At 34.9% G+C, this 55,848-nt stretch overlaps 2 protein-coding genes and 2 non-coding genes across 5 annotated transcripts; all 4 read right to left on the minus strand.

Annotated features, from left to right (window-relative positions):
• Nucleotides 1-5,290: 5,290 nt before the first annotated feature.
• TRNAD-GUC lies at nucleotides 5,291-5,362 on the minus strand. Its single transcript has one exon. It is a non-coding gene; the product is annotated as a tRNA-Asp (tRNA).
• Nucleotides 5,363-10,954: 5,592 nt separating this feature from the next.
• TRNAD-GUC lies at nucleotides 10,955-11,026 on the minus strand. Its single transcript has one exon. It is a non-coding gene; the product is annotated as a tRNA-Asp (tRNA).
• A 17,799-nt stretch (nucleotides 11,027-28,825) lies between these two features.
• LOC111789401 (tropinone reductase-like 3) lies at nucleotides 28,826-32,615 on the minus strand. Its single transcript, XM_023670166.1, has 6 exons — nucleotides 32,416-32,615; nucleotides 31,416-31,532; nucleotides 29,979-30,113; nucleotides 29,504-29,629; nucleotides 29,326-29,427; nucleotides 28,826-29,230 (listed from the first exon to the last, which is right to left on the minus strand). The coding sequence occupies exons 1-6, from the start codon at nucleotides 32,551-32,553 to the stop codon at nucleotides 29,081-29,083; spliced, it is 768 nt and encodes a 255-aa protein (XP_023525934.1). The 5' UTR covers nucleotides 32,554-32,615; the 3' UTR covers nucleotides 28,826-29,080.
• A 2,594-nt stretch (nucleotides 32,616-35,209) lies between these two features.
• LOC111787596 (EH domain-containing protein 1-like) lies at nucleotides 35,210-40,918 on the minus strand. Of its 2 annotated transcripts, none has more exons than XM_023667610.1 (16): nucleotides 40,691-40,918; nucleotides 40,530-40,596; nucleotides 39,789-39,857; nucleotides 39,641-39,698; nucleotides 38,784-38,839; nucleotides 38,620-38,662; nucleotides 38,484-38,536; nucleotides 38,167-38,280; nucleotides 37,931-38,033; nucleotides 37,783-37,832; nucleotides 37,098-37,226; nucleotides 36,750-37,001; nucleotides 36,577-36,656; nucleotides 36,277-36,403; nucleotides 36,045-36,188; nucleotides 35,210-35,686 (listed from the first exon to the last, which is right to left on the minus strand). In XM_023667610.1, the coding sequence occupies exons 1-16, from the start codon at nucleotides 40,777-40,779 to the stop codon at nucleotides 35,501-35,503; spliced, it is 1,620 nt and encodes a 539-aa protein (XP_023523378.1). In that variant the 5' UTR covers nucleotides 40,780-40,918; the 3' UTR covers nucleotides 35,210-35,500. The 2 variants fall into 2 exon arrangements, with proteins under 2 accessions (XP_023523378.1, XP_023523377.1); XM_023667609.1 differs by lacking the exon at nucleotides 40,691-40,918 and adding an exon at nucleotides 40,243-40,362 and having other exon boundaries at nucleotides 40,530-40,585.
• Nucleotides 40,919-55,848: the final 14,930 nt, after the last annotated feature.

The following is a 55,848-nucleotide window of genomic DNA, read 5'->3' on the forward strand; positions in this document are numbered from 1 at the left end:
TTTCCAACGCAAGCCAAACATCACGTGCAGTAGAGAGACCAACGACAACAGCCATGGCTTCCTCAGTGAGAGAGGAGAGCAGGAGACAGAGAAGTCGTTGATCGGCTGCTCTCCATGCCAAATATTTGGGGTTGAGTGTTGAAGAGGTTTCTGGTTCAAAGCGAGGTGGTGGAACCATAGTTCCATCGACATAGCCCAGCATGTCTTGACTCTCAAGGAGAGGGAGAAGTTGGCTTTTCCAAAGAAGATAATTGGAGGAAGAAAGTTTGATGGTGATCATATGGATTAGAGTATTGAAAGGAAGAAGATGATAAGAAGATTCGGAAGCCATAGAGAAGAAAGGATCAGGTTGTTAAACCGAAAGGGCTCTGATACCATGTGAATGTTTGCTGAATCACCACACCTAAATGGGGGTGAGAGTTCTCTTATTTATAATCATTTTCAGGATACAGAAATATGGTAAATTACAAATAATATGGAAATAGTAATAAAAAAAAGTATAATAAATGAATGCAATATATTTGCTTTTAATAAGAGGGCAAATATGGTAACCCGTAATGTAAGGCAAATATCTAGATATTTGCCTTATAGTGAACGGTCAACTATCCTTAACACATGGAAACTTCGGGAATTCCAAGTAGGTCATTAAGGATATTTTCATTTTTTACTACTTAAGTCTTGGTTCATACCCTTAAACATGTTCTTGCATACATAAATTCCTTTATTAAAAATGACAACGCTCTATACTAACCTGAGGTCTAAGAATTTAAATACAACTATCTTATGCATGTGTCATGGTCTTTACTTGCGATGTCGTTATCAGTCGTACAGGGGTACCTTGCCTTTACCTGAAAAATAAAAGTAGCACACGACTTGAGTATTTTAAAAAATACTTAGTAAGTGACCCCACTATTGGGTCAAGGAAAGCAAACACATGCAACTCATGATTATGGACCTATCATTTAAAATCATCATAGAGGTGGCCTTTAGTCTAGACAAATTTGTTGTGTAGTATTTTTCTACACACGACCCACACGTGCGAGTGTGAGTCTACCAAGCGGTTCGCACACCCCCTGGACTCATCATAATCAAGCTAGCTGGTTGTAGCCGGACGTCCGAAGGTACAACAAACCCTCGAATATCATGCAAGGCATGATGATGATCATCATCATCGTAATGTACGCATCCATACTCATCATCATAAAAGAGGAAGTAACCCAATGTAAATGAACATAGAATATGCATGAGTTCTCTATACTTTTCATCTTAAATCATTCATGTGATACAACCCCACACATTCTTCACATGTTACTCTAGGTAACATGCATGCATAGGCTTCCATACATTCATCATTTATTAAATCATAGGGGTTGTATATCAGAAAACTTTTCATCATAATGCAACATTACATCTCATACATGCACATCATCGTAATATGAACTATTATCGTATTATGTCACATCATCATTATACATCTTATGTCATCATGTCATACTGTATCATCATTCCAGCGTACCATCATATCATCATAACTAAAGGAATTTAAAGGACAACTACAAGAATTACTAGATAAAGGCTTTATCCATCCCAATGTATCTTCATGGGGTGCACCAGTGTTGTTTGTTAAAAAGAATGATGGTTCAGTGTGCTTGTACATCGATTATATGGAGTTGAACAAGAGGACATTGAAGAACAAGTCCCCCCTTCCACGCATAGAAGATTTATTTGATCAGCTCAGGGAAGCAACAATGTTGACCTACGACAGNAAAAAAAAAAAAAAAAAAAAAAAAAAAAGGAAGATGTGTCGGAGACAACCTTCAGAACAAGATATGGCTATGAGTTCGTGGTTATATCATTTTGACTTACTAATGCCCCTGTTGTGTTCATAGAATCAATGAATCGAGTATTCAATGAATGTTTGGACACTTTTGTCATAGTTTTCATAGACGACATTCTGGTATACTTTAAGATGGACCAGGAACATCAATTGCATCTTCGAAAAGTCCTGACAATTCTAAGAGAGAATAAGTTGTATGCTAAATTCTTTAAATGTGAATTTTGGTTACGAAGGTCTAGTTTTTTAGACATATTGTGTCAAAGAATGGTGTCTCAGTAGACCCTACCAAGGTGGAAGCAGTCACTAAGTGGGCTGGCCCAACCACAGTCACTAAGGTACATAGTTTCTTGGGTTTGGCAGGCTACTATTGACGCTTCTACAGGACTTTTCCAAGATAGTTTCACCGCTTACACAACTGACCCGAAAGGGTGTGCTGTTTTTATGGACCAAGGGTTACGAGGCAAGTTTTCAGGATTTGACGAATAGGCTAGTGACTGCACACGTGCTCATGATGCCCTTAACGACACAAAAAATTATGTAATTTACAGTGATGCTTCCAAGAAGGGCGTAGTGTGTGTTGATGTAGCACGAGAAGGTCATTGCATACGTACCTCGACAATTTAAGAATTATGAATAGAACTATCTCATGCATGACTTGGAGAGAGATGTTAGTCATTGGATTAAAAATTTGGCAACACTACTTGTATGGGGAGAAACTCATATTTACATTGAGCACAAAAGTTTGAAGTATTTTTTCATCCAAAAGGAACTAGATATGAGACAATGAAGGTGGTAAGAGTTAGTGAAAGACTATGCCATCGACATCCAATACCACCCCGAGAAGGCCAACGTGGTCGTTGATGCCCTAAGTAGGAAAATAGCCCATTCGTCAGCTTTACTCACTAGAGAGCCCCGAGTACAGACATAACTCGAGCAAGTTGGGACACGGAGGCAATGGAAGGAATTAGAGCACAGCTAGCCAAACTGACAATCCAACCCACACTTTGACAACGGATCATCGATGCTCAAGTAGGAGATCCTAGGTTAGGTCAAACACTTAATGAGTTAGTGGTGGGAACCAGTTGATGGTTTCTCCAAATCATTTGATGGTGGATCACTGTGTCAAGGACGTTTATGTGTGCTGGTAGTGGAAGAATTGAAAAAATAGATCCTAGCCAAGGCGCATAATTCTCTTTCTCCATGCACCCAGGTGGTGCCAATATGTATCAAGATTTAAAACAACACTTTGGGGTGCATGCCAATATGTATCAAGATTTAAAACAACACTTTAGTGGTATAGTATGAAGAAAGATATAGCAGAGTTTGTAAGTAAATGCATGATATGCTAGTAGGTCAAACACCTAGACAGAGAATGGTGGGATTGTTGCAACCCCTCCATGTGTCGGAAGGGAAATGAGAGAATATAGCTATGGATTTCAGAGTAAGATTCTCAAGATGTTTAAGGGATACACAGTCATATGGGTAATTGTGGACAGACGGACCAAGTCAGTGCACTTCCTCCCAGGTAAAGCTACCTATACAATGGATAACTTGGCATAGTTATATATATATATATACATATATCTCGATTTTTTCTAAAAATCTCGAGAATTCAAGCGAGATGCTGATTTCGCGGATTCATCCACCCATGTACTCTACAAAACCTCGCCACTTCTTCCCTCAAACCATCCAAAAGCTTCTACACTTCGATCTGCAACGATATGCAACATCTACATATTGAAAATACATAATTTGAAGGTACAAGCAAACGATAAGGTGACGAAAATCCTCCCTATTTAAAGGTACAACAATGTAGTGATGCCTCTGATTTAGGCAAGAATATCATGGGCATTACAGGTATCTTGTCTTTTCAAATGCTATGTCTCATTGAACATAGTATTTTTTGTTTAATTATTATATAAAAGTTGTGTCATATCGTGTTTGAAATGCACGTTGTACTATTCAATTGCACGAGAGTTTTAAATTTTTTTAAATTATTGTGTACTTTCAAATATTCCACCTAAGTTAATGACAGTTTGTCACTTGAGTCTCTCGAAAAGCGAGTTACTTAACATTTGATTTCGTTTAATTTCTAATAAAATCAAAATCAATTTCAATGTTTTGAGGAATGAACCCTTCATTCCCAACTTACATTATTTACATAAAGAAAACAACATGCAAATTTTTTAAATCCTTAACAACAAACAAATAAATAAATATATAATTGAAGCAATTCAAAGAGTTATAAGATTGCCTAAAATGTAGTGAGGGAACAGAGCGGTTTGCAACAATGCAATAGTTGGGTGCCTACCTCGTGAAATTAGGGAATAAAGTCAAAGGTTTAGGAGCAAACAAACATATGAGTTCGATTCTTTCTTTTTCTTTTGATTCTCAATTTCGATGTCTGTCTTAGGTAAGAAGACCAACTTTCCAAAATTAATTCAAGCCAGTAAAGGAGTAAAGGACTAAGGTTGAGGACGAGAAAGGTAAAGAAGATATAAAATACCTAAAAATAATATCTCTAAAATCGTATCAAGACACTCAAAAACGGAAAATACCTATAAATACGTACTTTTTAAAACCCTAAAAAAATATCATCTCATAATGCTAAGCATATGGAAGGAGGATATAGTTCAAGACATGAAAACTAACTTGCTTCAAAGCATATAAGGCATGTTTATGCTTTTGGATGGAATAGTCTCCCATGTTCATCAAAAAGATGATGATGAAGAAACATAAATCAAATTAAGTTGTAAATTGAACTTGCGAACCGACCAATCAAAATTATAAGAGTTGGGTTTGATTGGATTAATTTTTTGAAACTAAATAGGTTGAAAAGAGAAAACGATGGATACAGTACCCATAGTAAACGAATTCTCTAATGTCTTCCCAGAAGATTTACCGAGAATTCCTCCTTCACGAACCATAGGCTTCTGGTGCGAATCGACTAGTGGGTCCATACTCGCACGTGTGAACTGTGTGTAAGGAAATTAAATACACATCGAATTGCCCATTTAAGATAGCCGTCGTATGAAAATAAACTTTTATAATAGGTCTCATTCACGAAATTGTATGTGTTTGCATTTAACTTCGATAGGAGAGTCATATTTAACCTCGAAATATAGACTCTTATGATAGGTCCAAACTTTTTATTCACATTTTTAAATAAATATTTTAATAGGAGATTACTATTTAAATAATCTATAATGAAAAGAAAAATGTGTGGATTTTTTATTTTTATGTGTATGAGGATTGAAATGGAAATTTACTCGAAATTAATGAATCAAGGTTTCTTCATTCATTAAAATTGAAAAGAAAAAACAAAACATTAGCAGTTTTCCGGGAATCGAACCGGAGTCGCTCGGGTGTCAGACCAAAAACCATTCCGCTATGTTGATAGTTCATTACAATTACATTTATTATTTTTATTTAAGGAAATAAAAATAAAAAAATCGCCGTTGCCGGGGATCGAACCCGGGTCACCCGCGTGACAGGCGGGAATACTTACCACTATACTACAACGACTCATTTAATTTACGATGACATATTAAAATAATTAAATATTTTTATCTCAAAACTGTTGGTGGGTATCGAACCCGGGCCGGGCCAGCCGACAATTTGAGAAAATTTATGTTGGAAGTAACGATGCATTTTTTGTTGCTGCATCCGGAAGCACAGTATACGAAATTAACGAGTTTTTGGTGTTTATGTGTGTAATTTGGTTGTTAAATTTGTGGTTAAAGATCATTAATCAGGATTGTTTTCTAAATGAGTGGACGTGGACTTTCATCCAACAGTAACTATTAAATTAAAAAAAAAAAAAAAACATATCAATATCATTTGGTTGCTTGGATCCCATAATCATTTATTTACGTGGTTGCAACTTAACAAAACAAAATAAAAAATAAAAATTTTGGAGAATCATTCCTTAAATTTCTTGGGTGCCTATTAACAGTCTTACCGAGTGAGTGAACACTCTTTGAGATTTGCAAAGGAGTTTTGAGTACGTGAGGGTTGGTTAGGGAAGAGAGATTTGGGGATAAGGGATGTGAAAGGTGATGGGAGAGAAGTTGGAGTAGGGTAGTAGGATTATTGATTATTTTAACACTTATTTCACACTTAAAACATGGACACAAAATTCAATTCTAAGATTTTATTTTAAAACTGAGATAGTAATTTCAACTTCTAATTTATTTATTAGGTCTTTACTACAATCTCACCCACATTATTGTATCACAATTTGTATTTTTCTCATTTTTATATAATTTGGGCTCGAGCTTTATCAAATCTCATGCATAAATAAGTCTATTTTTATATAAATACTTATACCCAAGTTTTTATTTTTGTTATCTATAATTTCTTTAAACTAATATCTTTGTTGTACCCTAAAAGTTTGAAATATTTTTTCATTTACAAGGAATTGAATATGAGACAATGAAGGTGGTTAGAGTTAGTGAAAGACTATGATATGAAATTCCAATACCACTTCGGGAAGGCCAACGTGATCGTTGATGCCCTAAGTAGGAAAACAGCCTATTCGTCGACTTTAATCACTAGAGAGCCCCGAGTACATACATAACTCGAGCAAGTTGGGACAACGGTGGCAGTGGAAGGAATTACAACACAACTAGCCAAACTGACAGTCCAACCCACACTTTAACAATGGATCATCGATGCTCAAGTAGGAGATCCCAGGTTAGATAAAACACTTAATGAGTTAGTGGCAGGATGGTTTCTCCAAATCATCTAATGGTGGATTACTATGCCAAGGACATTTATGGGTGCCCGCAATGAAAGAATTAAAAAATGAGATTCTAACCAAGGCGCATAAGTCTCCGTTCTCCATGCACCCTAGTGATATCAAGATGTATCAAGATCTGAAACAACACTTTTGGTGGCGTAGTATGAAAAAAGATATAGGAGAGTTTGTAAGTAAATACATGGAATGCTGGTAGGTCAAGCACCTAAACAAAACCCTTCAGTATGCTGGAATGGAAATGAGAGAAAATAGCTATGGATTTCATAGTAAGATTTCTTAGGATGTTTAAGGGATACATAGTCATATGGATAATTGTGGACAGATTGATCAAGTCAATGCACCTCCCGGGTAACGCTACCTATACAATGGATAATTGGTCACTGTTATACATGAAGGAAATTGTTAGGTTACATGATTCAAGGTCCATGCTTTATGTGAGCATTTTGGTGCAGTCTTCAAAAGGCGTTACGTATTCGCCTTGATTTCAGTACAATTTTTCTTGCATAGACAGACGGTCAAACAAAACATTTAAACTAGATCCTAGAAGATATGTTAGGTGTTGTGTGTTAGACATCGTAGGTAGTTGGGACTCGAAGTTGCACCTTATGAAATTTGCCTACCACAATAGTTTTTAGGCAACTATTGGCATGACACCATATGAGGCTTTATATAAAAAATGGTGCAGGTCCCCGTTATGTTAAGGCAAAGTAAGGGAACGAGAATTGATGGGTCTTGAATTAGTCCAAGTTACCAATGAAGCGATACAAAAGATCAGGACGAGAATGTGCACTACTTAGAGTAGACAGAAGAGCTATACGGATGTAAGTCATAGGAGCTTGGAATTTGAGGTGGGCAACATGGTGTTTTTGAAGGTGGCTCCGATGAAGGGTGTTTTAAAGTTTTGCGTAAGGGAAAGTTGAGCCCACGTTTCATCGGACCTTTCAAGATCTTAGATCGGATCGGACCCGTAGCGTACAAAATAGCCTTACCATTGTCTCTCTCAACAGTGCACAACGTGTTTCATGTGTTCTTATTTCGCAAGTATTTGACCAATTCAACGCATGTGATAGACTATGAGTCCTTGGAGGTGGCTGAAGACTTGGTTATGAAGAAAGGCCAGTGAGGATCTTGGCTCGTGAGATAAAAACTTTACGCATTAGGAACATCGCTTTTGTCAAAGCGTTGTGGAGAAACCAACAAATAGAGGAAGCTAAGTGGGAACGGGAGGATGACATAATTTGAAGGTACAAGAAAATGGTAAGGCGACAAAAATCCTTCCTATTTGTGAGCGTATCGAGACGGAAAACACGATGAGGGCTTGTAGTATTGTTGTGTGAGTGAACAGTAGACAAGTGGTAACCATAATCGAGTGTGTCTGATAAGAAAGGGAGAAGGCTTCGTGACACTTCTAGACTATCGAGTTGAGGCGACGAAGTCCACGAGTCGAGGATTGACCTGGAAGTTGATTCAGACGACCCCATACTCATCAAACCTAGCCACCCACTAATGCCTTCGGCCCAAAAGGGGAAATCAACCCAGCTGGAACGCAACCCATGTCTCTAATAAACCCGACCCAAAGTCTGTGCTTCGACCCGAGCAATGACTTGCGCTCCATAGCCCCGGACGTGCCCAGCCGCGACTCGTCCGTTGGTGCACTCCTTGGCTTGACTCTGGTGGCTTGGAAAGAGCTTATACCACTCCATATACAATTTTATATCGTTCTTATGTTTTCCACATATTTAAGAGTAATTACTATGTTTAGCTAAACTAGGTTAATAACATGTCCTAAGAATGTAATATGGGTATGTATATGCTGATTTAAACTGCAAAGGACAGCCTTTGAGCAAATATAAAATAGTTAGGAACTCTAGCCGAAACCAAACAAGTAAGTGACCCTACTGTTGGAGTTGGAAGAATTATATGATGTATGATGACGCATGTCCCGTGACCCCTGCATGCGTCATAATGTTATGCTATGTTTATGTGTGCTATGTAATGACGTATGATGTCGTGTTATATATCTATGTGTGATATCTATTCTGCCGTGAAATAAAACACTATGTATGTCATGCTACATTTTGCCATGTAAAGCCATGTGACGGATTATGTGATGATATAAGATGAAAACCATGATGATTACTATATATACATGACACATATATGTACTATGTCATGGATAGAAGGAAGAAGGAAATGATTTTGATGTTATGCTATGATATTAAACCATGGGGATCTCATGCATTTATGTATGTCATGTGCATCAGGATACTTCCCTGTTATGTTAGTACGGATGCGTACCTTCGATATTTATGTTTGTCAAGATATCATGCATGTCTTTCCCTTTTGTGGCATCCAGCAATGCATTAGTGCATTGAGCCCCACCAATTTAGCCCTAGGAGGTACGTATACGAGCTCACTTGGTGGGTCCATGTGCACATGTGTGGGCTGTGTTGGGAAAGTACTACACATCCAACCCTGCCCGAAACTGGAAATAGCTCAAGGTCATGATATGTTGTTTTAAAAGATAGGTTCTATCATGTATGTGTGTGTGTTTGCATCCCTAACCCTAATGATGAGGTTACTTACGGAGTATTTTTTCACGTGCTACCCTTATTTTTTTAAGCAAAGGTAAAGTGCCCCTACACGGATGATGATGGATGCTGGAATGACCATGAAAACTAAGATAGAACAGTAATATACATTGTTTTCAATTAGTAGTTTTATAGGTGCCTTTTTATTTTCGTACTCAAGCATTTGGTTGAGGTTTTATTTTGACAATGCTATTTCTATTTCTTGTTTTAAATTAAACGTATAAATCCATGACTTCGTTTGAAATGTTTTATTTAAATTTGCGCATATATTATTAAAGGCATGCATGTAGTAACGACTCTAATTTAGCCAATAATAATAATAATAATAATAATAATGGGCACCACAGGTGTCTTGTCTTTTCAAATGCTATGTCTCATCGAACCTAACATTTTTTTTTAATTATTATATAAAAGTTGTGCCATATCGTGTTTGAAATGCATGTTGTATTGTTCAATTTAATTTAAAGGTGACGCGAGAGTTTTAAATTTTTATAAAGTATTGTGTATTTTTAAATATTCCACGTCAGTTTGTGGTACAAGTCTTTGGAAAAGCGAGTTGCTAATATTTGATTTTGTTTAATTTTCAATAAAATCAAAGTCAATTTCATCGGTTACTAAATGAACCATTCATTCCCAAATCAATAGCGGGAAAGAGCGGGAAAGAAAATAACATACAAATTTTCTAGATTCTTTTACATATATATACCGGGAAAGAGCGGTTTGCAATAAATCAATAGTTAGGTAACTACCTCGTGAAATTAGATAAGGAAATAGAGTCAAAAGTTCAAGAGTAAACAAACATGTGAACTGCATTCTTTCTTTTTCAATTGGTTTTGACTTGGGATGTGTGTCTTAGGTAAGAAACTAGCTTTTCTTATCCAGAAAAAGAGACTAATTCAAGCTGGCAAAGGACTAAGGTAGGAGACGAAAAAGGTAAAGAAGATAGAAAAGACCTAAAAATAGTGTCACTAAAACCGTTTCAAGACCCTCAAAAACTGAAATATACTCATAAATACTTACTTTTTGAAACCCTAAAAAAGTATAAACTTTAAAGTCAAATCTCACAATGCCAAGCATATGGAAGAATATAGTTTAAGTTCGGTACTCATACTATTAGGAGTTCTTCCTTCACGAGTCTAGGCTTCGAGTGTGAACCGACTTGTGGGTCCATACTCGCACATGTGGACCGTGTGTAAGAAAATTAAATATACATCCAATTGCCCATTTTAGGATAGTTGTCGTAGGAAAATAGAGTCTTATGATAGGTACAATTCACGAAATTGCATGTGTTTGCATTTAACCCTGAAATAAACTAGTCCAAAACTTTATATTACATTTTTAAATAAATATTTTAACAGGAGACATCATGAAAAGAGAAATGCGTGGATTAATGAATGAAAGTAAAAAATTGATGCAAGGTTTATTCACATTTATTAATCATTTTTTGAAATATGGTTAATGTTGATGTGGTTAATAATACACTTTTACCTCAACCACCATGTTGTTAACATTGTTTAAATTGACATATTTATCCTTTAAAAACAGAATCAAATTTTATATTTATTAAACAACATATACTATATTTTACATTAACATTTCTTCATTAAAATTGAAAAGAAAAAAAATATATATTCGAAGGTTTCCGGGATTCGAACCGGAGTCGTTCGGGTGTCAGACCAAAAAGCATGCCGCTATTCTACAGTAGCTTTGCAGGCAACTCACTACAATTACATTTAATTACTTTTATTTGCAAAAACAAAAAATAATCGCCGCTGCCGGGGATCGAACACGGGTCACCCGCGTGACAGGCGGGAATACTTACCACTATACTACAACGACTTGTTTGATATATGAGGACATGTTGAAATATTATATATTTTATCTCATAGCTCTTGGCGGGTATCGAACCCGGGTCACCCGACAATTTCAGAAAATTTATCTTGGAAGTAATGAGTTTTTGGTGTTTATTTTTGTAATTTGGTTGTTAAATTTGTAGACATGAATGGATGAACATGGTTAAAGAAGCACTCCAAGTTAATAGGATAAATTGAGGTAGATGAATAATATGGTTTGGAGGTAGAAATGGATTCTCCCCGAGTCACAATGGTTGGATGATTAAAGTCTCACATCCGTTAATTTAGAGAATGATCATGAATTTATAATTAAAAAATACTATATTCATTAGTACCAGGTTTTTTAGGAAAACCCAAAGCAAAGTAGTGAGAGCTTATAATCAAAGTGAGACAATATCATACGTGTGGAGAGAGATTTGAAGAGGTTTGTTTTATTAAAAAATATATATTTTATTTTATTTTATTTTATTTAGATTGTTTTGAAGTAAAAATATACTGTATTCAATGTTCATCGATTATGCATATATTTAAATAATTTTAAAGTATATTATTTTTCATTTTACAAATTCTTAAATACATTTTTTTTAATTTAATTTTTTTGTTTTTGTGTGGGTGAGAAAAGAGAATGTGAAAGTTTTTTTTTAGGACTCTTTTTATTTTTAATCCATCTTTTTTTCATTTTTTTATTGCTCAAAATGTTTTTATTCTAGTATCGATTATAGCTTCTAAACCTATATTTAGTAAGGTAAAATGATTCTAGGAGTTCTTTACCCCTAAAATAATGGACACAAATAATTTTATTAGACTTTTTTAAACAACACGAACATTTTATTCTAAAACTAAGACATGAATAAAATATTAAGACAATAATTTGAATTTCTAATCTATAGGGTACGGTTCTATCGCAATTTATATTTTTATGATTTTCTATCCAATGTCGTGCATAAATAAGTCTATTTTTATGTAAATAAAATATTTATACTATAATTTTTAGTTTTGTTATCTATAATTTTTTTAAACTAATTATTTTATTGTCTTCAATAAATCTATCTATTTTTCTTACTTTCAGAGTAATCAATTATTCAAGAAGTGTCGTATTTAGTTGTATTAAGTTTTATGGCAATGTTGAACCATGAATGTTACAATTCTGGCTCGTTGTTGATGAAGAATTTGTTTATTTGAATGACTATAAATTGATTTGAGTTTGTTTGTGAAATTTTAATTTTTTTTTTTTTTTATCTAAGATTGTATTGAATATTTATGAATTGTGGATGAATAGAAGTTTAAGAAAAAAAAAAATTACTTTTTTAACAACCGGACAACCCAACTTGAAAATTTTCAGGTTGGGTTGGGTTATTAATCCAACCAGCCCGAACTTTTGAGTTAGTCCAAAAAATTCCCTCAACCCAATCCAACCCGACCCATTTACCCCCTATTAAAAACTAATTACTTAGAAGCATATAGGACATGTTTGTGCTTTTGAATGGATTTGTCTCCCACAATTAAAGATGATTACATGGAGAAGAAACACGATTGAAACTAAGGATGTACACGGAATTCGACAACTCCAAAATTCGAATCGTCCCAACCCAAATTATAAGAGTTGGGTTAATTTTCTCGAATGGAATGGATTCAATTCGGCTTTTGAGTGGTTGAGTTTATTGGAGAAGAACCAAAATAGGACATTTCAAAATTTTCGAATCTGGTTACTTGCACTATTTTAAATATGTAGTTTTATAAAATAAAAAATGTCCAAAATTTGTTGTCCGTGTCTTTTAAATCAACCTTTAATCTTTTTTTAGATTAATCAATTACTCAAAAAAGTATTAATATTTATTTATTTTTAGTTTGCACGGTTGAACTATGATGTTAACTATCATTTTATTATTATTGTGGATATATTGATAAAAATTTATATGTTTAAATAATTGTAGATTGATTTGTGTTTGTCCGGTGAACTTTTAATATTTTTTATTTACGTTTTATTGAATAATTATGTAGGGTGGATAAATAAAAAAAAAAAAATTAATTTTTTCAACCACTTAACAACTCAACTAAAACCTAATTAGGGTTCGTTGACTTACACATCTAACCAACCAGAACTGTTGGTTGGTCTAAAAAAATTCCCTCAACCTAATCCAACTCAACTCAACTCATGTACACCGACCACCATAAAAGTGATGTATATTCAAATTGAAAATTAAAAATTATTTTTTAAAAATTTTCTAGTATTTTTAAAATAAAATATTTATGATATTCATTCAAACCTAAAGTAAAAGTATATATATATATATATATATATATATATAGATTTTTTTTAATTTTTTAAGTTAAAAATATTATAGAAATTTTAAAAAATTGAAATGTATTTTTGAGATGTATTGAATAGTTTTATTAATTTAGGGAAAAAAAAAATGATTGCTGACTTGGCAAACCGAAATCTGAAAATGGATCGAAGTTCATGAGCATACAATTCCGACTCAGATCCGGTCTGAACCGGAGGGCCGAAAATGGTACAAAAGTACACCTGGCAAAACATTACTGAAGTGATGAGAGTGGGCCCCACCACCAATAAAGCAAGAATCTCCCCCGTACGATAGTTCATGAATTAGGGAAGTACTGTATGTACTCAAATACTTGCGTTTCACGTGAATATTTCCCATCACCATGCATTGTCATTGCAGTTCAATCCCACTCGCACTTTCCCACGCGCCCACTCCTCAATAAAGTCTCTCCCTCTCAGTGATGCTCTCCCTTTATTTTCCTCTCCGATGAAGAAGCAACACAGGAGAAGAGGAACGGTCCACCCATCGCCGCCAATCTCCGACCACCTCTCGTTTCTCCCCGCTGCCATCCTCACCCTCGCAGCGGCGCTCACCTCAGAGGACCGACAGGTCTTAGCCTACCTAATCTCCTCCGCCGACAAAAACTACTCCGGCCACCGCGGAAAGTCTAGCCAACAGAAACCCACTACCACCCCCAGCGCAAAGGTCGGTTCCGATCATCCTCCGGCATTCTCGTGCGGCTGTTTCCGGTGCTACACGAGGTACTGGGTCCGATGGGACTCGTCGCCGAATCGGGAAGTGATACACGAAATCATGGAGGCTTATGAAGAAAAATTAGCGGAGACGAAAACGGGAAAGAGGAATAAGAAGGAAAGGAAGAAGAGGAATGAAGGGATTGAGTCGGAAGGGAGGTTGATTGAAGAAAAGGGGAGGTTGACGGAGAGTGAAGCGGCAGGTGACGGCGGCGGCGAGGTGGAGGAAGCGGCGGAGAAAGGGGCGGTGAGGAAGATTGTGAAATTTATAGGAGAAACAATCTGGGGAGGTTATTTTATGAGTTAGTTAATTAGGTGTAAATATAATAATCCAATGCTTTGGGATGTACAAATTAATCAATATTTTGTTTCTTTTCATGAATTATGCAAATTCAACTTCCAATTAATTAATTTTTTTTTCATTTTTATATTTTTATAAACGACCATATTCAATTCTATAACGTTGCCAGCCCCTTTGTCTATGTATTGTTACCATGTTTATTTGGTGGATTAATTTCTTGCTTATCCCAACTCTAAAAGCTACTACTAAACAGATCACTTTTTCAGTCAAAAAACTTTCAATTTCTAAAATTACTCTTCATAATTAAATTGATGTATACATCCAAAACATTGAATATAAATCTATTCACTAAAAGAATTCAATTGTATATTTTTTTATATTGGTTTTATAAATGTTAAGAATGTTTGGGCAATTTTTATAATTTTAAATCATTATTTTTAATTATATATTTGTTTTAAATTTTTTAGTAAGGAGGAGTATTTAAAATACAATATTAACCATTTTTAAAAAATTTATGGATATTTTTATTACTTAAATGTTTTTTTTTATATATAATATAAAAAAAGGAAAAGTAAAATATTAGAGATGATGTGTAGTTTGAAAAGTGGAGAGAAAAGAGAAAAAAGAAAAGGGAAAAAGGAAATAGAAATGATGGCGACATGTCGGAAGGAGTGCTTGGATTAAAGCGAAGGCATAATGAATAAAAATAGATAAATAAATAAAATAAATAAATAAGGGTTTTTCCCTATTGCCCATCTTTTGTTTTTCCAATTTTCCATTTCCCAACGTATTCCCAGTTTTCAAATTTATCACTTTTACCCTAAAGATTTTATTTTTATTTTTATTCTATTTTTCAATTTTTCAAGTTTTAAATAAACTCAAATTTGTTTATTATTCAAAATTCATTAACTTCGCTAAAATCTAACATTTTTCTTTAAACTTTTCAACAAACAAAATTATCCAAATTCACCGCTAACAGATATTGTTCGCTTGCTAGCTTTGACTAGTCACATATCGCGGCCTCACGATTTTAAACACAGCTCAATGTCTGGCTCTGATATCATTTCTAATGACCCAAGTCTACCGCTAGTAAATATTCTCCGCTTTAACCTGATACGTATGAGCTGTGTGTAGAGTATATGGTACACATCCAAACCGTAGGAAAATAGATTGAAAGGATAGACTCCATCATTACATTCACATGTTTTTGCATTTAACCCACAATGGTGGGGTCACTTATTGAGTATTTCTTTAAATACTCAAGCCACGTGCTACTTCTATTTCAGGCTAAGACAAGATATTCCTATACAGCTAACCACGACATTACAACTTGAGACCATGGCACATGCATAGGGTAGTTGTATTTATTTTCTTAGACTTAGGCTAGAATATGATGTTTTTAATTCAAACGTTTTATTTATTTTATTGAGTCTTTTGTTAGGTTGTTTTCAAAGGTATTTTCAAAACACGTAAGTTCATGACTGTGTTTTAAGATGAATGTGACGTTTTATGAAAGTTTAAATAAAGTATTTCTGCATTCGATATTTATGATATGTATACAATGACGATCCTAAATTGAGTAGAAAATTTCAAGTATTACAGCCTCACGATTTTAAAATGCGTCCATCAAAAACTACCATTTTTTTTTTTTTTTAATTTATCTTAAACGCTAGTTAATTTATTCACTAATTTTAACCGAAAATATTATTCAAAATAAAGTATTATTTTTGGAATATAATAATGTAAAAGAAAAGGGCATTTGGGTAATTGACTTTTGAATACCTTGCTCCCAGTGGCTGGAACATAACGCAATAAAGAAGAAAAGGATTGGAGGGGTGTGTTTTGGAAATATGCAAACTATTGGGGTCCTCTCCTAATTAATTCTTTTTTCTTTCTTTTTTGGTAATAAAAAGACAATTGAATAATAAGAATTAAAAAGAATCCAAATTCATAACTTTGACCATTGGTCTCATCAAATCAAGATTCCTTTCTTACAAAATTACAACAATATGTAACATTTTATTAAAATAAATAAATAAATAAATATCCATTTGGCTTAGAGGAATAAATGAACCAAAGGTCAAACGTTATTTGTATGGTCTCATGCTACTCGTACCTCTTTTCTTTGCTATGTCTGTTTGGTTGTCGATAACAATTTTAGAGGCATAGAAAGGAGTCGTATATTCCATTGCTTGAAAGTCCATCGAATATAGCTCGCATCTTTGATCTAAATGAGCTTTTCAAATACATTTGCTTGGTCAAATTGTAAAAACCGTAAGTTTGGAAGGTCAATTTTCTTCCACAAAATTTTGGTGTATTAGAATGTGAGGCGTAGTAGAAGGGTTTACTTGAACTTTTTTATACACTAAATTTTATATCATGACATGCATGATATCGTAATGTACGAGTGTGTACTAATCATATCAGGGAAGTATCCGAATGCATGTGAGATATAACAATCTCACTGTATGCCCAATTTAAAGTATCTAAGCTAAAATTAAGAGGTTTAATTGTGAGTACTAGATAGATTAAGCCGCTCAACGTGTTCTAACATGATGTAATGAACATGGTTAACTTGGACTTTAAGGGATAGGTTCGGTCTAACTCCAAGGACAAACTAGTGATTTTAGCTTAAGCTATCCGAGTGAGTGACTTTACTATTGGCTTAGTTAGATGAATTATTTGAAACATGGCTGATGTGTGCCCTATGAGACCCCTGTACATGTCATGCCTTGTGATTGATTTATGTCTATTTATTATGTTATTGTTGTGATGTGATTATGTTATGAAACTTAATGCAATAATTTTAAATTATGGGATACTTTCCCACTGATTAGTACATACGTGTATGCTACAATGTTATGATACGGTATTGTGCACACCACAATACTATGCCCACTCCTTTCCCTTCGTGGTATATCGACAATGTGAGTGTATGCTAGTCGAAAGCTAGATCCAGGAAGTATGTATACGAGCTCACTTGAGTTTCTATGTGCGCGTACGTGAGCCATGCATGTGTAGCAATGTATACACATCCAATTCTGCCCGAATTAGAAGTAGAGACCAAGACCATGTTATGATGTTTTATGAAATGATAATTCAAAATCTCAAGTCAAGTCAAGTGCTGCGTATGTGAGCCATGCATGATTACTTACTCAGTATTTCTTAAAATCTCAAGTCAAGTGCTACTTTTATTTTTCAGATAAAGGTAAGACAACTCTGTATGGATGACGACATAGCGGTGACGGCCACGAGATCAAAACTAGGGTAGATGCGTTCATGTTGTTTTTCTTTTTTAGCTTATAAGGTTAGATCAAGACAAATACTTTATTTTCTTTATTTTATTTAAATGTTTTCTGCCACATCGTTTTACTGATTTTACAATGAATGTGTAACTCCATGGCCTCATTATGAAATATTTCTTTTAAATGAATTTTTTCGTGCACGGTAGTTATGTTATGTATATTGATGACATTGATTTTAGTAGGACATTAGGGTCGTTAGAAAAATTATGAAAATGATGACAAGTAATATGTATGTGTGTCTCATAATAATGATATGCCATGAAAAAAAATGGAGTTATGCCTTGCATACATAAGCTTATGCCATGACTTAAAGTTATGAAAACATCATGCATTTTTGTACGTCACGTGGATTGGGCTATATGGACGCGTACATGTCATGATATTATGCAGGCTCCTTTCCCTTCGTGGCTTTTGGCAGCATGAACGTGCACTAGCTGAAGGGCAGGCCCAGTGGGTACGTATGACTACCTAGTGGGTCAATGCACACGTGCTTAGGCCGTGTGTAGAGAAGTACTACACATCCAATTTTCACCCTATTAAAGATGAGAGTTCTAGGCCATGAAATGTTTTTATGGGAGGATATATCACACCATGATTGCTAGTGTGCATTGACCCACTAGGGTTACTTACTCAATATTTCTTAAAATACTTAAGTCACGTGTTACTTTTATTTTTAGGTAAATATAAGGCATCCGTTTATGGACGACGACGTTATGGAGGTCATGGTACTGAAACTAGGATAGTGACATTTATGTTTAAATTGTAGCCCTTAGGATAGATCATGACGTTTCCATTACTTTAAACTTATTGTTATTTCATTTTCATTATTTTATTGATGTCTACTTTTATTAAAATGATTTTACGAATGTTTAAGTCCATGACATCGTTTATGAAACGTTTTAAATAAAAAAAAATTTCGTACATTATAGNAAAAAAAAAAAAAAAAAAAAAAAAAAAAAAAAAAAAAAAAAAAAAAAAAAAAACCATCACATACTTTACTAACCATATTCTCAACATCACCCATATGTTTTCTTATATCTTCTTGTTTTATGGGGAAAAAGTATAAAATAATCTAAAAGAATGAAAATGTAATTTTTCCAATTTTTAAGGTGAAGAAGGTGAAGAAGGAATTTTAAGGTGCTCAACAAAGAAAATGACCTACAAGGAATGAAAAAGTTTTAGAAATATTTTAGATGTTTCAAAAAAAAAAAAATAATAATAGATTCAGAAAATGGAAAATTACCAAATTATCCCTAAACGTCGAGATAATTACGAAAATTCCACCGAACAGAAAATCAGATTTGCGGTGGTGAGCATTGATAAAAAAATCCTTTGACTCTTCATTTTAAATGGTTGGATTTTCACCTAATTTGAGTATGTTCGAGAGAAGACATACCACACCACATCTAACGGTTAGAATTCAAATTGGAGGTCGGTTGCTTGCTGATTAGAGATATATTTTCGACGAAAAATCTAGAAAACTAAATCTCCAAATCACGATGATTTTAGAGGTTTTAACGTCGGTTTAAGCTCCAAAGTCTAAGGTTTGACCTTTCATTTGGAACAAGAATAAAGTTGAGTCAGCTCCCAATCTTGAGTTATAGTAGTTGAATTTTTGAATTTCTTACTCTCAAATTTCTTCCAAATTCGAGAGAAATTGTTCACGGTCTCCTTCAAACTTGTTTCTACACCTTCTAAACAAGATTACTCATAAGTTTGGTGAAGGAACCGAGCGCTGAAAGAGCCTAAAACTCATTCCCCAATCTTATCCGCCATTGAAAAACTTCAAAGGAAGCTTGAAATTACAATCCAAGCCAGAACGCAAATTCTTCAAAGTGAGACCAATCTCATTCAGTTTTTGCACCTTCAAAGAACACTTTCATAGAAAACCACAAAGGCTAACAAGTTTAGGAGCATGCTTAATTAAAGAAAGTCAGTTTCAGGGTCAATTTGGAGGTAAGAATCGAATTCCCATCTACATTCCATTTTTCTTAAAATTGGGTAGCTTAAGAGGATTGAGATGAGTAACTTTGATGAAGGAATCAAGGGCTAACTCGTCCTAGAACAAGCTGCCCAAGAAAACAAAAATTTGTGTTTTCGTGTGACATGCAGATCGAGGACAATTTCTCAAAATTAAGGTCACACACTCAGAGACGTTCCTCCTAATTTATTTAACTAGAGGGAAGAATAAGGAAGAAGTTCGATGAAAAAGTTGGGTCCAAAAAACCTCTAGAAACGGTTGCCCAATAAGATTTTTTTGGGTTGAGCTCCAACGAGAAAAACAAACCTCGACGAACTTTGGAGGTGAATAACTTAGCCTACAGTCCACGAGAAGATATGAAATCAATCCCTAGCTCTTCCTTGTAACACCTTTAAGTTTCATGAAGAAATCAAGGGCAGAAACGTTGTAAACAGAGCGGAGGAAACAAAGTTTTAGGTGGCGACAATGTTGGTCGCGCACATCTTCCTTCAAGAGGAAGAAGATGATAACGTGGCTGGTTCAGTTGAACTGGCCATTTCAACACAAAGCTAGACCCTCCCTTGATTTTTCTTAATTTTAACTCTCTTCTAGACTGGTTCTCATGAAAAATTTTATTATAACGAACCTAAAGTCGCTACGGTATACATATCATGAACATTTAATGCGAAATACTCGTTGAAAACTTTATAACAAAAACCTAACCTTGTTTTTACATGTAGTTTCTAAGGCTTTTGAAATAAAATAATGCATATTGAAATAACAAGAAATAACATAAAGTTAAAATGTCATATACTAACCTATATGCTACTAAATAGAAACGGATTGAACTTATACTAACCTATAGTCTACTAATTCAAAATTCGAAACTACCCTAAGCATGTGCCACGGTCTCCTAATTGCGATGACACCATCAGCCGTATAGGGGATCTTGTCTTTACCTGAAAATAAAGTAGCACATAACTTGAGTATTTTAAGAAATACTCAGTAAGCGACCCCTTTATCGGGGTTAAATGCAAACGCATACAATTTCATGAATGAGACCTATCATAATAGTCTAGTTTTTAAGAAATACTAAGTAAGCGACCCCTTTATCGAGGTTAAATGCAAACGCATACAATTTCATGAATGAGACCTATCATAATAGTCTAGTTTTCTACGACGGCAATCCTAACGGCAACTTGGATGTGTACTTAATTTCCCTACACACGGTCCACACGTTCGAGTATGGATCCACCAGTCGGTTAGCACACCTCATGGACCCCTTTATGGTTGGGCGAGCATTCTCTGGTAGCTGTTGATGCTGGACACCCATTAGGAATAACGACCGTCACAACAGCATCATGATAAACATAATGATCATTCTCCTACCTCGTAGTGTACACGTCTGTACTGTTGGATCGGTAGGCAACCCTAGAGGGGGTGAATAGGGTTTTAACCATAAAATTATTTAAATGTGATTAATTTTTCTAATTAAGATTTTTTTATAAAAGAAATAAGTTAAAGATGATAATTAATACATGCAATAAATCATAATAACAATTTCAAAATTAAATAGGAAAGAGTTAGAAAATTTAACACCGTAGTTTCACAGTGGTTCGATCAAACTCGACCTACTCCACTCTCCAAGTACCTCTTGAGAATTTGAATAAACTTTTCTCGACCCTTTCCTCAGATCAGAGCCCAACCGCTACACCGCTATTTTTACGAGTTCAATAGCAAACTCAATCATTTCCACGACTCAAGATCAAACTCGATCACGTCGGGTATCCTGTTTCGATTGAAACTTCTTCGTTTTCGTTTTAGCTTTGGTTTGAGTGATTGAAAAAGGCTCTGAAATCGTTATTCTCAATCTTACACTGTGAAAATTCAAAATAATGATTGAGAATGTTTGCTTAATCCACTGTATCTAAATGGTGGAAAAGTTATGTATTTATAATCAAATAAATTACAACGATACAGAGAGAGTAATAAATGGAGATAAGAATAAAGGGAAAGATACTGTGGTAAGAAGGCAAATATCTATATTTGCCTTCAATAAAATATTATATATGATATATACGGTAAACTATAATTTAGTACTAAATATCCTTAACACCCCCGCAAGCTAAGCGTCGGATCTGAACGAACGTGAAACTTGGATCTGCAAAATTCAAAGAGAGGTCGAGAAACACTTTTCGTGAAGATGTCAACAACCTGGTTCGGAGGAGGCGTAGAGAAACATTTTCTTGCCCATCGAAAATTGTAGAGGGATCGCCGCTCAGCGGTGCTGCCTTGGCTTCAGCGAGAATATGTCTAACCCATGAAAAGGGATCGTCGCTCAACGACGATGCTGCCTTGACTCTGGTGAGAATATGTCTAACCCAAGAAGTAGAAAGGGAAACCTAGAGCAAGAGACTAAGACAATGTTGAAGCCAGAAGAGTCGCCACAATGGGCGAAGGAGCCAATTTTGGCGAGAAGGAAGGCGGCGACTTGGTTGGCGAAGAGGCCAGTGCGGCACCCAGATTCCAAAGGTAAATCTATGCAGAAGGTCGATGGGCTTATCAAGATACAGTATATTTTCGAAGAGAACGCTGATGAGGATCTTGAAATGAGGGTTTTTGTGAAGGATGAGGGGTTGATTGGAAAGAAAATTAGAGAGGCTATGATGGCTAAGGGGAAACCGATTGTGTTGGAGAATGTGAGGTTGTATGTACAAAGTATGGCAAAGGGCGATTTGGAGGTTAAAAGGGTGGAGCCGAAGAGTAATCAATCGGCTCCACTTGCGGCAGCCATGTAGACTGCCCTTGCAGCGTCAAAGGCAGTAGGGGTGGTGGAGAAGAACATGAGTAGGGGATTCAGAGGCCATTGAAAAGAAAGGATTGAAGTTGTCAAACCGAAAATGCATACCATGAGAATGTTTGCTTAATCCACCACACCTAAATAGTGTGAAAGTTATCTATTTATAATCAAACAAATTAGAAGGATACGGAAAAAGTAATAAATCAAAATAAAAATAAATGGAAAGATACATATGATAAATAGATATTTAGCTATAATAAAATATTATATATGATATATATGGTAAACTATAATTTAGTACTAAATATCATATATGATATCTTGTTTCGACTGAAACTTCTTTGTTTTAACTCTGATTTGAGTGATTGAAAAAAGAGTTGAAATCGTTATTCCCAACCTTACACTGTGAAAAATTCAAAATATTGACCATCGTTAATAATTAAGTGTAGGTTTGATATCATCAAAACATCAACTAATTAATTAATTTGAGATTAAGGGCCACACATACTAAAAGAATAGGAGTATCCCTAATGCATGAGGTCCCAACATTTTTCCATTTTTGTTATCATTTTAATACAACCCCACTAACATCTTCCTTCATATCATATGATTTTGTCATATCATTTCTCATTTCGTTTATCATATCATTTATCATATCTTTCACTCGTGTGCTGGAGTTGTATTTCATGCTAGTTCGTCGTTTTGCATGTCAATCATATCTTAGAGTTCATATTACACGCATATGTGATATCATAACATTTTCATGCTTCTAAGCATAACAATTCTCATCATCCACATATCATATCATATCATAACAGTCACATAACATATCCTGAGCATGNTATATATATATATATATATATATATATATATATATATATATATATATATATATATATATATTTATACATCATTCCCATATCATATAATAATAATATCATTTCGTAAAAAATTCATACATATCAAATATATGACATGTGCAATACCACGTAACACGTGTCAACACACAACATCAAGTTCTAACCAAAATGATAGTAAGACCACTTACTTAGTTGACCTAGGCCGAAGCTACTACGACCCCCTTGACGTTCGCTTAAAGATGCTCTCTGAATTTTAGTTTTGCCTAAGGAGTCCAAAAATCATAAACTAAAATTCTCCGTTGGGAATTGGTTCACCTAGTTTTGCATAAAATAATTTAAACCTACTTCTAATAATTTAACTATCTAACTTAATTTTGCATAAAATAATTTAATCTTATTTAAACTACTCCTAATAGTTTAACCAGCTAAGCCTAATTTTGCAGTAAAATAATTTAATCGTATTTAAACCTACTTCTAATAATTTAACTAGCTAAGCCTAATTTTACATAAAATAATTTAATCTCACTTCTGATGGTTTAAACGAGTTAAGCCTAATTATGCACAATACTTTAAACTTGACTTCAATAATTTTAAATAGCTAAAAGATAGTCGTATTAATCTTAAATGCTTTCGAAGAATTGAAACTAGGAGGAAAGGGTCCAAGTATATTAAACCCAAGTCGGATCAGCCAAAATGTCGGTCTTGAATCGTTAGAAAGTGTATTTTTCGACTGGCTTCAAACAGTTCAAGTGTGATGCTAAAATGAAGTGAGAGATCTCCCTTTTATGGTGGAGGCCAACCCCCCACTTCTCAGCTTTAAGAAATGTGGGGTTAAAATTGTGAGTTATTATATTTATGGTTCTACAAACTAGACACCCTAAGGACTCTGTCAAAGAAGATTTGAAGTAATTCAGATACCGGAAGCTTGAGAACGAAGGTCTCGAACATCGACGACGAGGTAAGTAGCCATCTTAGACTTTTCTTAAGAAATATTTGTAGGAATAACTTGGATTTCAATATATACCCTAAGTCATATATGAATTAAGGGAATATTAAAGAAAATATAAAAAACCGAGAGTTAAGGCCTTAAACTGATCGATTTGCTCGAAATTTAAGTAACTTCAAAATAACCTACTAAATAAAGTTTGTTGCCCATGAAATTTTAATACAGAACATATTATGATATGTTAAGAATATATATAGAATTTGGTGGTCATAGGACAAGATTAAGTGTGTAAAATGAGCATAATGCCCCTAACGTAACCTAACTTCGATTCATGCTCTAAATGACCTTCAAGCAATGAAAAATTGTAATAGGCCTTATTTTATGTTAATCGATGACATGATAAAATTTGAAAGCTATTTAGGATAAGTTTAGAGGTTAAACTAAGAATTATGGAACAAAATAATCAAAATGTCCCTAAAACCTTTTAAGGTATTTCAAGATCTAAACACCCTCCAAATGTTTTACTGCTTTTTATAAGGCCGGTTCCTAAGGAAATAAAAATATGGTCAAACTTCAAGTTGATCAGAACAAGTTTAGAACCTAAACCAAGTTAGGGTCTAAGAAAGGCTTAAAGGATATACCTCAAGTAACTCTTACCAAGACTCAAACTCTCCTTGAAATTGTCTAGAGAACTCATTATGACTTCATGACATTTTGAATGGCTCATGCATGTCACTACAATAGGTAGAGCTTAAGAATGCATGATATGACTTATACTTCCAGAAATTATGAACCTTAGAAATTATAAAATGTTTAAGATTGAGAACGGAGGAAAGTACTACATGCTCTACAACTACCCTAGGTAAGCAGAATGCTAGGTACCACTCAAGAATAAGGGACCAAGGTTCTCAAACTCATACCCATGAAACTCCTAAGACCTCCCACGGTACAACGTGTTTATGACTCATACTACATCGTTTGAAACATAAGAAGTCTTGATGTAGATTTTCAGACTATGCTGTTTGGAACGTATGAAGTCTTGAGCGTAAGTATTCAGACTATGCCTCTTGGAATGTATGAAACCTTGAGCATAGGTATTCAGACTTTATCGTAGGGAACACATGAAGCCTTGGATGCAAGATCAGGCTACATTGCTTGGAACGTAAGAAGTCTTGGATGTAGGTTTTTAGACTACACTGCTTGGAACGTAAGAAACCTCGAACATAGGTATTCAACTATGCCGTTTGACACGTACGAAGCCTTGGGCATAGGTTTTCAAACTGTATCACAGGGAATTCATGAAGCCCTGGATGTGGGTTCATACTACGTTGCTTAAAATGCATGAAGTCATAGACGTAGGTTCAAACTGTGTCGCTTGGAATGTATGAAGTCTTGGACACAGGTTGTTAGATTCATGACTAGTACCATAAATCTTAGGGGGAGTGTCTTGGAGAATGTAACAAGAACAAAACAAGAACATAGAAAGTAACCAAGCATGAGACAACGATCAAGGACTAGACATGGATCAAGATTCAAGTTCTAAAGACAAGAACCTAGAACCATAATACTAAGGCCCTTAGATTAGAATCAAGGTTGAGACCTCGAATAAATCATGATAAGAACTTCCAAGTCAAGAACAGAATTAAAGGGGTCTAAGTACTTGCTACAAGAACCAGAACAAGTCAACAAAGAGTGTGGTACTCTAGCATATCATAGACACAATTAAGAGCCTACAAGTAGACTATTTATTGAGTCTTTGTACTCACTCCATCTTTTCCATGTTTTTCAGGTAAATAAGAAGTTGGTCAAGGTCGGGAGCGGACTTTAGAGCTGGTGCCATAGGCAAGCCTCAATCGTCGTCCTCAACCCCTTTTGTTTTAAATATTTTGTGTTTGTTTCTTATTTAGTGTTATAACTACTTATGTATAAACTCTATTTTGAAAAAATGTAAATATGTTATATATTATGTTTTAAATTCTCTTTGTCTTTATTTCACAAAAAAAAATTCCGACTTTTTACACTTTCAAGTCAGCCAAAGTCGCGTGCCTTACATTATAGCCCTATGGAAGGATTGCAAACAATAGATATCATATTGTCTTAACAAATTTGATGAGGTAGTACCTCAACCCAACATACCAGTCGTTCACTATTGTGGTCATGCAAGCTTACTAAGTATGAGAACAAATAAGTTGGTTCACCCTAAGATGAGATCTGCCGTTCAAAAGATTCGCAGTGCTAAAGCCTGATGAACGACTTCTAGACCCCGGTAGAGTCTATGACATGTATGAGAAACGCTTGAAACTTTGAGGTCTTCCCAGAAACTTAAATAGGTATAGAATTAGATCCAAATTCCTAGAGCCCAGAGAAAAAACGAGTGGTAGCTTACTAGAATAAGCATGCAATGAGAGCGTCCAAGTACATTGTTTACTGAGTATTTTTATACTCACCTCTTTCACCATTTTTTAGGTATTCATAGGCTACCCGTCAAGTATGGAAGCATTCCAGAGCTACGTGATCACAAAAGGAGTCATATCGGAGTGTCAGTCCATCTTTGTATTTTGGGTCTTTTATACTTTTGTTTGTAATGTATCCCAAATCCATTACCCATTTTGTAATAAACTCAAAACAGTATTGGTTTGTAATTAGATTTCGATTTGTTTTTAACGGTAGCTTTATTTATTATAATTTGATTTAAATTTTACTATATTTTTATATTTTATTTTATTTACTTTCGTCTTGTATTTTTAGTCATGGATCGAGATTCAAAGTCTCAAAACGTAACAAGTATCTTAAACAAGGTTCCACTTGATAAGGTATTATAATAATACCATATAACTTGCCACGTTAAAATCTTCATATCCTCGTATTTTTGTTTAAAAAAAGATGAAGTATGTGTAAGAAGGGATTGAAATCAATGACATAATTATATTAAACATGAAAGATAAGTTCAACCCTATTTAAGAAATATGAATTTGAACTGGTAACTGTGAATGTTTGATTAATCCACCACATCTAAATGATGTGAAAGTTATCTTATTTATAATCAAATAAATTACAAGGATATGGAAATAGTAATAAATGAAAATAACAATAAATGGAAAGATGCCCATGGCAAATAAGGGAAATATCTCCTTATAATAAAATATCAAATATAATATATATGGTAAACTATAATTTATTACTAAATATCCTTAACAGTAACCTTTTGATCAACGATATAATGTTTTAATTAGTTGTATTATACTCAATTGGGTAGTGATTATCATATTTAACAAAAATATATAAGACAAAAAGAAAGCATAATACAAAGAGAATCATAATAATATTTTTATAATATTGATCGTAGTAATCTCCACAAGGTCAATGAGTTAATATATATTATCGATCAGAATGAAGTTTTATCTATCATTTCCATATTTAATTATACGATAAATATCAGAAAGAAAGAGCATAAAAATGGATTATTGTAGGTGGCATATTAAATATTTACAAATTGAATAAAGATATAAAAAATGCTTTATATTTATAGAATTTGCTTGGTTGTAATCATTAATGGATGCCTTCATTTTCAAACATTTGGGCTTCATACAAATTCAACCCTAATCTCCTTAAATATTTCATTCATGTCCAACTTAAGTGTAGATTTCTTTTGAGTGTGAGATATATATATATTTTTTATTTCTTTATTTATTTTTATTAATTTAATTTTTTATAGTTGCCCACTTTATATATATATATATATATATATATATATATATATATATATATATATATATATATTTTAAGTGAATAATAAGGAAGTATAAAATGGAACCCTAATTGACGATTCATATTCTATTTTAGTTGAGTTATGTTCATGTTGACTTCAATATTATATTTAAAGGTTTCGTATGATATAAACAATGAAAAGGATACTAATACTAAATTTCATGTAATAAAATAATACATTTATTGATTATATTATCTAATATTAATGAAAGGAGTACATGGGCATAATTTGAATTGGGTTAGGTTTTAAAATTAATTCAATAAAATAAAATTAATGCATATATATTTAATAATTTTCTTTTAAAAAAATTATGTTTGAATTTTATGATCCAAAGTAAAAATATTGAAAATACCATTTTAAAATTTTCACTCATATATTTAATTTGAAAATTTAAAAAGCAAAATTACATTAAAGAAAAGACTAAAATTATTTAAAAAGTGTGGCATTACCTTCTATTAAGTTAAATTATGGATATGATATTGTAAAACTAATTATCTAAAATTTATAATCTTAAAAAAAAAAATTCAAAAATTAATTAAAAGGGTGTAATAGTCCAAGCCCACCATTGTTCTTTCTAGATTTTTTCTATCGAATTTCCCTGATTTTTTAAAAGAAATTTCCACACCTTTATCAACAATGTTTTGTTCTCCTCTCTAATCGATGCATACTTCCAATTTTACCCTTCTCGTTCTCCTCTCCAACCAATATAGGATCTCACGTATGGGTTGAGATTCAACCTAATATTTATTTGGAACTAAAATATATAGAAAAATAAATGAAAAATAAATGAAGCCATTAAAATATGGATGCATAAAAAGCACTTTACTTTATAAATATTGCACACAAGAACTGCACTATCTTCTTTCTTGGAGATATATATATACATATATATGTATATATGTATATGTATCTTCAAAATGTATTTCTGAATGACCAGTAAAGGGATAAAGGCATAAGAGCTTATTGATATTTATTTCTGAATTCCTAGTTGACAACAAAAACCAACCAACTCAATCTCCATTACCAGATTTACTAACCAGAGGATATAGAAAGGAAAAGGAGCTAGAGTCTGGAAGGCATCCCCCCGGCCACCACCAGAGTTTCACCTGTAATGTACGAAGCATCATCCGATGCCAGGAAGGCGGTGGCAGCAGCCATGTCCTCCGTCGTACCGAGCCGATTGAGCAATGTCTTTGACTCAACCTCCTTCTTCTGCATTTGGTTCAAATCAAATCCAATTGTAGTAAGTAACAAATTTTGAGAATTGCAAAATCTAAATAAGCCAATACATTGAAACAGTTACTCACAATGGCCTCATTAGACACAAGGAATTCAGCAAAGTGTGTTGGCACGAAACCGGGTGCGACACAGTTTACACGAGTGTCGGGGGCCATCTCTGCTGCAAGAGCCTGAAGGAAATCTCAATCAAGAAGAATACAAGCATAAAAATAAATAAATTATTCAAAAGTTAAGCCATTGTTTAACCTTTGTCAGTCCTAGAAGAGCTGTTTTTGTCACCCCATACATGGCCAATAAGGCAGAAGGCTGGAACCCTTCAATGGAGGAAATTAGAACAACTGAAGAGCCTTTCTGCAAGTGAGGAGCTACATCCTGTAGCAGAAATGTATGAAATTATTGAGATATGCACAAGTAGTGTGAGATCCAACATCGGTTGGGGAGGAGAACGAAATATTCTTTATAAGGGTGTTGAAACCTCTCCCAAGCAGATGCGTTTTAAAACCTTGAGGAGAAGCCCGGAAGGAAAAGCCGAGAGAGGACAATATCTACCAACGGTGGGCTTGGATTTTTACCGTAGGGTTCAAATTAAAGGGAGAAGTTAATGAAGTAGTGGTTCAAAAGACAATCAAAATCGAATACCATCTCAAATCAAAATATTCTTTAATTCCAAAAAGCCCTGAATCATGACAGTATTTGGAAAAACTGTGCCTCAGAATAGTACCTGCAGAAGGAGGACTGAAGCTTTAACATTTATGTCCCACAGCTTGTCAAGAACAGCTTCTTGAGTTCGCAAAATTGAATCGACTGATGGATTGACAGCAGCATTCGATACAACTACGTCTATTTTTCCATATTTCTGTAAGCAAACCAACGAAATTTAATTAACCTCAAACTAATTACTGAAATATGCAATGGAAAAAGATAAAACAGAAAGAATATGTACAATTCAGAGTTGGTTGTAATGACCTAAGCCCATCGCTAGCAGATATTATCTTCGTTGGGTTCTTCTCCCCTCAAGGTTTTTAAAACGTGTCTGCTAGAGAGAGGTTTCCACACCCTTATAAAGAATGTTTCGTTCTCCTCCTCAACCGATTTGAGATCTCACAATTCACCCCCCTTCAGGGCCCAACGTCCTCACTGGCACTCGTTCCCTTCTCCAATCGATGTGGGACCCCCCAATCCACCCCCCTTGGGGGTCCAGCGTCCTTGCTGGCACACCACCTCGTGTCCACCCCCCTTTGGGGCTCAACCTCCTCGCTGGCACATCGCCCGGTGTCTGGCTCTAGTACCATTTTGTAACAACCTGAGCCCACTGTTAGCAGATATTGTCCTCTTTGAATTTTTCTCCCCTCAAGGTTTTTAAAACGTGTCTGCTAGAGAGAGGTTTCCACACCCTTATAAAGAATGTTTCGTTCTCCTCCTCAACCGATTTGAGATCTCACAATTCACCCCCCTTCAGGGCCCAACGTCCTCACTGGCACTCGTTCCCTTCTCCAATCGATGTGGGACATCCCAATCCACCCCCCTTGGGGGTCCAGCGTCCTTGCTGGCACACCACCTTGTGTCCACCCCTCTTTGGGGCTCAGCCTCCTCGCTAGCACATCACCCGATGTCTAACTCTAGTACCATTTTGCAACAACCCGAGCCCACTGCTAGCAGATATTGACCTCTTTTGAATTTTTCTCCCCTCAAGGTTTTTAAAACGTGCTAGAGAGAGGTTTCCACACCCTTATAAAGAATGTTTCGTTCTCCTCCCCAACCGATGTGGGATCTCATATGGGTAATTGTTATAAATGCAATCTTTGTCAGCATGCACTATAACATATATGACACACCATCTATATCAGCACATTAGATGAAAGCAGCGAGTTGGATATACTGTAGCAGAAGTATATCATCGGGCTCTGAGCATGATGTGAGTTCTTCCTTAGTTATCCACAAAAATATAATAAAAGATAGAGAAAACCTGGCTACGTTTTTCAGTTGATGAGTATGGAGTATGTTTACCTTCAGAGACAAAAACATACGCACTTTAAGCTTGAATCTTTCAATAACATAATGATTTTGAACATAATGTAAAATAATCATCTATTATAACCACTTTCAGGTTTCACTAGATTCAGGAGAACTTAGAAAGCAAGCATTGAATTAATCTTACCTGGATAGTCTTTTCCACCAGATTCTTCCTTTGCTGTGCATTTGATACATGACAAACAATCCCCAACACTTCAAGTCCTTCAGCTTTGAGTTTTTCAACTGCCTCATCGACGTTTCTCTAGAAGACCGTTTGATTTAAGAAGAGTTTATGAAATGCAAATGAAACGTGAAAAGTAAATTCATTCTAGTTAGTAGAGGTAATAGAGTCACACAGGTAATAAATTTCATTTAGGCTCCTCTACGCATTGTTTGTTGTTTGAACCTTAAGATTGATCATGAACTTTTTATTTATTTATGTTGAAGTCAATACTTTTGTTTACATTATCCTCGTTAGTCTGAGTAAGTATATACAATAGTATTGAATCATCTCAAATTTGGCAGCTAAAAAAACCTTTTAAGTCCTATTTTGAATCTTTAGACTTGATTTGATAACCACTTTGTTTTGTTTTTTTGTACTCTGTGCGTGAAAATTATTCTTGTTTTCTTCTTTTTCACCTCCCTTAAAAACACATTTGAATTGTAAAGCCAAATTTCAAAATCAAAACCAATTTTTTAAAATTATAATTCAAAAACAGAAAATAAAAAGTAAAATAGTTATTAACACTTATTTCCTACAATTATGAGCAAACCAATAATAATGGGTCTCTATACTTATAATTTTGAACTAAAATAAAGTGTTCTATAATTATGAGCCCCTAGGCGTTGCCCCCCATATTGAATGCGGCCTAAAGAGTCCAGATTAATTGTTTGACAAAAAAGGATAAGATCTGAGCTAAAAATCAAGATTACAATGAAACAAGTCATCATAAAAAAAAAAAAAAAAACTAATGAAATGAATGAGTTCGAGAATCGATCTTGATCCGACTTGATCAATGCAAACCAACGATTGTAAGTCATTAATTTCAGATGTGTGAATAGAATCGCAACGGAAAACAGTAGAATCAAATTACGATGCTCAAATTTAGGCTTCAAAAAAGAATTAGGGAATATCAATGATGAACCTGTCTGCGGGAAGAAATGACGACAGAGGCACCTTCCAAGGCGAGACGATGGGCGATTCGGAAGCCAATACCTTGAGTGGAAGCAGTAACAATGGCGACCTTCCCCTGAAACCTTTTCGCCATCTTCGTATTATCCATTTCTCTCCCTTTCAAGGAAACTCGGAGCGAGCTTTTCGAGTCAATCGATGGGTTTTCTGCATTTCTTTTATTTTATTCTCAATTTTTATTTTATATTTAAATGATTTTTTTTAATTTAGTCTATTTTTTTAAATTAGAATTTTAATATTTTATTTAAGTTTTTCCCTAATAGATTTATAAATTTATAATCTTACTGTCTTTTGTTTAGATTTATAACTTATTTAGATATCCTAAACTAATTGTCTCATTAATTTTATTAATACATTTAATTTCATGTTAATTAATAAATTTTAAATATAAATTATACGGAAATAGAAAAAGAAAAAGAAAAATAGACTGAAATTCACTTAATGTCTTTCACTCAATCTCATTTCATAATTTAATTTGATATCTCAACGAACTCAAATAGTTAAATATAGGAAGAACAAGGTCAATTAAGTAAGTGGTGTGGTTATTGGTATGGTTAGAAATTGATGTTGTATGATGACATGTGCCCCGTGGTTCTAAACATGTCATATGCTTGATATATGTGAAATGATAAGACTGTGATATGTTTACGAAATGATATGACTATGATGTGGTTATGAAATGATATGACTATGAAATGTTTGTGATATGATATGACAATGATATGTTATATTAATGTTATGACACGTGTTATGATGTGATGTACTGATGATACGATATATGTTATGGTGTTACACGTTTGGCAATATAATACATGTTGTGACATGTTTTATGATATGACACATGCATGATATGATATGATATGACACATGCATGATATGATATGATATGTTGAAAGATATGTTATGTGCATGATATGACATAAAACCATGTATGATATGAAAGATACGATATTCAACCTCGATACATGCCTTAAAGACTATGTTGTAAAATGATATGATATGAAGGAAAAGTGAAAGGGGTTGTTTTACATGATAATGAATGAAAATGTTGCGACCTCATGCATCATTTTGTTCTTGCATCGAAGAATATCTCATTTTTACAATGTTTCGAACGCGTACGTTATGAGACAGAAAAATGATCATTATGTTAACATAATGTTGCGACAGTCACTATTCCTATCGGGTGTGCGGCAACAACTCCAAAGAATGCTAGCCCCGATTAAGAAAGGGGCCTAGGAGGTATGCGAACCGACTGGTGGGCCATACTTGCAGGTGTTGACTATGTGTAAAATAGTAAATACACATCCAATTACCCGATTAAGATAGTCGCATAAAAGAATACATACTGAAAGAATATGTCTCATTCATGATTGTATATGTTTGTGTCTAACCCCGGTCTCATTCATGATTGTATGTGTTTGTATCTAACTACTCAAGTCACATACTACTTCTATTTCAGGTAAAGACAAGACATTGAGCATACTCAAGTCACATGCTACTTCGTAAAGTAGTCACATACTATTTCAGGTAAAGACAAGACTCCTGTACAGTTGACTTGTTTCAGGTAAAGACAAGACTGTACAGTTGACTTGTTTCAGGCAAAGACAAGAGGTATAGTTGACCTATTTCAGGTAAAGACAAGACACTCATGTACTGTTGACCTATTTCAAGTAAAGACGGACACTCTTGACCTATTTCAGGTAAAGAAGACACTCGTGTACCGTTGACCTATTTCAGATAAAGACAGACACTCATGTTGACCTATTTCAGGTAAAGGGTAAAGACAGACACTCTTGACCCATTTCAGGTAAAGAAGACACTCTGTACCGTTGACCTATTTCAGGTAAAGACAGACACTCCTATTGACCTATTTTAGGTAAAGAAAGACACTCCTGACCTATTTCAGGTAAAGAAAGACACTCTTGTACTCTTGACCTATTTTAGGTAAAGAAGACTCCTGAACAGTTAGACCTATTTCAAGTAAAGACAGACACTCAGTAACACTCAGACAAGACTAGACACTCCTGTACAGTTGACCTATTTCAAGTAAAGACAAGACCCCTCCGTTAAAGACAGACACACAGACACTCCTGTCAAATTGAGATTGACACATGATAATTTTATTTATTTATCTCTAGTTCATTGAGATCATGGCACATGATAGATAATTGTATTTATTTATCTCTAGTTCTTGAGATCATAATTGTATTTATTTATCTCTAGTTCTTGAGATCATGACACATGATAATTGTATTTATTTATCTCTAGTTCGTAAGTGATAATTATATTTATTTATTTCTAGTTTGCAAGTCCATGACGGTGTTTCATGTTGAAGTTTCAAATTATTATTTACGCACAAAATGAGTACATTATGTATGACCGTAATGACTTTAGATTAAGTAGAAACCTAGGCTCGTTAAACATCATATCTATAGTTAGCACATTTATCGTGATAAGAAGTTAAAAAAAAAAAAAAAAAAAAAATCAATAGAAAAAACAACATATTTTTCCAAACAAGGAAACAAAAAGATTAAATGTAAACCATGGGAATGCTACTCATATCCCACTGCCAATTTATTATACTGAAATCCAAATTTCTATTTTCTAATAATGAAAAAAAAAAATATACTAATGATTTTTGATATTGATTCAACGGATATACCAAAGGTTGATGGAAATAAATTGGGTTCTCTTGTTTTTGGTTAAAAAATATTGAATATTGGAAGTTTTAAGGTAAACATAAAATATTTCAACCAACAAACCTGAGCTTAGATTAATATTTATTTAGTTCCACCAACTTATTTATAAGCCTACCAGAAATGGACTTGTAAATTATAAAACATCATACGCTATACAACAAGCCACAAACAATCGACAAAACAAAACAAAACAAAAACTTCGATTACATCAAAATACCCAACTTTAAATTATAACTCTACTTTGAATCATAACCTAAACCTTTGAACGATTAATGAAGAACCTATACTTTTACTTAGATTGGCCAACTACAAAAATAATATAATGTTATTTTAGATGCTTCACTCGTATGGATTTTTGAAGTTCTTCAGAAGTTGTGGAATGTCATACCCAAGCATATCATCCACAGCTTGAATCATTTTGGGCTTCAATTTCTCAAATTTATCAATGCTGTACCCATTTAATACCTCCTTAAAATGCTCTACACTTGGGAAGTCACCTGCCGGTAGGTGGTACTCTCTTTGAACCTGTCATCCACAGTTTAAAGAAATGATTCAAATACCACTACTCTTTGGCACGGGCAAGAGGGATCCATTGAGAGGGATACCCGCAGGTGAGATTGAGAGAGACGGGAAATGATCAAATATGGTTAAACTGATTTCTTTCCAAGTCGACATTTAACAAATCTCAAAATTAGTCATTCCGATTGTTGTTGATTTTTATGTAGTAAAAAAAAGTCTCTATTAATATCTTACTAAGTTCGGTTAAAATTATCTTCAAAGTAAACACAGGCCTAGTTTTAAGATTTATTTAAACTATAAAGATTAAATTCCGACATTTGAACATACAAAAACTAAAATGAAAGATGGAATAGAATAAATTTACCTTTCCAAATTCATCTTCAAGATTATCAATAAGCCGTTGTTGAGCTTTAGCTTTGCCTATCATGGCAGGCATCTCCTTTTTGAGATGGCTAATAATGTAGGCATGAATCTTAGCCTCTCTGGCGCGTTTTACAAATTCATTAATCTGGAATGTGAAAATGAAAACTTGGTTATTTAGGCATGGTGATGGCAAATACGCATATTATGCAATCAAAACATGTAAACCAAATTACCCGACGGTCACACGCTTTCTTTGGAATATCGATCAAATCTGCTAACAGGTCATCTTGTTCCTTGATAAAAAGATCGCGACCAATTGGGCCGACAGAGGCTTCATTAACAGGCTTGTCATTAAATGATCTGATACAATCAGATAATAAAATTACGAGAGACAATCCAAGAAAATGCTGATATCAATGAAAGATCAGTTTGGAAATTAACGTTTTATGCTATATAAATCAGTAAATCTAAGAGGAAATTATCAATGATCAACACTATAATACATAGATAATAGACTGAATCAAAGAACCTACCCAATATAAACACGAGAGACCTCTGGAGTATTCAACACTTTGCCGAGAGACCACATCAATGCTCCATATACTCTCATTAACTAGAATGATGGAAAGTCAAAGAGGTATACATTATAATCCTCCAATAAAGGAAACTATAAAGAAGAAAATAATTGCAGAGGTCTAAATCTTACTTGTTGAGTATCAACTTGATCTGCTTTATTGAGGACAACTCGAATCTTATCATCTTGACCACGAAGGGATCCTATAACACGCTTGAACTCGTCGCTGATATCCAGTTTATGGGGATCAAACAAAAGAAGAATGAGATCACATTTTGCTGCGAACCATGATATAACCCCTGTGAAATCATAGCTTCTCTGTGTGCGTTGCTTTTCCCCAGAGAGAACCCCAGGAGTATCCACAAATGTAATTTGATCAAGGAGCTGAAAGTATAGGTAAAAAGTATTAGCTTCGTTGTAGCAATTTGGCAAAATGAAACTGCATAAACTTAAAAAGAAATAAATTAAACTTCAACGTACAGGATGCGGCATTTGAGAACATTCAAACTTCGACAAGAATGCTCCACCAAAGGATGTCAAACCCGAGAATGGCATGTCTGCTTGAACAGCAATTGTGTTTCCTGGAACGCTTCTCTCATCTGGTCCAGACTGAGTACAAATTCACAATAAAGCAATGGAACCGTGAACGTGTTAGACATATCCCTTGATAAGAATATATCACCCAGTTTGATTACATAGGTAAAGTTTCTTATTTGATGACTTGCAGTTCTTTCTTATTTTGGCCAATCGACCACAAAGTAGCTAGGTGAAAACACATTTTATAGACAGTGGAAAATAAAAGAAATTATAGGAAACACATTCATCATGGAGAAAATACTAATAAAATGGTACAATATGCAATTCCAAGTATTATTTTTCTTTTTAGTTCTGAACAATAAGCAATTAATTAGACATACTAAATCCATATCTTTCCCTAAACAAAATACAGAGTGCAAAAAGATAATCTGCGGTGATTAGTAAAAATTATAACATAGAACAGTTGTAGGATAATCAAAATAGAATTGCACAAACAATTAGACTCTGGCATGTTTCAAGCAAAAAATGTCCAAAATAAAAAGTCCAAAAAGTCCAAAAAGCAAGCTATCAGCTATTATTTTTGAGTTTAAACTTACTATTTAACAGCAAAACAAAGGGTTTCCCTTACCATAACCACTACAAATCTATCAGTTGTTGGCTCCGGTCCTATGTGAGCTCCTGAGTTAAAAAAAAATTAAATAAATTAAGAAAGCATGCAATATATGAAGTTTATACATGCAGATTACAAAAGATGATAAAGTAAAAATTCAACTCACCTGGATAATTACATCTTAACAAATGTTTGATAAATGTTGTCTTTCCAGTTGAATATTGGCCCAACAACATTATCATCGGCTTAGCATCAAAATCACTGCTTGTCTGCAAGAAATTAGTCAAAACTTTGAAACACATTGAAGGAACATTTTACACAATGGAGGTAAACCATTTAACAACTCTTCTTCCATCTCAACCAAAAAGTTTAAGTGGACAAGAAATTTCCCAATCTACTCACCAGCGATGGGGATACAAAATCATTAAACAGATAAGTAGCTTCCAGAGGCTTTAGTTTTTCATTGTATAGTTTCTTCAAACCGTCAATTATTGATGTAACAGCAGTATGGGGTATCTGAACAAGAAATGATGCAAAAGAAAACATTACCAGAGAAGAATAGGTCAGCATTTTCAATTGCATTTCATTAATTACCATTTAAAAAAAACAGATCTGGAACAAAATTGAAAAAGAAATCTTTCACAAATAATAAAACATAGACAAAGTATAATAATAAAAAAATAAAAATAAAGAAAAAAACACAAAAGACCACATAATACCTTGCTCCCAGATTTTGAAGCAAACCAAGGAGATGATGGCGGTTGAGAAGTACCTATATTGGCAGAGTATCTATTCAAATCACAGACCAAGTTGGCAATTTTATTATAGAAATTCAATGGTAAAAAATTGTCGAACCATTTGTTTCATGTTGGCTAGATATTGCTAACTTCTTGGTCTTCTGAGAAGATTATAAAAAAAATATATCATACATCAATGTTGCATTATATCAATGTATCATACATCAATGTTGCATTATATCAATGCTAAGTTCACATTATCAAATGAGTGATATTACTTACAAGAGCTAAAGCGTCCAAGCCTTCTAGAACTGGAAGTTCAATTTTTTCCATGTCAGCTGTAAACAAGTAAAAGGACGTCCATCAGTTTAATTTTTTCCATGTCAGCTGTAAACAAGTAAAAGGTCGTCATCAATGTATAATGGACAGTAACCAAGTATTGCCTTTGCATTGCAAGGTGTTATGAAAGCAAATGAACGCAATAATTGGATTTGAAGTAGGCATTTTCTACTTGTTTTAAAAACTTTTCAATAATAGTTTCCAAATAATATAATTCAGAAATATGCAATAAAGTAAATCAAGCTGCAACGGCTCAAGCCCACCGCTGGCAGATATTGTCCTCTTTGGGCTTTCCCTTCTAGGCTTCCCCTCAAGGTTTTAAAACACATCTGCTAGGGAGAGGTTTCCACACCCTTATAAAGAATGTTTTGTTCTCCTCCTTAACCGACGTGGATCTCACAGGTAACATAGTATTAGAGGATGGATTAACTGGTCAAAAATAACTACTGGCCACAAGATTATCACCAAAGCAGTCTACAACACTATGTTTCTTCTTAAATAATTTACAGTGAGAGCATGGTTACATTTCGAGGATCAGAGGAAGAGAAAATTAAAATAAATGGATAAAACAGAGTATCACTGATATCAATACTGATATTTCATAGAATTAAAGGTTCTGGCATATGATACTGATATCTGCATTATTTGATGTCTTAAGCCAGACCAAAAATTTTCACTTTAAATATAATATGGACTTGATAACAAAGAAAACTCATTTGTACACTTCAAGAATAATAGCTAAAATAGCTTCAAATTGTTCATATAAAAGACAGAACCATCAAACAAATCATTCAACTTGCCTGATTTTTTGAGGATATCTGAGTTCAATTCATACCCTGCTTGCGCTAAAGAAATAAGCTGATCGTTATCAGAACAAAAACAAGAATTAGAGGGAGCTCCATGTAGTGGCTAAAGTAATAAAATCAGAACAAAGAAGTAGAATAGAACCTGCATGGCTCTAACGAACTCATTGAAACCTAAATATCCTTGCCGTTTGGAGTCTGCAATAGCCCAAACCTTTAAACAGGAAACGAAAATATCACATCAGTTCCACTGGCGGAATAGTATAAAAGGAACCAAAGATATAATATCAGAATCTATGACATATTATGAACCACAGCTGTTTAACGACCCAAAAAATAAAACCCCCCAAAAGTTGTGCAGTGAATCAGTGATCGGAGTACGAAGCAAAACAGACAGCGCAGGCAGATACTCGACAAATTATATGTATTTTTAGCATCCAATTCATTGATACGAATTCAATTAAAATGCTTCTAATTTTCCACAGTAAAAAATCATCATCGTGATTAAGAGAAAAGGTTAGCAAAGTAATGAACACAACTTTTGAAACGAAACAAAATGAAACCAATAACCACAAAACATATGAACGTAAACAACATACTAGACCAAACATGAATAAGGAAGTTTGTTGAATTCTCCTTCAAATAAGGAAGTTTATTTTTTCTCATCATGGTAGCAGCAATCTGGTTATCCACCTCTAAGCACATCAAAATCGGACATCCTACTAAGAACAATGAAGTTATAAACTTAACATCAGTTATGAAGCAGAGAACATAAAAGGTCCGTAACAAACTCAAATCCAAATTCTGTAACCTAACGTGGCGTCAAAGTAAGATTCAACGATGAACTCAGTGGGCTAAAAAGGAACAGAAAAATGACACGTGATACCTGTTTGAGCTCTGCGCGAGAAAGATGAGACATGGAGAAGAACTGTATGGCATCATTTCCACTAANAAAAAAAAAAAAAAAAAAAAAAGGAGAAAACACAAAACGAAGCAATTAACATCCAATAATTAATAAAACAAGAAACGCCGATTAAAGGTAGAAAAGTACCTGAATCGGCCAAACAGAACCATTCCTGAAAGATCTTAAGCTGCTCTTTCAAGCAGGACGCAATCGTACCCGATCCAATCTCCATTTTTCAGCGAAACTCTGAAACAAAATCAGAGAATTGGAATTCGGAAATTGAAAAATGATCTACCAGATTATGCGGCTCTACTCTCCCTACTATCAACTCTTTTCTGATTTTTATCCTTTTTCTTCTGCAACAGTTTTGGCGCTCGGGATGAAGAAAATCAAAACGCACGCCGATGCCAGAAACGACGCCGTTCCACTCGTTTTTGTCGGGGCTTGGAAACGGCCTAGTGGCAGAGTTTCGATTCTGTGTGACGCGATTAGCAACTAATCGATGAATTCTATTAATTGGATGGTCTGGATGGAAATTTTAGGGTTGTGATGCATCGGATTCGATTTGGTTGGACACGTGTGGAGAAGACCAGGAAGATTACTGTGGAGACTTTACAGGTGATTTATATGTTTTCAAAATTTGAATTTTCTCTCATTGAGGGTGAAACTCTCAACGAAGTTTTATAGTCTTTTCGGCTATTTGGTAGAAGGTTTTATTTATAATATATCTGCTTAAAAAATTATTTAATTTGATTAACTATTTTATTTTAATTAAGTTAAATTATTGAAATAATTTTTTAATTAATTTAATTTTAATATAATTTTTTTAATCTTAAATTTAGATTTTTTAATTTACTTCATAATAAATCTTAATAATTATATTATAATTTTAATAAAATATAAACTTACATTTAGCCGACATATGTCTCAAAAATTAAATGGAATAAATTATATTAAATGATATATATTAATAAATTTATATACTTATAATAATTTATGAAAACAATAAAAAAAAATACAAAAAAAGATTTATGTATAAAATAATTATTACAATAGAATAATTAATGAATCTTTATTAATTATAGTTTATTGTTATCAATTACAAATTAATTATACTTCAACATAAACTAATTGAAAAAAAAATAGAAAATAAGAGTTATAAGAGAGAGAAACAATACTAAACCTAAATAATCGGAAAAAAAAATCATATTTTATAAAACAGTAAAGAAAAAGAACAAATAAAAAATGAAAAAAATGATAAGAAAAAATAAAATAATAATTGTAATGTTTATCGAAATTACATGGGAGACTCGAATATGGGACCCACTACCAAATTTATAATTCTATTATATTTTTTAATTATATTTAAAAAGATGATCAAATTTTGGTTATGATGTCTACAACTTGATTTTGTGTACGAATATGAATCATCCTAACAACTCCTCCATCCATAGCTTTTGGCGGCTTTTGTGTAATGAATAAGATCACCTCCTGCAAGCTAGATATGTAATATTTTCGTCCTAAAAAATAAACCTTTCTCTCCTAATCATCCATCCATCTTGGTGGCCTCTTAATTCTTCTTTCAGCATCAACCGATGGGTGTTCTTGTGTGACTCACATGAATCATCATTATATACTTCATCCTCCGAGCTTTCAACTTCAACTTCATTACAGGTATCATTAGTCAATTCTAGATCAACGGTAACTTCTTCTTGATGGGTTTTATGCCAATCTAAGCCATTTTCTTCTGTGAGACTGATCATAAAGTCTATATGCCTTTGACTCCTCATTAACTCCAAGTAATACATATTTTTAAACTTTTATCCTCAAGATTTGTTCTTTTGTTGGCTGGGACATGAACATACACAATACATCCAAAAATTATGAAATGTGAATATGATGCTTTATGTCCGCTCCAAGTTTTTTCTAGAATCATATGCTTCACGGCTAGAGGGAGACTTCTATTGAGAATATGAACCGTCCAATTTGCTGCTTTTCCCCAGAAAGCTTTTGGTACCTTTTTCTTTGTCAGCATGCATCTAACCATATTCATAATTTTTCTGTTTTTCCTTTCTGCCACGCCGTGTTGTTGCGGAGTATAAGCCACTGTTAGTTGCCTTTGAATACCATTTTCATTACAAAAGCTTGAATTCTTTGGTTGTGAATTCACCACCTCAATCAGTTCTCAAGCCCTTCAAGTATATACCAGTTTCTTTTCAACCATACTCTTGAATCTTTTAAAAATGGAGAACGCTTCTGATTTTTCAACCAAGAAGAAAATCCAAGGTTTTCGACTGAAATTATCGATCAAACTGATAAAATACCTCTTTTTGCTGTTGGAGATGGGCGTGATCGGTCAACATATGTCATCATGTACAAGTTGAAGAATTTGAGATGCTCTTCATATGCTTTCTTTAGGAAACGGATCTCTTTGTTGTTTTCCTATCAAACAACCTTCACATACTTTTGATGGAACTTTAAGGACCGGCAATCCTTGCACCATGTTCTTCTCTTGAAGTGTCTTCAGTCCTCCATAACTTAGATGCCCATATTGACAACCATGTTCAACTTAGATGCCCATATTGACAACCATGTTCTTGCGGGATCTTCTGTAATAGCATTGAAGCATGATTGTTCCTTTGGTAGAGATTGAACAAATAGAGTAAACATTCTATTTGATGTCATTGAAGTCTCTACAATTCAGCCCTATGTCAGGATGATAAATCCTACATCCTCCTTTTTGTATAAGAATTGCGAGACCTTTTTCTTGCAACTGTTCGATGCTTAACAAGTTGTCCTTTAAGTTTAGTACATAAAATACCTCGGTGATTACTTGCACAATCTCATTTACTTTAAAATTTACATTTCCTTTGTCCATCGTAGCCATGCTTGAGTTGTCACCCAGCTTCACAGTTTGTCGAAACTTATCATCAATATGATAGAAAAGTTCTTTCTTTCCACACATATGGTTGCTGCACTCCGAGTCAAGAAACCAAATGTCCTTCTTTTCAGCTTTCTTCTCATCTACATAGGCCATTAATAGCATCTCTTCATTAGTTTCTCCATAATTCTGTCATTCTCCCTCTTAGGACACTCATATTGGTATCTGTCAAAGCTTTGTCAACCTCTTTTTCTACCTCGTCCTAGAAAGCCACCACGTCCTCTTCCTCTGCTGCCAAAACTTCCATCATGTGTGACTTTTAGAGCTTTTTCTTCCTCACAAACATGATCATTCATGCGTTGCTCGTGCACTAAGAGACTACTTTATAACTCATCAATGGATAAGGAATCTAGATCATTAGACTCATCAATCGAGCAAGCAAACGACATAGTCAAACTTAGAAGCCATAGATCTTAAGGATCTTTTCTATGATGTCAATGTCTGCCATCTTTTCTCCATGAATTTTCTTTCTATTAAAAATTATGAGAGTTCGAGCAAAGTAGTCTGACACTGATTCTCCCGTCTTCATCTGAAGAACCTCCCACTCTTTGCGAAGAGCTTGCAGTTGTGCACGTTTGACTCGAGCTGTTTCCTGGTACTTTTGTTTCAAGGAGTCCTAAATATCCTTGGTTGTGTCTTTCTTCAGAATGGTTTCTAGAGTTGGATGATCTATGGCTTCAACTTGAGATCTTTAATTGCTTTCTTTTGTCCTTGTGAAAGGAATTCTCCTTCTCCTATTGCAGAAATTCCTTTCTCCACCACACTCTAATATTCTTGGGCCGAAATTCCTTGCTCCACCACACTCTAATATTCTTTTGATATGAGAAGGTTTTCCATCATCATGTACCAGTTATAATAATATCCATCCAACTTTGGAATTGATGGCTACATAAAACTACTCTTTGTCGCCACATAGCTGCTCTTATCTTGAAAAGGCTTCTACTTTTCAAGGTAAGCAGGTTCTAATACCAAATGCTAAAAAAGAGAAAACTAAATTTAATATACCATCCAAGTTATGTATTTGAATAACTAAAGAACTATATAAATAGCTTTACAAAGCAATAAAAAAGAGAAAAAAATAGCTAATAAATAGTAACAGCTAACTAACTATTCAAATCAAATCACAAACTAAATCTTTCAAAAGTGCCACAGTTTATGCTCGCCTTATAGTTGTCGTCCTTTGTACATGTGCGCCTTACCTATACCTGAAAAATGATGTGGCACACGACCTGAGTATTTCGGAGAATACTCAGTAAGTGGCTCGACTATCGGGGGCCACCATGCAAATGCAAACATATGCAATCATGCTCTTGGGACCTATCTCTATTCTCTAGGGGTGGCTTCCAGTCTCAGACTAATATGGATGTGTAGTACTTCCCTTCGGTAAGGATTCGAATTTTTGTTTTATTTATTTTAGATTTTATGCTAAGATTTTATTTTTGCTGCCAAAACGAAAAGATATTATGCTGCATTTATTGTCGCTGGAAAAGGTATGATTTCTAGCAAGGAAATTACTGCCTTAATGGAAAAGTCATAAAGACCTTTTATATTCCCATATACAACTCTCCTCCTTCGTTGTAAACAACTTTTGCTCTCCAAACGTTTAAGGTTTTTTTAGGGTGTCTGAGAGTACGGAAAAATTGAGAGGGTTAGCCAGGAAAAACGTGCGAGATGGTTCGCTGGATTTTCTTCGGTGAGTGGCCGGAGGGAGAAGCGACCGAGGCTATCGGTGTTGAATATCGTTGCGCGTCGGTCGGAATAGGCGAGGGGTGTCGTCGCATCGTCGGAATCGGGGTTGTGACGTCGTCGTTGGCGGCGCAGCGACGATTAGGGTTTTCACGAGATTTCGGGTAAGGAAGACGAAGGAAAACGGGTCGGGTTCACGTTTGGCCTCTGGACCAGCCCACGGAACGAACGCGGGCCCTGTGCATTTCGGCCCAACGCGGACGCGCGCTGCAGCCTTGGTCTCGGCTCCGCACGCGTGCTCTCGGCTCGGCTTGACGTGTACGGCGGCTCGGCTCCGTCAAAACCCGCGGCTCGGCTCCGTCAAATCCCGCAGCTCAGCTTGGCGGCTTAATTGGTCGGCTCGGCAGCTCAGCTTGGTGAATCGGTATCACTATAATATATCGATTCCAAGATTTTTGGCCCTTCCGAAGTCGTTTCTGCCCTTATTTTTACCATCCGAGGTCAGTATGGCTCCTAAACGTTAAAGACAGATTAGGTCAAGGGTTTATTTGATAAATAGCATGAGGTTTAGTTAGGGTACCTTATGAAAGGTTCTAAATTTTTATGTGGTTATCATAGGACTTATTTAACCGCTGGGATTAGCTCGTTGTGAGTGACTTCAACCAAGACTATCGAGGTAAGTGACCTTACTGTTGGAGTTAGCTTTCTACGTGTTGTATGATGGTGCGTGCCCTGTGGCCCCTGCATGCACCATATTTTATGTGATATGATTATGTGATGTATAGATTGTATTGACCGTAGATTGTGTATGTTATGTGACGTATGAACTTGTGTTGACTGTTGACTGTTTATGTTATGTCATGAATGAGATGTTAGTATTGTATGCCATGAATATGTTGTTTGATGCCATAGATACACGTAGAATTATCGAGTCATGTTATGAGATGTTTATGCAACTGGAATGTTATGTAATATGCCATGTAATGTAAGTCATGTGAGATGTCATGTGATGTAAGAAACGTAAATGCAATGTTAGCACTGCTTATGTAATGCCATGTTAAATATGTTAAGGGACCTCATGCATATATGTATGTCACGTGCATCGGGATTCTTCCCCTTTATGATACAAAAGAATGAAATACGATATTTATGTTCGCCATAATATCATGCGGGCCCTTTTCTGTTCTATGGTGTCCGGCTATGTGTAACACGTTGTGCCCGACCAAGTCAGGCCCAGGGGGTACGTATAAGAGCCCGCCTGGTGGGTTCATGTACACGTACATGGGCCATGTGTGAAGGAGTACCACACATCCAACCCTACCCGGAATAGAAAAGTGCCCAAGGCTATGAAAAGTTTATGAAAAGTTAGGTCCCGCTCATATGTTGCATGTGTTTGCATTCCTAACCCCAACAGCGGGGTGACTTACTGAGTATTTCATAAAATACTCAAGCCACGTGCTACCTACATTTTTCAGGTAAAGGCAAGGCGCCAATGTACGGTTGACGGCGGAGCTGAGGCCACCATGGAAGTTGGAGACGGGATATTTTTAGGAGTTTACTTTTATTAGACTGTTTTAAGTTATAGGATTGAGTATCGTTTTATTTGGATTTATTTTGAATTCAGTATTGAAGGTTTATTTTCGGAGTTTAGGTTTTGTTTTGGATTCATGAATTTTTATGAAAGACTATTTCAAGGTTATTTATGATGAGCTTCCGCCTAATGAGATAAGTATGCATGGGTGACGTCACTAATTAGGTTAAAGAAAATTAGGGGCGTTACACCTTCACACGACTACACGTGCGAGTGTGAATCCCTAGGGGGCTTGCACACCCCCTGGACCATCTCTAGTCAAGCTAATCTGTAGCGACGTCCAGAGGTCAATGAAATCCCTTGGTGTCATGCTCCCCATGAACACCCTCATCATCATATCGTGCATGTCTACACTCATCGTCTCTAGGGAAGTATCCCTATGCTTATAAACATACAACATGCATGAGATCCCTCTAAATTTCATCTTATCATCTCTTTTGACACAACCTTCTAGTTTCATCTCTTTGTTACATTAAGTAACACATGCTCGTTGAATATTTATATTAATATCATTTTCATGCTCTTAAGGTTATGTCATATGTCGGTCTATCGACATGATGCAATATGACACTCATCATCATATATCATGCTTAATATGGAAAACATCAACATACTAAGACAAACGTCATGCAATCATCATACTCATCATATCGCTATAAAGTGCATCAAACATATCAAGTACGTCATACATCGAAATATATACATTACGCACATCATCATGCATCATAATCAAGCATCATAACTCATACATCATCATAACTCACACATCATCATATACTCGCACATCATCATATACTCATACATCATCATATACTCGCACATCATCATGTACTCATACATCATCATAGCTCAAACATCATAAATTGTAACTCATACAATTTCTAGCCTATCCTATAGTAAGGCTACTTACTTGGTTGGCCTTAGCTGGATTTCTCTCTAATTATGCTAAACGTAAGCTCCCGTTCCTTGAGAGCTACTCAAAAGATCACCGGAGTTTGTTTCCTATTACACTATTCGGCACTTTCTGTTAGTATTTCATAATTAAATTAAAAATCCAATTAATAATTGAAATACAGCACTAAAACAACCTCAATTACCTTAATCGGGGTAAAAGGCAAGTCTGAGAGGGTCAAAACAGTGAAAGTCGGGCTAAAATTGGAAAATCGAGCCGAATAGCCACCGCTGCGCCGTCTAAGCCACTCAAGCCGAAGGGCTACTTACGCCATGACTTTAAACGTGGCAGCACCTGAGCGGGCCACACAACACAGCGACGTCGGGTCGAGGCGCGGGTCATGGGTCGGCTTGCGGGTTGAGTAGGGTCGAGGTGCTGCAGTCTGGGCTATCAGGCTGGACTACAGTCTTGGGCTTACTAGGTCGAGGTAAGTTGGATTCAGCTCTCGAGTCTACAGGCGGGTCGCGTGCGGTTCACAGGCGCGGGTCACGATTATTGTAAATGTGGGTCGTGGGTTAAGGCTGGGCTGGGCCGCTACAGTTTGGGTTGCAGGTGTGAGCCTTGGGTCATGGATAGATTTGATTTGAATCAGTCGAATCTCTTCTTCCTTACCCGACTTCCTACGCGGTTTTCCGGTGAAGTTTCTGTAACACCCCAAAAAAGAAGGAAAGTCACCCATGTAAGACCCAAAAGATCCTAAGGAAAGAAATGATGAGGGATGGAGAAGGACAAGGGTCTTAGGCAAGTAATTTCCATACCTTAAAATTAAGGACTTAAAACCTTTGGAGAAGGATTGAGAATGAAAATATAAGTGAAAAGGACAAAAAAGTTGTTTTTCCAATTTTAAGGAATTTTCCTAATTTTTATTTCTTTTTGCTAGAGAGAATTTCAAGATGCTCCATAAAGGGAAAAAATGACTAACAAAGAATTTTTATGAAAATTATGGATTTTTTCGAGAAAAATAATAATAAAATATTATGAAAGTGGCAAATTACCAAATTACCCCTGAAGATATGGATCATTACGTAATTGTCATTCTGGCAAGAATCAGATGATCAACCGTGACCATCCGTACAAAATCCATCGACTCTCAACTCTCAGCCGTTGGATCTCCTCGAAAATTGAATTTAATCTAGAACACTCACAGACCATCACATCCAACGACGAGGATTCAAAACCAAGGTCTATAGCTCTCTGATCGGAGATGATATTTTCGATGAATTTAGAAAATCCAACCTCCAATTCACAATGATTCTGGAGCTCTCAATGTCGGTTTAAGCTTCTCCTATAAATTCTAAAGTTGGGGCAATAGTTTGGAACAAGAATTGAGCAAGGTCGAGCTCCCAATTGTAGGCAATAAGCGGTTAGATTTTGGGTCTCCTACTCTCGGATTTCTTCCAAATCCAAGAGCAATTCTCCACCATTTCTCTTCAAACTTGTTCCTATAGTTTCTAAACAAGATTACCCACAAGTTCTATGAAGAAATTACGTGCTGAAAGTGCTTTGAAACTATTCCCCCAATCCAATCGGCCATTAAAGAGCTTCAAGAAAAACTCAAAATTCCAATCCGAGGATACACGAGAATTCATCGAGCAAGGACGATCCCAATAAGTTTCTGCACCTCCAAGGAATGTTTCTATAGAAGAACACAAAGAGAATAACCTCAGGAACGTGCCCAATTGAAGAAAATCTGTTTTGGGTTCAAATTGGGGGTAAGTTTTGAATTCCTATCTACGGTTCCTTTTCCTTCAAATTAAGAATTCCTTTAGCTTCAGAGCAAGAAGTTGAGTAACTTTGATGAAAGAATCGAGAGCTGAAACGTCGTAGAACAATTTCTTAAAATTAAGGTCCCACACTTAGAGTCGTTCCTTCAAACCAATTCATTTAGCTTGAGGGAAGAATAAGGAAGAGGTTTTGAGGAGAAATCGAGCTTTGAAAACCCATAGAATTGGCTACCCAATAAGGAATCCTCTGTTTTTGCTCCGTCGAGAAATCATATTTTGGACGAACTTTGGAAGCGAATATCTTAGGCCACGATCCATGAGAAGGTATGAGATCAATCCCTAACTCTTCCTTGTAACACCATCTTTAAGTTTCATGAATAAATCGAAGGGAGAAACGGCAAGATCGGAGCTATGGAGGGCAAGTTTCAGACGGCGGCGCTATATGACACGCGCGTCTTTATCTCTTTTTCGGTCGGGCAAGTTTTCTCAAGTTTAACCCCCTTCCAGGCTGTTTCTTAGGAAAAACTTTATGGTTCCAGAAACTAGACACAATAAGGCGTCTGTGGAAGGAAATTTGAGGTAATTTGGATACCGGAAGCTCAAGAACGGAAGTCCCAAACGTCGACGACGAGGTAAGTAGCCACCTTGAACTTTTTGTTTAGAATTACTTGTAGGAATCACTTATATTTCTATATGAACCTAAACCAAATATGAATTAAGGATATATGAAAGAAAAACTCAAAGAACCGTGAATTAAGGCCCTAAATCGATCAAATTGCTCAGGAATAATCCACTCGATGAACTCTGGTGCCTATGAAAATTTAATGCTGAGTATATTATAGCATGTTGAGGTTATATATGAAATTTGGTGGTCATTGAATAAGGATAAGTAGGTAAACCAAGAAACAATGCAAATGACCATAATGCCCCTAAGGATATCTGCCTAAAGTTCATTACCTAGATGACTTCCAAATATTATGAAACTCTGTAGTAGATCTTATTTTATGAGGTTTGATGATATGTTGAAGTTTGAAAGCCGTTGGAACATGTTAAGTAGCAAAACCAAGAATTAGGGGTAAAATGACCAAAATGACCCTAGGACTACTTGTGAAAATTCGAGGTCTATACGTGCTTCTTATATGGTCTATTATGAAGGACATGAAGATATGTTTGAGGTTTCAAGTTTATTGGAGCAAGTTTGGAACCTAAAACAAGTTAGGACCCAAAAAACACCTAAAGGAAAACACCACAAGAATCAAAACTCTTGTAGAACCGTCTGAAGAACTCACTAGGAATCTATGACCTTCTAGAACAACTCACGCTAAGATGGATTCATATGGTTACAAATGAAAATTACAACTTATGCCTCAAGGAATTATGAACCTTAGAAACTTACAAGATTGAGAATCAAGAACAACACCACACAAACTTTACAACTACCCAAGTAAGAATAATGCTAGGTACCACTCAAGGACGAGGGACCAAGGTCCCCAAACTCAGAACTCAAGAATTCTAGGTAATACTCTAATCATGTCCAATGTGACCCGTGACCTCCCACCAAGCGGTGCTTTCCAAGGCCCAAGAATTCCTCTTCTAGGTGGAATGTCCTGCACCATGTTTCCTTTGCACGATGTCATGTTTGGCCTCAAGTTTCCCTCACCTAGATGAGATGTCCTGCACCATGTTATGGGTACCCAAAAGATTTGTAGGATGTCATGTTCATGTATGCACCGAGCACATGACCTTTATGGTCTATCATGGGGAGTAGTCTATCGCCACGATGGAACAAGAAGAGAGTAAGTTACCTTAGCCACGAATCAAGAACCTCCTAAGACTTCCTACGGTACAACATGCTCATTTCTTAGATTACACTGCTTGGAGCGCATGAAGCCTTGAGTGTAGGTATGTAGACTGTATTATAGGGCAAGCCCTTGATGCATGATTAGACTACATCGCTTGGAATGTAAGAAGCCTTGGATGTAGGTTTTCAGACTATGCCGCTTGGAACGTATGAAGCCTTGGACATAGGTTAGTAGACCGTATCGAAGGGCAAGCCCTAAGATTCGGGTTAAGACTGTGTCACTTGGAACGCATGAAATCTTGGACACAGGATTGCCAGGTGCATGACTAGTGCCATAAATCTTAGGGGAAGTGTCTTGGAGAATGAATCAATAAAAAAATAAGAACCAAGAAAGTACCAAGAACAAGAGAAAGATCAAGGTCTAAAAAATGGATCAAGATCCTAGTTCTAAGGACAAGAACCAAGAACCAAGAACCATGGTACTAAGGCCCTTAAAGGATAACCAAGGTTTTAGAATCCAAGGACCCTTAGGATAGATCAGATAAGTACCCAAGTCAAGAACTAGAGGGCTAAGTACTTACAGCAAGAACAAGAACAAGAACAAGAACAAGAACAAGAACAAGAACAAGAACAAGACAAAAACAAAGAATGTGGTACCCTAACATTTCAAGGACACGATTAAGAGCCTAAAAGTAGGCTACTTAATGAGTCTTTGTACTCATTCCTTATTCTACATTTTTTCTTTCAGGTAATAAGGAGTTGGTCGAGATTGGGAGCGGACTCTAGAGCAGGTGCCATAGACTAACTTCACTCGTCATCCTTCAACCCTTTTGTGTCGTTCCTTAATTGTTGTTTTAACTATTGTGTTGTGTTTTAAATACTTATATATAAACTTTATTTTGATAATGTAAATATAATGTTTTAAATTCCTTTCTTTTATTTCTCAAAAAATTTATTTGTCTTTTAGAGCCATGGAGTCAGTCTGGTCCTTACAGTTTCTCTCTCCTCTATTCGTGGTTTCTTATGCCGATTTGCATCTTCCCTCTTTCCTTTCCTGGAGTTTCTTGGCTTGAAACGACCTATAATTACAAATCTATGAATGTTTAGGAAACACAAAACCTCAACCTCGTTTATCGACGACGACACGTATGAAAAGGGAACAAAACGTACCTTGAGTTGATGTGCAGTCGTCGGGGATCTCTTTCGCAGTGTAACTTGGGTGTTTTGACGTCAATTTTGGGTTGTTTCGTTCGTGGGTTTCATTTTCGGATTCTTGCTGAAAAACTTCTCTCTTTCTTTGATTTCTTTTCTTTTCTCTATTTTCAGGTGATCGAGGAGGGTGGCAAGATGGCTGAGGATTGTTTGGCTGACGAATGTTCGTTTGGAGAGGGTCGTGGAATCGAGTTTCAGCGTGGGTGCGAAATTCTCGACGATTTTCGAAAAACTCGCAGGTTTTTCGGCGACTGAGATTTTTTTCTTCTTGACTTGTTACACTTCCACTTGGATGATGGTCAAAACGAGTTTAGTTTTTTAGTTAACTAATTTTCCTTATACAATAGAAATTAGAACCTAATTCATATGACAATAACTGTCTCACTTAGGGAAAGAAAATCGCTAAAGAAATCGAGAGACGAGGGAGATTTTGTTGGTTGTTTCGACATCGTCGGAAGTTTTGGATAAGAACCAACACCTATAGCTTCCTTTAATGACAACTCTTTAGATTCTTGAGAAAAATCCATAAAACTTAGTAAATGAAATTTTGAAATAATTTAGAACCTATGAACATTTTATGAGCTTCCAAACTTTTAAGAACTATTGTGACTCTAGCTAGCATGGTTATACTTAACCAATGGTTGTATGCCTCCGAGAAACAGTTTTGAATTTATTTAGAATTAAACAAAATCAAAGGCTAAGCAAAATTACTCTAAAGAAATATAGAGAAAGCTCTAGCAAGTTTTTAATCTACTTGCTCTAGTTCCTCAGACGATTGAATCTCCTCCATACTGTCTTCTTCGTTATGACTTAAACACAAAGTCAAAATTTATGGACAGTTTGAAACAAAATTCTCATGGGATTGGAGGAGAGAGTTTTAGAAAACATTATCCACTCTAAAGAGAAAGAAAGTGTAGGATACTTTTGTGCTCAACTCATTTATTTTACAAAATAATATATTATAATATCTTATTTAAATCATATTAACATTTAATGATAAGGAATTACCGGAAGTAAAATAAGATTCAGATTATCTTGTTGATCAAATATCTCAAGGCAAGAACACTTGTTTGAAATTCGAATCACTCGACAAACTAAGATCTATCATGTCAAGCTTAAATGATTATAAACATGCAACCTAAACTATATAGAATTACAAAGAAACTTACTCTTTGACGAGAGGAAAACACAAATGCTCTTTTTACTACATTTTTCAAGCCTCATTTATAGCGACAACATACATGGCTTTATATAGCCGTAACATGAAAGTTCTTAACCTTCCACGAGGCATTCCAAGAGTGGTAGCTTTCATATATTGTGACTATAATAAGCTATTATGTATAGTTTATGACCATAATAAGTCACAATGTAAATGTAACCATAAATTAAACAAAAAAGGTTTAAAATATATTAATGTAATAAAATAACTCTAGTAACGACTCTAATGATTTCATAAAATGATGTCATGAACTTATACGTTTAAACAAAAATCTTAAAGTAAAACGACATAAATGTTGAAAATAAACTAAAATAAAACAAAGGAAAAATATAAAAAAAGCAATGACCTATACTAACCTAACGTTTACAAAAATGAACACAAGTACCCTGTGCATATTTCATGGTCTTTAGTACGATGCCATAGTCAACCATGCAAGGATGCCTTACCTTTACTTGAAAGATAGTAGTAGCACACGGCTTGAGTATTTTAAGAAATACTCGTTAAGTGACTCCACTATTAGGGTTAGGGAATGCAAACACATGCAATATGAATAGAACTATCATTTAAAACCTTATTCTCTTATATGACTTTCTTATTCGGGTCATCATATGTATATTTACTACTCTACACTCGACCCATACGTGCGAATATGGACCACCAAGCGATTCGCCAACTCCCTGGGTCTCGTACTAGTTGGGCTAGCATTTTTGGTGTTGTTTTCGGACACGTAGTAGGAATAACGACTATTGTAGCATCATATTAAACATGACGATCATTGTTTCTTTTCATAATGTATGTGTCTGTACTAATCAAAAGGGGAAATATCTCGATGCATGTGACATATATTTATGCATGAGGTCCCAACGTTTTCACATTAACTAAACCATGTAAGACAACTCCCCATTTTTTCTCCATTCCATTTTATTTATAGCATAGCCTTCAAAACAGGTCGGAAGGGTTATGCATCATATCAAAATATTTCATCGCGTGTTATACATGTCATACAACATATCTATCATGTCATGTTACATAGCATATCCTTCAACATATCGTATAGTTCAACATGTCATATCATTCAACATATCATATCATTCAACATGTCTTATCGTTCAATTTGCCATATCCTCCAACATATCATATCATAACATACATCATATCATAGAACACATTATAGCATAAAACATATAATATCATAAACCTATCATATCATAAACACGGTACACATATCAAACATATGACACTTGCACGACTATTGGGTGGGGAGTTTGTTGCATTGGGTAGTTTGTTTGATTACTCGGATGTGCCATTTCGACCGAAGTCGTTGTCGGCTTTTGTAGAGATAATCTCGAATGGGGAAGGTGCTTTTGGCTTCGACATGTTGATGGGACGCAATGTCGTTTTAAGTTTGTAGCAATTTAGTTTTCAAATTATAGAAATTATATTTATAATGCTATCATTTCATAGTTAAATTAAAAAAATAGAAATTATATTTATAATGCTATCATTTCATAGTTAAATTAAAAAAATAAGGGCAAACTTTCTTAAAAATATATATTTTTTAATTTTAAAATTTATATTGAATTTTTAAAGCATTACTAAAATGTAAATATTTAGACCAATATATATATATATATATATATATATATATATATATATTTATTTATTTATTTATAAGCTTACTTTTGAAAATTTTTAAAATCAATAAAGTAATTTTTTTTTTAAATATTATATAAATGAATTATGTGAATTTAAGGATAATTTAACTCATTAATTCTTTATATCAATTAGATAATTTCATATATAAACATTAATAAAAATTGTATAATTAATTTTTTTTTTTTAAGACTAATCAGGTAGATGACAAGAGTAATAATTAAATTTAATCTTCTTCTACGTGTAGGATTTAGTTAAAACGACTCGAGACCTCAAAGTTTGAGTCTTCCATACCAATTCTATCGAACAATGATTAATTGTCACATCAAGGGGTGTACACCCGATTCGAGAATTCAAGAATCCAACCCGAGTCATAAGGGTTGGGTTGGGTTCATTTATTTAGTTTGGGTTCTAAAAGAAAATGATTGGGTCAAACTGATTTAACTCAAGAACTGAACTTAAAAAAAAAAAAAAAAAAAAAAAAAAAAAAAAAAAAAAAAAAAAAAAAAAAAAAAAAAAAAA

This window comes from Cucurbita pepo, chromosome LG02, assembly GCF_002806865.2.
Source record: "Cucurbita pepo subsp. pepo cultivar mu-cu-16 chromosome LG02, ASM280686v2, whole genome shotgun sequence".
Classification (NCBI taxonomy): domain Eukaryota; kingdom Viridiplantae; phylum Streptophyta; class Magnoliopsida; order Cucurbitales; family Cucurbitaceae; genus Cucurbita; species Cucurbita pepo.

Coding starts and splice junctions, on each gene's coding strand:
- LOC111789401 (XM_023670166.1), bottom strand. CDS start 32,553: ATGGATAATACGAAGATGGCGAAAAGGTTTCAGGGGAAGGTCGCCATT. Junction 30,114..31,415: donor TGGTGGAAAAGACTATCCAG/GTAAGATTAATT, acceptor GTTTGCTTACAG/AAATATGGAAAAATAGACGT. Junction 29,630..29,978: donor CTTCAGTCCTCCTTCTGCAG/GTACTATTCTGA, acceptor TTTCTGCTACAG/GATGTAGCTCCTCACTTGCA.